The following is a 72,089-nucleotide window of genomic DNA, read 5'->3' as shown; positions in this document are numbered from 1 at the left end:
GGCAGACAGATCTCCTAGACACTAGAGCAGCAATTCTCAACCTGTAGGCCATGACCCCTTTGTGGGTCGAATGACCCTTTCACAGGAGTCACCTAAGACCATTGGAAAACACATATATAATTACATATTGTTTTTGTGATTAATCACTATGCTTTAATTATGTTCAATTTGTAACAATGAAAATACATCCTGCATATCAGATATTTACATTATGATTCATAACAGTAGCAAAATTACAGTTATGAAGTAGCAATGAAAATAATTTTATGGTTGGGGGTCACCACAACATGAGAAACTGTATTAAAGGGTCGCGGCATTAGGAGGGTTGAGAAACACTGCACTAGAGCAAAGTGAACCTGGAGCAAGTTACTGTTGCAGTGGGGGATGGAGGAAAAGCAAAGATAAGCAAAGATGAGAGACATAAGTAAAATCAGAGTGTCTAGAAAAAAATTAAAGGGAAGATATCCTAAAACTTCCAGGAAATCTCCACCAATGAAGCAAAGAAAAAAAATGCCTCTATTATTGTATGAGCAACAAACCAAACTGGGGTGGGGGTCTCAGACAATTTGTTCATATGATTGCAAAGACAGACAGAAACTCCAGGATTGGAGAGGGCTCCCTGAGGGCTCCCAGATTGGAGAGGGTGCTGGTGGGGCTGAGGGAGTCCCACCCCACCCCCACCACCTCCCCCCTCCATGCACGAATCTTTGTGCACTGGGACCCTAGTAAGGAATAAGAAAATATTGTGAATGCCAAAGGCTGAGAATTTATTTTTACCAGAACTCTCTATTTTAAAGGCTTCCAGATTAGATTAGCTAATAAGGGGAACTCACATATTTTGGAAAGAATAGAGAATACCAAGCCCATTTTACTCACAAGGTTTCTCAGTGAAGATCATAAGCGGCAATGGACAAAGAAGTGCTCTCCCTTCCTGCCTCATGACTCACTTGAATTTCTGGCTACTGGTCTTTCTGACCAACAACAGACTCAAAATCACCACTAGTGCTTGGCTGAGGGCCAGCAAAAGTAGCGATTTCCACAGAAATAGTGGTTGAATCAGAGGCAACAATTTCTAGCAAATATATTCCACATACATAGTAGTTTCTTACCTCTGAATAAGTTCCTCTTTGTGGCATACCATTTCCATGCCTAGATCTGAGTATTTTCTTGGATTTCCCTTCAAGCTCTATTTTATGCACCCCCACCAGTGTTTTCAATGGCTCTGTCAGTGACTACTTTTCTCTTTCAATGATCTCCACTTCTAGACATTCATTGCCCCATCTTCTCCCACAATCAAATAAGCTTTAATTCCCATGTGAAATCTCTTTTTTCCTACAATGCTTACAGTGACTCTGTGAATTCTGATACTTAAAATTGGGATCGGGGGGTATAATAGTAACAATGTACTTGTGGGAACCCTAGTCAGAGTATGTCAGATGTTCAAGGCCAAGTTGAGTATAGGGGCCCTGTCCAGAGTACGCCGGATGTCAAGGCCAATCTGAGCAAGGACACAGCAATTGTACTGTATGCACTGTGCAGGTGTATCTTTCTATAACCCAAATACTGATGTCACTATTTGAAAAGAAATCTGTTTTGTCTGAGTTGGTATAAAGTGTATTACTGACCAGTCGGTAGAGGGCTGCTGTTTGTACAGTGGCTGCTTGGTTGGGCTACTTTGTTAGCAGTGGCTGCTGTGTTTGTGCAGCTACTATTGAAGACACTTTGAAGAACTGCTTTGTCTAATGGCTCCTTAGTAGCAATGGCTGCTTGGGCTGCAGTAAAGACTCTCTCATATACCTAGGACTTCTCATGTCTTCTCTGTCTAATAACTGGCATCCTAGGACCTGTGTACGCCACAGTTCTCTACATCATGAAAAAAATAGTATATTATGTGCTATCAATATTATTAGCCAATGTCTATTTTAATATAAGTATAAGCTGATAATATAAATAATTAATCATTTTATATCTCTATTTTAAAGTGTTTTGGGCATTTTAATTAGGTCAATATTAGCGCAGTATTAGTGAATTGCCACAGTAGCCATTTATTTCTGTATTCAGATAAATAGCAATATTGGTGTTTCTGACTGATGGTAGGCATGGGGATGGTCTATACACCTGACAATCACTCAAGGATGCAGGCTGAGATAGGCTTTTATACCTTCATTACAGCAATTCCAGTTTGCCCTCAATATTGACATAAAGCTTGAATATTAAAGAGGAGAGAAGACTGAGAAAGCACATAAGCTTTTTAACCATATTGGCCCCAAAATGTTACTCAACACATCTACTCCTCTGTCATTTATAACAACTATGATTCCATATACTTTAATTTCTCAGAAATGAGGATGGGAGGCTAGGGGGCTGGAAATATAGTTCTTTTTTAAATCTACACTAATAAAAGACAAACATGCAAATTGACCATACCTTCGCTACTCCTTAAACCACGCCCAACAGCCAATAGGAGCGGCTATATGCAAATTGACCCAACCAAGATGGTGGCCGGAAGCCATGGAGCTGGAGCAAGCAGGAGGCTTGGTTGCTCCAGTGATAGAGGAAGCCAAGCTTCCCACCTGCCGCAGCCGGCTCTGAGCTCCACTCAAGACAACAAAGTTTCAATTATAGAAGAAAAACAAACCCCAGATACCTGCTTTCAGCTGGCCATGGCCACGTAGCTGGAGTGAGCAGGAGGCTTGGGTTGCCCCTGGCAATGGAGGAAGCCAAGCTTCCCCCCCACCCTGGTCAGCTCTGAGCTCCACTCAAGGCTACAAAATTTCAATTACAGAAGGTAAATAAATCCCAGAATAAAAAAGAAAAAGAAAAAAAGGAGAGGCTGGGAGCTTCCATTGCCGGAGGGGCTTGGCCAGTCGGGAAGCTTGGCTTCCTCTATCACTGTCCCCTCAGGCCAGCCTGTGTGAGTTTTCTCCATCAGTTTTGGAAGAGATTCCTTCCATTCTGTAATCTACAAAAACAGAAACAAATATCAAGTATTTGGTACCCCTCTCCTCATACACAGTGGTATAAGACGGACCAAAAAAGCACAGTACTGTCTTCCATTATAAAAATAGATGAATAACAAACAAACAGCTGATTCATAGTAATAGTGGAATTCTGTAAGAAAACTCTAGAAGGAGAAAAATTCCTTGAGGAATCCCTCAGTCTGTTCTCCAACAGGAATTTCCTTGTCCTTTAATAGTATTCTCCAGATCCTTGCTTGCAACCTCTGGGAGAGTCATCTGGTTTGTCTGTTGTCCTCCATGACTACATCTAAAGTGGAGGTTTTGGAATGTATATGTTTTTCTTCATGCTCTTTGAAGTTTGTAGGCCAGAGTACTATTTTAAGGCTCAGTTATTCAAACAATTGTTGTTACAGATACCCAATTGTGGGGTCAATGTTATTCCTTCAGAATCACAGTAAGTTTCTGATTTACTCCCTTACAAGCAAGCCTATTTTTCATAAGCACATCGCAAATTACTTCCTTGGCACAATTCTTAAGTCTGCTTCATTCCTCGGTTTCCTTGGTATCAAGTCTTCCTTTCAGGACTTACACTAGTGTCATAGCTGCCCCTGCAAACATGGTGCTGCCACTTTCCTTGACTCTCTGAAGTACTGGCTTCTAAATTAGAGGATTAGCTAGCCACAGCCTACTTGCAGGAGGATAAAATAGTATCTGGAATTTTCAGCATCACTCATCCAGACAGTTTTTGGCTCCCACCAAGATACCTAAAATAGAAATTTCCCAAAAGAAAAGGTGTCTATTTGCTGAGAAGCCCCAGAGGGAAAATTTCTCCTCCATTTGTATATGGTGTAATTTAAAATTTATGCATAATAGTAAATAACAATCACTCTTTCCATTATCATCTGAGTATGCAATTTAAATAAAAATTATTTATCTTTAGCCATTCCATATACCCTTTAATATTTATCCTAGTTCTTGTGAAATTTATAGAAGTATAAACCACTACATTCTTGGGGGAGGGGGAGACAGGCTAAGTAAGTACAAAGACACTGCTTTTATATAATTCAATGAACATCATTTTCCATGAGAAGCATTCTGTTCCACTAATTATTTGATGTGTACCTTGTAAAGTATGTTCTTTCTTGGCTCCTCTGGAAAATAAAATAATTACATTTAAATCTTGAATACCTTTCCAGCTTTTATGCATCTTAGTTACTTTTCCAAAGTCAGATAACTCTATATTTTAAAATAAAAACTTGATATATTGTAAGGAATTTTGTGGTTGTAATGAGAATGCTAAATATAGACCAATTAGGTTGGCTTGGTCATCTTCTCTTTGATTTAAGCATCCCAAGGGCTGTTTTATGAACCTCTAAAGAGTATCATATTATGCTGGCTATAACGGTAACCTGTACAGTTTAACCACTAACCTATCTATTGAAATACTTTTTCTGTTATTTTTTTTAGAATCACATAACAGTTATTTCACTGTATGCTTCCTTTCCTAATTGTGTCTGTGCCAATTGTTACTGAATATTTAATAGGATACATTTTATTCTAATGCACTTCTTATTTCCTTTTGTGAATAAATTATCTTCAGGCACTAAAAACGTAAAAGTTTCAGCGGCATATTTGGTTTATAGCCTATAAATTAGAACAGTGTTTTGACAAATATCTTGTTAATTTATTTCTTATTGATAGGTCACCAATTTCAGTTTTAAATGCAGTATAAAATAAAAGAGCTAAAAAGTGTCATGTTAAATGAGAGTATGCACATTACCAAAGGTTTCTCCCTTTAATAAAAAGTTTTAGCAAATTCATTTCTACAAGTAGCATTTCAGATCTACTTGTCTAGCCAAACAGAATGAGATCAGGACTACAGGCTATAAACACCTGTCTCTATCATCAGTAACAAGTAACCCAGGGAAGAAATATTAATCAGAGGAAGCAAACAAATTCTAATTGTTTCAGAAGAAATAGCACTCTGAGTCTTTAACTGCCTAGCGAACATTCTTGCTTCCAAAGCATACTCACCTCACTAGTATGCTCTAGTGCTTCCAAAGTATACTCAAAGAAGTCCTAAAAAGTCCTCTGGGTCCTGATTTTAAGGTCATGGTTCCTGTGACCCCATCAAAGAGATGAAGTGTGTGTGTGAGGAAGAAATAGATTCAGAAATAACTTTCTTAATTATAGAACATTTATATATACCTAGAAATTTTCACATTCACACTGAAAACATTAAGACACAAAGTAAATACATTTGTTAGGTTGTCTTGTCTAATCTAATAAAAGAGAAACATGTAAATTGACCACACCTCTGATATGCCCCAAGCCATGCCCACCAGCCAATCAGAGCTACTTTATGCAAATTACACCAACCAAGATGGCGGCCAGCAGCCATGAAGCTGGAGCAAGCAGGAGGCTTGGTTGCCCTGGCGATGAAGGAAGCCAAGCTTCCTGCCTGCCCTGGTCAGCTGTGGCCTCTGCGCAAGGCAGCAAAGTTTCAATTATAGAAGATAAATAAATCCTAGATACCTGCTTCCAGCCAGTCTCCATTGGGAGCTTGGGTGGCTGGCCACGGCCAGCCTGCAAACATCCATCAGCCCCTCACCCAGGCTTGCCACAGCCTCATGGGGTGAGGGTCTCTGCTGGGGGGCTTGGAAAGCCTGAAAACAGCCATCAGCCTCTCACCCAGGCTGACCAAGCACCCCAGGGGGGACCCCTACCCTGGAGGGGCAGTGGCCAACCTGCAAACAGCCATCATCCCTCACCCAGGCTGGCCAGGCACCCCAGCAGGCCCCCCACCCTGATCTGGGACACCCTTAAGGGCAAACCAGCTGGCCCCTACCTGTGTACCAGGCCTCTATCCGATATAATAAAAGGGCAATATGCAAGTTGACCCCAACAGCAGAATGACTGGGAATGACTGGTCACTATGACACACACTGACCACCAGGGGGCAGACGCTCAATGCAGGAGCTGACCCCTGGTGATCAGTGGGCTCCCACATGGGGAGCTCTGCTCAGCCACAAGCCAGGCTGATGGCTGCCAGTACAGCAGTGGTGGTGGGAGCCTCTCCTGCCTCCTCAGCAGCGCTAAGGATGTCCAACTGCAGCTTAGGCCTGCTCTCTGCTGGCAAGTGGACATCCCCTGAGGGCTCCCGGGCTTCCAGAGGGATGTCTGACTGCCAACTTAGGCCCAATCCCCTGGGGAGCAGGCCTAAGCCAGCAGGTGGTCATCCCCTGAGGGGTCCCAGACTGTGAGAGGGCACAGCCAGGGCTGAGGGATCACCCTGAATGCACAAATTTTTGTGCACTGGGCCTCTAGTCCTATATAATAAAGCCTAATATGCTAAGTGTCCACTTGACCGGTTGGCTGTTCAACCAATCAAAGCATAATATACTGATGATATGATAAGGCTGCTCAACTTCTTGCTATGACGTGCACTGACCACCAGGGGCAGATGCTCTAATCAGTAGGTTAGCTTGCTGCTGGGGTTCAGCAGATTGAGGTTGTGCTAGACGGGCCAGACACGCCCTGGAGTCGTCTCACAGCCCCTCCCCAGCTGGCCAACCTCCCACGTCTCTCCCTGGCCCCGGTCATGCACGAGTGGGGTCTCTTGGCCTGGCCTTCACCCTCTCACAATCTGGGACCCCCTCAGGGGATGTCAGAGAGCCAGTTTCAGCCTGATCCCACAGGCCAGGCCATGGGACCCTACTGGTGCACAAATTTGTGCACCAGGCCTCTAGTTTTTAATATAAGCAAGAACATCATAGGTGTATCCCTATAAACAAACTGTTCTCTGCAGAGAACACACCACCTTTAAAACCCTATTCCTTTCTCATTATTTCTAGGGAGACTTAATATGTGTTATGAGATCTGGAATATTGGTGTGCCTACAAATCCTTCCAGGAAAGTTTATTTGTTATACTACCAACATTGATGATGAGTTTGTACAACCAAAGTACCTTATAATGGAAAGTAATATAAGAAATTATTGTTAAATCATTGTAAAAAGAAAACCTGATTTTTTCCAGTGTAGTGTCTCCTAATCCTTCACCTTTTATTCTCACTTTCCAAATCAAATAATTACTCAATTAATAAAATATAGTGTAGCAAATTAATTTTAATATATTTTCTTCATTAATGAAAAATCTTGTGAAAAATTAGAATGACTTCTATATATTATGCCACTGAATTATTTTATTTGGCAAAAGTTATCCACTAATAAATATTTTAAACACATTATAGAATGCATCTAATAAATTATGTTGCTATGGGAATCTTTTCTTTGAGTGTGAAAGGTTTACATATTTTTATAAGCCTGAATAAATGCCAGAAGTTAAAAATAATGTTATATTTCTTAAACAGTTGAATGTTAGTTTATCAAGAAGTATTTAAACTTCTATACAAGGAGGTTCTCTCCAAAAGTAAATATACTTCATTTTGTAGTTTGAACAAAAAGAAAATATTCTTCAAATAGATGAAAACGACATGCAGAGGTAATGTTACTTTACATAATAACACCTTGTTTTTAAATTTTTTTCAGGGACAAATTCCTATCCCATTTCATCTGTCAGTGTTTGATGATGTCCCATTGATAGGAAACATCTTGAATACTTGAGCTCTCAAGAAATTTAAAAAAATAAGGAATAGGACAGACAGAAGCAATCACCTTCATCACTAATGAGATAGGTATTAAAAATATGATCTAGTGGGCTTACTGATGCTGACACAGTTACTCAGTTACAGTGTCAATTGACTATTGTGGGAACCCCACCAAGGAGCATATCACTTGACTGAGAACAATTGAAAGCATATGCTTCATGAAGGCAGATGACTTCCCAGAGAAAGAACCATGATGAAGTATGTTCCTCATCCCAAGCAAACCTATAAGTTGGGTAACTCCTCTTTCCTGAATATAAATAAGTAATGGAGGTGAGTAAGACCAGGATTTTTATACTAATAAAATTATACTCATATAGGAGAAAACTTCAAGAGTGGAACAAAAGCATTTGCCCATATCATTCTACAGTTATGTAATAATAATTTTAAATTATTTTTACAAAAGCAATTTACTTAGGGCATAGTAACATCTCTGTAAATGATATAGGGATTCACTTAAAAATAAGGTACTTGGAGTCATTCCATACAGGACTCTTTGGGAGACTGAAGGGGTAGGTGAGGCCATTAACTATTCTCAAGGAAAATAATACAAATAGAATTTCTAGCTATTGGGCATTTGAAATATGGCCAATGTAATTAAGGGCTAAAATGTTCATTTGTTTTTAGTTTTAATTAATTTTTAAATTAAAAAAAAACCCACCTCTAATTAGTGTTTACCATATTAGACTTCGGAATTCTAAGATATCTCTAAGAATAACAGGAATTACTAGCCAAACTATGTCATAATTAATTCATAGTACAGAGACATATAATGAAAATCAATAACCAGAGGCTGAAAAATAGAGGATTCTGACTTCCTTGACCAGCAAGAAGTGTACACTAGGGTTAGAACCTAGCTAGTGAAGCTCAGTTGACAGATTATCAGTATACGGAATAGGTTAAGAGAGGTTTGGAGGAATATAAGGAACACAATGATTTTATAAAAGGTGTCCTATACAAGATCAGTATTAGAGAGTAAAAGATACACATTTCAAAATGGTTGGGATAACTGGGAGTGAAAGCAGGCCTCAGCCGGATAGAGTTAATTCTGAGAACAAGCATGGAGAAGATGGGCTCTCATATTCATTGAAAAACCTGCTCTTGGATACTCACATACCTTTACATCTTAACAGATTTTTTTTTTTTTTATTGAAAGTGTCTCTCATATGTTTCTGTTGCTGGCAGGAAAAAAATACTAAATAAATTATTATTCTTCCTTCTGTTTGTAATGCTCTCCCTGTAATTAGCCAGTTGGTGGAATTCTATGTATGTTGTAAGGACTGTCATTGCATATTACTTCTTGTAAATACTTCTTTAAGTCACAAAATGCTCTCTTCCCCACTCCAATAAATCACACTTTTGTCTAATTTATAACAGCCCTTTGCAATACCTCTGTGAACGTCTTTAAAATTCTAGTCCACAGATTTACTGATGACCTACTATGAGGCAGATATTGCACTAGGTAATGAAGGAGTACAAATATGTATATAACGTGATACAAGCTAACAGAGATTCATACTTGCGGTTGTGATTCCTTTGAAGAGAGAGTAATTGATTATATCCAAGAAAATTAGAAAGATCCCCATCAAATGTTATGTTTGAGCTAACAAAATAAAGAATAGGAGGCACTAAAGAAGATGATGTAGTATATATAGGAATTGTTTGGTCAGAGGAAATGAAAACTGAAAAGAAATAAAGCACTGAAAAAACTCCATAAACTATTGGAGAATTTGAAATATAGGCCCATATAAAATGTGCAAGTGAAAGAAAGAGAGAAAAGTTCAGTCACATAGGCTGGACAAGCATATTGAGGGCAATTATGAAAATGCTAAAATGCCTCTAGTCAAATTTTGATTTGATAAGTAAATATATTAATCCCTCAACAAAATTCTATTTTTTGATTTTCTGATTTCCTAATATTTTTAAAGCTATGGTTGAGTTATTTCTAAAGGGGCAAGGGTGTTGGAGAGAGAAATGAAAAGGAAATAATAAAAGAGATAGCTTGGCAAGGAATATACAAAGACTTTTGTTTAGAGTTAGTATATAGCTATATGATCTGAGGAACTGCCTCCTCAAAAGGTTTTATCTGTCTAGAGTTAAAAATAAAATAGCTAATTATTACTTTGGATAAAATAATTGATTATTTTCAAAAATCTACATTAGATTATAAATATACTAGATGCCTGGTACACAAAATTCATGGATAGCTAGGGTCCCTAGGCCTGGCCAGCAATCAGGGCTGATCTGTGGGGCAACCAGAAGGGCAATCAGGGCCCCTGCTGGTACTTGCCTTAGCCTGGTGCTGCCCACTCATCTGCTCCATCATCCCACCAGGGTCCCATTCTCATCAGGGCCCATGAGAACCAACAGAGCCTCCACTGCTGCCCACTGCCAGAACTGAGTCACGGACTCCCATCATGTTCTACGCCACCCTCTGGTGGTCAGCACACATCTAACTCCCAGTCAGTTGAACTCCCACCCCTGGGGACAATTTGCATATTAGCCTTTTATTAAATAGGATAAGACGAATTAATGTCCTTAGATTAGATGATGAGAACATTAGACACCAGGACTAAAGATAGTAGAAAGCATTAAAAGATAAATAAAAGGTATTCAAGATAAGAGAGAATTTTCATGTACCATCAATTTCCTCTAAAAGCTTGGAAAGGGAACATAAGCTATGAGGAATGAATGAAGCTGGATCCAGAGGGACATTAATATTTCATGAGTTTTTAACAATCATTTTCTGGGGGATTGAAAAAAAGTTTAGAGACAAGAATAGTAAAATGAGAATTTAGTTTATTCAGAAAAAAAAGATGGTACTGCAAAGAATCTCAAAGTTTGACAGTAAGAATATTTAAATAAAGGTCACCTATTACAGAATTTCAATTTATTTCTAATTTCTTTTTCTAACATAGAGCATTTATTAGAAGATACATAAATATAGATACACACATGTGTATATTGATACACACATATGTAAATATATATATACATATATACATATATATACTAAAATTTGTGCACTCGGGTGGGAGAGAGGGATACCTCAGCCCAGCCTGTGCCCTCTCGCAGTCTGGGACCCCTCGGGAAATAACGCCCTGCTGGCTTAGGCCTGCTCCCGGGTGGCAGAGGGCAGGCCTAATCCCTAGGCGCAGGCCCTGGTCGGGCTAAGAGCAGGACCGATTGGGGAATTGGGGCACCGCCCCCTGTCATGCACAGAGCAGGGTGGATTGGGAGGTTGCCATGCCACCCCCAGTCAAGCTCAGGGTAGGGCCGATTGGGGGGTTGGGGCACCTCCCCCTGTCACACTCAAGGCAGGGTCGATGGGGAGGTTTCGGCGCCACCCCGTGTCACCCACAGAGCAGGGCCAATCCGGGGGTTGGGGCGCTGCCCCCTGTCACGCACAGAGCAAGGCCGTTCAGGGGTTTAGGGAGCTCCCCCCTGTCACGCACAGTGCAGGGTCAATCAGGGGGTTGGGGAGCTCCCCCCTGTCATACACAGAGTAGGGCCGATAGGGGAGTTGGCACACAGCCCCCTGTAACACACAGAGCAGGGCGGATCAGGGGGTTGGGGCCCCGCCCTCTATCACCCACAGAGCAGGGCCAATCAGAAGGTTGGGGCGCCACCACTGTCACACTCAGGGCAGGGCCGATGGGGAGGTTATGGCTCTACCCCATCACACACAGAGCAGGGCCTGTGGGGGGGGGGGGCGCCACCCTCTATCACCCACAGAGCAGGGCCGATCAGGGGGTTGGAGCGCCGCCACTCTCACACTCAGGGCAGGGCCGATGGGGAGGTTATGGCTTTACCCCAGGGGTGGGCAAACTTTTTGACTCGAGGGCCACAATGGGTTCTTAAACTGGACCGGAGGGCCGGAACAAAAGCATGGATGGAGTGTGTGTGAACTAATATAAATTCAAAGTAAACATCATTACATAAAAGGGTACGATCTTTTTTTTTTGGTTTGTTTTATTCATTTCTAACGGGCCGTAGTTTGCCCACAGCTGCTCTACCCCGTCACAGACAGAGCAGGGCCCATGGGTGGGGGTTTGGGGTGCTGCACCCTGTCACACACAGAGCCGCAGGGTGATCAGGCCCTGTATCAGGACAGAGCAGGGCCGATCAGGGGGTTGGGGCCCCTTCCCCTGCCACGAACAGAGCAGGGCCTACAGGGAGATTGTGGCTCCGCCCCCTGTCACACACAGAACCGCAGGGCAATCAGGGGGTTTGGGGGCTGCCCCCTGTCATGCTGATCCTGGTGCCAGGAGGCCTCTCAGCTCTGCTGATCCCGGTGCTGGGAGGCATATTACCCTTTTACTATATAGAATAGAGGCCTGGTGCATGGGTGGGGGCCGGCTGGTTTGCCCTGAAGGGTGTTCTGGATCAGGGTGGGGGTCCCCACTGGGGTGCCTGGTCAGTCTGGGTGAGGGGCCGAGGGCTGTTTTCAGGCTGGGACTGAAGCTCCCAACTGCTCCTTTTTTTCTTTTTCTTTTTTTATTCTGGGCCAGCTTTAGCTCTGAGGCTTGGCTTCAGCTCTGAGGCCTCAGCTGCTGAAAACAGGTATCTGGCTTGTTCCGGTTCTATAATTGAAACTCTGTATCAACTCCAGCTCTGAGATCCCAGCTCTCTGAAAACTGGTTGCTGGGGTTTTGTTTAGCTTCTATATTTGTTACAATGTTTTTTAAACTGAAAGCTCAGAGGCCGGCAAGGCAGGCAGGGAACGTTGCAGTCCTCCATCACTGAAGGAAGCAAGCCAGCCTCATGTTCAGTTTAAGCTGCCTGGCTGCCGGCCGCCATCTTGGCTGGCAGTTAATTTGCATATCGCCCTTATTAGCCAATGGGAAGGGTAGCGGTTGTACGCCAATTACCATGTTTCTCTTGTATTAGATAGGATACATCAGTGATGGCGAACCTTTTGAGCTCGGCATGTCAGCATTTTGAAAAACCCTAACTTAACTCTGGTGCCGTGTCACATATAGAAATTTTTTGATATTTGAAACTATAGTAAAACAAAGACTTATATTTTTGATATTTATTTTATATATTTAAATGCCATTTAACAAAGAAAAATCAACCAAAAAATGAGTTCGCATGTCACCTCTGACACGCGTGTCATAGGTTCACCATCACTGATATATATGTATGTTTATACATATGTTTCTGTGTATGAATAGGTATGTGTATGTGTGTAAACCATCCAAGCATAGTCTCATTGCTTGTGTTTTCATGCTTGTTCTATCAGGATTGATAATATTAAAAAGTATGTTATAGGAAACATATTTGACTGCCTAATTCAATGTTCATTTTTCACCTCACCTCTTCCTAACACAACCCCAATCATGATTTGTGTTCCCCTCAGGTAAGATGATACTAACTCAAAACTAAAGCCAATCATGAATTTCTATTTCTCTTTCTTGGGATAATTTTGTAAATATAAAACCTGAGACAGGACTTGAGAATAGGTTCCAGACTCTTGTGAAAGATATTAGAGGTAAAAATTATTATTTTTTAAATCTAAATATTGTATTTAGATATTGTAAAGGTAAGGGTTCATTCAGCAGGCTGGCATTGATCAAACCCTGTACATTTCCAAGAAGGTCTGTTTTCAGGACTGGCCCTTGGCCTGCTTCTAGTTGCTGAGTTCTGAGTATTTGGAAAGTTCTGCCTGGAGGAAGTTAAAGGACAGGGGTGGGGGGGGGATGGGGGAGGAAGAGGAGATATCTGTGATACTATCAACAATAAAATGTATATTTAAAAAGTAAAAATAAAAAATAAATACAAAAAAAAAGAGTTTCTTTGTAAACCTGAGGCTTTGGGCCATCCTATACATGTATGACCAGGTAGTTTATGCTAACAATGTAATTTATGATGAATACCAGTTTCTGCTGTGAAGGTCTGGAGTCTGAACTGACTCCCAATAAAAATCTGGACCCAAATCTTCAATTGATCTTCATTGGCAATGCTAAGTGCATTTTGCTACACATTCTGATGAGAGAATTAAGCACATTTTTCAATCACACAGGGAAGGAACACCTGAAAATTTGTACCTGGTTTTCTGCCAAACTTTGCCCCACATGCTTTTCCCTTTGCTGATATTAACCTGTATTCTTTCACTGTAATAAACTACAACCATAAGATAACAGCTTTTGATCCCTAGAGTCTTGCTAATTAGTCATTGATCCTGAGAGTGGTCTTGGGTATCCCTGTGTCAAATGCTATGTCTAATGCTGCTATAGGTCCTCTTAAGGTCACTAGGTAAGTTAGCTTTAGAATAAAACCAACGGTGTGACAAATATAATTTTACACATTTTCTCTTTAGGACATTTATTTTTTCCTACTCTTAGACTATGTAGATTCAGTAAATAACCACATTTTATTACCACTGTTATAAACTCTAATTTATTGAGATATACTTCATATATAAAAGTTGCATTTATCTAACATTTACATTTGATGAGTCGGGATATATGTGCATACACCTGTGATACCATCACCACAACACAAGGTATTAAATCAATCATCTCTGAAAATTTTCTTGTGCCTCTTTGCTTTATTTTCTTTGCAGTAAAAACATTTAGCATGAGATCTATCCTCTCAAAACTTTTTTAAGTGCATAGCACCATATTGTTAACTATAGCACTATCTTGTACAGCAGATCTCTAGAACATTATCATCTTGTCTAACTATACCTTTATACCCAATTAGAACATTTCCCCATGTTTCTCTTCTCCATATTTCTTGGTATTTCTCTGTGAGTGTGACTATTATAGATACCTCATAGGAAAGGAATCAGATAATATTTGTCCCTCTGAAACTGACTTATCCCATGTAGCATAATGTCTTCCAGGTCCCTTATGTTGTTGCAGAAGGTAGGATTTCCTTCTCTTTCCTGTGAATTTACCACCTGGATTTTCAAAAATATTATTTTGGGTACTTTATTAGACAAATACCCTTAGATAAGGATGAAGAAAGACTCAAAGTATAATGGGTTCTTGCAAATGTATATTGATGCATAATGAGTTTTAACAGAGTTCCATGCTACCTTCCCCATAAATATTCAACCATTAGTAGTCCCAGAAAAATATTGGCATACCTAAGCATTTTTATCTATTTTTATCATATTGTTTTAAAAAATTGTAAGGGTTTTTATATATGTGATGTGATCCAACAATAAAAAATATTACAATGCTAAACAACATGTCCAAATTACCCAGCTATTGGAAAAAACTCGGACTGTAAATATTAATCCATCTCAGTACAAACCCATATCATTTGTTTTATAAGTTTGTTTTCATTGTCACTCATTTCTATTTAAGCATTTCCCTTTCCTTCTTACACATTCAATTATTTATTAAACCATTATGCATCCATGAATATAATATGTATGGCTGTCTATAAGGGCTCAGATAACAAGGTCAGAACTGGGAGAGCAATTATGGGGGCAGGGAAGCATATAAATTTCCTGATTTGATGGATGTCACACAAATTATAACACTACATAAATGTATCATTTTAAAACAAACTAAGTGTTGCTGATGGGAGGAAAATGATATTATTATATCATCTACCAAAGATACAGTAACTTGACTACCACAGAGGCATTTTTGAGAGAAGCAGTGTATTAGATGTGATCCCCAAAATTATTAGAATTAACTATGCATGGGTATAGGGCTGCACTGTCCAATACAATAGCTAGCTACATATGTCTATTGAGCTCTTGAAATGTTAGTGATATATAACTGAGATATATAATAAGTGTAAAATATACTCTGGATATCAAAGACAGTACACAAAAAGAGGCAGCAAACTGTGCAGCAGAGAGGTCAACTAAGATGACCCCTGTAAACCAAGCAGCTACATGTAACAATATCCATTGGATCCTCCCTGGAAAGGAAGAAAGCTCTTAGAAAGTATTTTCCTGTTCCTTGCATTTTTATTCCTGTCAGTCAAGGGTTTCTCTTAGTTTCCTAGAGGCCACTCTCAGGTCCTTTCCAAGTAGACCCTCCAACTTCAAGTCAGTGATGGCATAGTGAATCTCCCTCATGAGTTGAATCTCTGACTTCAGCCTAATGAGTTTTAGATTCATCCATGTTGTTGCATGAATCAATAATTCATTCATTTTTATTGCTGAATAGTAGTGTTCAATGTATGGATATCCCATAATTTTTCCATTCATTTGTTGACATTTGGGTTGTTTTCAGTTTTTGACTATCCTATATAATAAAGAGGTAATATGCAAGTTGACCATCACGCCAACACACAAGATGGCCACCCCCATGTGGTCAAAGATGGCTGCCCCATGTGGACACAAGACAGCCACCACAAGATGGTCAGCAGAGGAGGGCAGTTGTGGGATATCAGGTCTGCAGGGGAGGGCAGTTGTGGGGGACACAGGCCTGCAAGAGAGAACAGTTAGGTGTGACCAGGCTGGCAGGGGAGGGCAGTTAGGGACAATCAGGCTGGCAGGGGAGCAGTTAGGCAACGATCAGGCTGGCAGGGGAGTGGTTAGGGGGTGATCAGGCTGGCAGGCAGAAGCAATTAGGGGCAATCAGTCAGGCAGGAAGGTGAGTGGTTGGGAGCCAGCAGTCCTGGATTGTGAGAGGGGTCCCAGATTGGAAAGGGTGCAGGCTGGGCTGAGGGACACCCCCCACCCCACGAATTTTGTGCACCAGGCCTCTAGTTACAAATAATGTACTATTAACTGGTAACTGGAAACCTTAAATACAAATTTCATAACTTTTTAAAGAAAATATATGATTAAGAAGCATAAACAAAAAAGTTATTTAAGATCTAGTAGAGTATGTGAATTGATGAGAATTTTAACCATAGTCCAATAGTTTGAATAGAGAACAAAAGCCAATAAAGGTACACAGAAAGCATGAAAATTATTTTAAGGAGTTTGTGAGCTAGAAAAGAGAGATACTGGAAGTGTCAGGTGAGGATAGTCAAAGAAAGTATTTGTGTTTGCTTGTTTTTTAGTTTGTTTAAAGATAAGTAATACATATTAAATATAAATCATGAGAGATAAATTGAATGTGAATATAGAGATTAAAAAAGGAGTTACTGAGAGTATCAGAGTAAGTTTCCAGGGAAGCCTAGTCTTCTGGTTTTTCAAAGTATAGTGGAAAAATTACACTCCCTGCATGGTTATTTAGTATTTTAGCTTAATCTCCATTTAATCACATCATATTATACCTTTACCTTTAGGATATTTATTTATTCTGACTGCCAGATAGTTAATGTCCTAAAAAATGCCACTCTGTTGGAGTAATATAGTTACAAGTAGACTAGACCTCCAAGATATTCATGTAAGCACACGTTTAGCACTCAAAAGACTGACACTTAAGTGACAAATGCATAATGGTAAAAGACAGTTAAGTGGCATCTTACAAACTTACTTTTGTGCATTCTACTCTGGACCTTCAAGCATGTGACTGATTCTAGATATAATAGTATGCCAAGACCTGAAAACAAATACAATTGATTTTTCTAGAATTCTTTATATACTTGTCTCCTCTCTTTTTCCTATGAGTTTCTATTGGCTTAGAGCCAACTTCAGAGAGCCTCCTGTCAGAATACTTCACACTAAAATTTTCTGCAAATACCTTGATTGCAATATTCATCTTAATGCTGCATTTTATAATTATTATTTAATCATTAATTTAAGTATAACAAACACTTTCTCAAACCCCAGAGTGCTTTTACATAATTAATACCTAGAAAGATTAACCTCCCTAGTATTAAGAATCAATGTTGATTGTGGAAATCATTACAAGTACTTGCAAAACATTATAAAGCAGTTAAGAAAATAAATGAAGGGTAGTTGCCTGCTTAATGTCATAAGAAAATAAACTTTCTGAGTGCAAGGGGAAGTCTGACTGTAACACCTACATGTAGTTATCCTTAAGGGGGGGATGGGCCATATAATGTTCAGAATACCATTGGCTGGGTTCTGTATTTTAATATTTCAAATTACCTCTTAAGAGGTCAATTCAAACCATTTGAATTGTTTCAAAGCTATATGTAACAAATGGGCCAAATTTTCTTTGCATCACTTTCCCAAGAACAAATTTGCAAGGATCTATGCACAAGGGTACTTGTTTTAAATTTTGGAAACTTAACATTGTTCAGTAACATTGAAGATATTAATATGGTCAATAAACTAATTTTTGCTTTTAAATAACCTCTCCCATTCTCTTTGCTGTCAATTAAAGAACTTTCATTCAGAAAAAAGACACATAAGAAAGACTAACAATTTAAGCCTCCATTTCAATGATTTATTATAACTGTTTGAGTCCTGTATCTTAATTGATAATCCCTAATCAAAATCAAGATTCTCTAGCCATTTGTAACAGTAGTTTGATCATCTGAATTAAGCTTTGACCTCACTAGAGTGAGGGAGGTGAGTGGTAATAGCAGAGGACTGGCACGGATGTTCAGATGTGACCACAGGCTTTGTCATCATCCCTAAATTAAATGCGGTCTGGTGCTGAAGCCCAGATATGCAAGTCATCCTTTCCCTACCCAGAATGAGAAATGAATAACTGGCACCATATGAATAAATGTAATCATTAAATAAATATGTAAATTAATAATTGTGCTCATGTTATGTATAAACACTGAGGTGGTTTGTGTCATGTGGTGCTTGTGAAGATGTTGGAGAAAGAACATTTTTGTAACAAGTCCTTCATCTTGCCATTGAAGAAGAAATACTCAGTGTCACTGTGATCCTGCTGTGCTGTTTGCTGGACGCATACTTAGAGAGGACATCTTTTTTGGGTTCAGGTCCTTTCCTATACATTGTACATGTGGATTGCATAGAGTGGACTTCTCTAATACTGGCTTTTACTACCCCTGCCACATTAATGTTCTTTCACTAAAAAGAGGAAAAGGAAGATGACAAAGAGCTTTCTCTAGAAAACTAGAAAACAGATTTCATCCTAATTTACATTATTTAAATCCATATCTTAACTTTATAAAGGCATTAGCAACTCCCAACATGAAAACTAGAACTATTAAGATATTCAGGTAAAACTATCCAGAAATAGCAATCTTAACAGAGATGTTACTGAGTGCACAGATAACCCAAAATGTCACCCAGATCATCAAGAGTATAACCACAAAATACTTGTCAGCAAAGTAATGGCCAAGTGTTCAAGGTAATTATATGAAATGCCAAAATAGCAAGCTGATGAAAAATAAAGCATTTAGGAAAATTGAAGAATAAGCTTTCAACATTTTGAACTATGCCCACGCCTTGATAAACAAACTAACCACCTGCACACCTGCCGCACTAAAAATTTCACAGGCATAGCACTTTGGAAGACAATTTTCCATGGGTCGCCTGCCTTTCTGAAATTCTATGAGCAGATAGCTTTTGTTTGGGGCTATTTTTTCTAGGATGTTTATGTCGCAAATGGCCTTGGAAGATATAGTGTCTTTCTTGAGAGAGCAAAGAAGATGGACAGGATTGCTTGTAGCCCTACATAAAAGATTGGAGTTAAATGAACTCAGGGTTCCTCAACTGTGACTTAAGCCCACTGTGTGAATGACATCCACCTGGGACACTCTGCGTTGCTCTGTGCAGCTCAGGGAATACGGACAACTGATCTGAATGTTAAACTCATACTCTTGCAAGACAACAAAGTCCTTTGCTCTGACCCAGGATTCTCATGTCTTCTGCAATCATCCACAGAACTATGGTAGACTAAATTCCTAGTGTTAAAAAGAGTATAATCTTAGATCTTACAGTTTTTAAAAATGCAGCAGGCCCTTAGCTTGCATTTTGTATGTCAAGAATTGGACCCAATTTTCAAATCTTTGAAGATTCTGGCTTGTTAGTAGAAGTTGATTTTTACAGTCACCAGAACATATAGTTCTGGAAATATTTATTCAATTACTCAATTTTTGTTATAATTTTGTTAACCAATGTCACCCCAATAAATTCAATAAAAAGTAATAAAATATGAAAATGGAAGCATGGAAAAAGAACACATGCAATCTTTGTTTTCAATAATAAATTCATATCACGGCCCAGTTCATTGATTGAACAGTAGACATGTAATCTACAAAAATTAATTCTATAACAACAAACCACTCTGAATATCCTCTCTGAATTTCCCTGCTTCTGATCACTACTTCTGGTATAAAATTAGTTAAGTAAATAGGCATTACCTAAAATAAGAATATTGGGTGTTGGTTCCTGCTAAGTCAACCAATTTTGAGTACAGATTATGACCTAGAATATAACAATGACACTGAAACTTCTTTAATGCATAATAATAACTTTATCGTTGACTTTAAGCTTTCAAAAAAATTGAAAACATTATGTCTGAAGTTACCTTGCTGTCTTTGTTTGCTAAGCTCCTTCAATTGGGTAGTCCAAAATACCTCTGAAATTGTGCTGAGGCTCTTTCTCTGATCACACTGATGAAATTTCAATTTTCAATATCAAATCCACAGACTCCATGGTTTTATTTCTGCTCTTGGCTTTTTATTAAGAACAGCTCAAGTTTTTATATCTACTGCATTCTCTGTAACTCTGTTAAAATAGTATTGCTAGGTAATATCTGTGTGGAACAAGTTTATGAAAATAAATGACATAAGGTTTAAAGTAACTATGGGGTTCTCTTTTTCACACAAATACATTTTTAAAAACAAACAAACAACAAAACAACTCTCCTGGCATATTCCATTGTAAAGTCCTGTTGATAGTGAAAAAAAAAAAAAATCCCAGGTCAATTTGTTCCTTATCAGACAAGAACAGTGAAAAGTCTGTCTGGTAGATGTTACATTTATCTCTTCTTGTTAAGCTACAGAGTACACAATTTATATGGCATCAAGATCCACAGCTTATTCATATTTTCCTCCTAATGCTACTAACCAAAGAGTTATCATGTTTCTCATAAGACCCCTCTGAAACATGAGGATGGGAATGAATTTGCCTTTGACCACAAAGTCTATCAAAGAGAAGACTGGAATTTGAACTAAAAGATCTTTATACATAGTACCTAGGTCATTGCTCCTCTAATCCACAACACTCATAGGAGTGCCTCACTTTTATTATAAGTTTATTGTTAATTTTAAATAAAGTATAGAGATGTAGCTTCTCCATTGTACTGAGAAGGAGAAAAATTGAGACTAGGTGTCAAGTGTTTAGCTAAGCTATTCCATGGTATCGCTGCCTCTGCATCATCCCTTTTGTTTGGCTAAGTGGCCAGCTGGGATAACTGATGCTAGCACATCATTCAGGTGCATTGCCAGATGGCAGCCTGTAGAGTCACAAGCGAATGTGAATTGTTATGACTTCCCCTACAGTCCTTATAAAGGAGAGTGTCCTCTGCCTTCTAGGGACCTCCCCTGGTGTGTGCCCCTTAGATAAGAACCCCGTGGAGCTTACCAAAACCCTGATCTTTTTTGGTTTGCATTGACCAATGCAGCCTTAGCTAGAGAACTACAAAGTCCTTCATCCAGGATCCCTTAGGAACTTACTTATATCTTTGGTGTACTAAATTAGAATCAGATGTCTTAGATTAGAATATTAGTTATCTTTTCCATATTAAAATGAGATGAACCCATTATTGTAATAATGTGAGCATACTGATAAATGTTGATCAAGCTTGAATTTTCCAACTCAAGGCTAGTTTTATGTATAGGTAGAAGGCACAGCTACTAGTATTGTGTGAGATGCTTTTAGCACCATGAAGAGATCCAAGTCAAAACTTATAGTCCTACTTTCTCTTCTCATCTGTGCCGAAAATTTGTTTCTCTTCATTATAATATAAATTATAAGTACCCCACAGAAGAAAATAAAAAGCAATAACACTGATTTAAATCCACATAGCAGTGTGAATGGTTGACATTACATGCTTTTCAGATTTTAAGTTGTAAAGAGCTATGGTGAAACTGGATATGTTGAAAGGTTAAAAGACCCATCATTGAAAAAACCTAGTGGAATCAAAACAAATTGACCAAACTCACAATTTCAGATAAATTTAACCCTGAGCATATCGAAGAAAGAATAACTTAAAAGTCTAAACTTCAGAAGCTATAACAAAGCTGTTTCCTTACGTTTTGTCTTCTCTAAACACCTTCATATGTTCTCTCCCATAAACAAAACTCATGCATGTAGCCTTGTTCTAGTTTGTAAGAAAATTTGGACTTTTGCCATAAAGATCCAGAAATTTTTATCTGGGCAAAATCTTGGCACTCAAAATATTATCCTTGTGAGTACTCTAACTCTGACTTTGTGTTTCAACTCTAAAATCTGAATTTCTTTCTTGTTCTCAAAAGTATTGCTGATTAGACTTTGCTTGGAATTTTTTTCCCAAGGTTGAACAGAGTTTTATGTTGTGTTCCTTAATTTTTTTAGAGATGTATTTCTCTGTTATGCAGCCTATCACATTCCTAGCAAGAAATCTATAAAGATATATCTATATCTATATCTATATCTATATCTATATCTATATCTATATCTATATCTATATCTATATCTATATCTATATCTATATCTATATCTATATCTATATCTATATCTATATCTATATCTATATCTATATCTATCTATACCTATACCTATATCTATCTATCATATATATATATATATGTTTGGGTTTGAGGGATACAAGTGGATATGTAACAATACAAATTGTGACCAGATTGTGTCATATTTTGTCTTTGTAGCTGTGATAAGGCCAAAAGCAAAGATTATTTTGTTTAACAATTCATTTAACTGCCTTTACTTACTAATCCAACTAATTAATATTTCAGTTGCTTCCTCCTTCCACCACCTTCAATATTTAGGAAATAAGAATAACATATACTTTTTGCTGGGAATACAATGTGAAATTGGGGAGGGGTCATATTTCATCATTCTGGTCTGTTTTGTATTATCCTACTCTTCTTTGGATTATTTTTTATTCTTAAAAATAAAAGGTGTGCTTTCACTACTGCTTGTTTGTCTAAGATACATTATTATATTTTCAAAGGTCCTATAACTTTCTAATCTACCCTTTTACAAATGTTTTCATGAATATAATTCTGTATAGTAGCAATCAAAATCAGGAATCCAGAAAACCTGGCAACAAGCTAAAATTCCTTTGGTATATTCCCCTCTATGAAGGGCACAGGGCCTCATATGCAAATCAGGCCACCTGAAGTGCCTAGAGTATTCCATAGTTCCCCAAGGTGAATATACAAACTAAGCTCTAATAAATAGTGACCCTGGGTTAATTACATAAAATACATAATCTATTTATATTTTGTCGGTGTATCTAGCCTCCTGAATTTTTAATTAAATAAGAGTTACCCAGAGAGAAACAAAAATTAAAATTAGCAAATATCTTACTTACTGCTACATTTGCTGCAGTAAATGTATGTCAAAAATGTTAAATGAGGCCAGATAGCTAAGTTCGTTGGAGCATTTTCTCCATATCCCAAGGTTGGGGGATTGATCCAGGTCAGGACACATACAAAGAATCAACAAGGAATGCATGAATAAATGAAAGGACAAATGTTTCTCTCTATCTCTCCCTTCCTCTCTCTCTAAAATAAAAAAAAAAATGCAATATGAATACCTATTATTTTTATTGCCTGATCTTAAAATTTTTAATATTTTAGTAAAGAATATAGAATGATTAAGTAAGAATAAAAATCACTTATGATCACAGAACTCCAAGGCAAGATTGTTAATATCTCGGCATATTATCTCCCTGAGTATTTTTCAATGCAAGTAATTAAAAATTACATCTAAAATCGTATACTTTGTTTCATTCAAACATCCCCATATCATTCATATTTCAGAATTAGTTTCTAAAGGCAATATAACAAAGTGGTTAAGCAAATGAAATTTGGGACCAGAGTGGGATATAACTTTGCTTTGCTGCTTACAAAACTAGTTGACCTTAGACAAGTTATTTAAATTTTTACATATAAAGTTTGCCAAGTATAAATCAGAGATTATAGTAACATGTGCCTCATAAAGGTCTTGTGAAGATTCTCTGTGTTAATATACATAAAATGCTTATATAATTAATATCTGACACATTGGGTGCTATAAGCTATGAAATGTTATGTACAATTATTTAATGTCTGGATATTATTGTAGGTTTATGCATATCAACCATTTGTTTTACTAGTCCTTATATGGAAATAATTTTTATTTTTCAAATTCTATATAATAAAAGCCTTATATGCTAAGTGTCCAGTCATCCAGTTGTCCATTCAACCGATCAAAGCATAATACGCTAATGATATGCTAAGGCAGCTCAACTGCTCAATTTGGCGTGCACTGACCACCAGGTGGAAGACACTCCAACGGTAGGTTAGCTTGCTGCTGGGGTCTGGCTGACTGGGACTCAACAAGACAGACCAGCCATGCCTGGAGCCCTTCTGTGGTTCCTCACTTGCTGGCCAACCTCTTGTGTACCTCCCTGGCACTGATCATGCACCTGTGGGATCCCTTGGCCTGGCCTGCACCCTCTCGCAATCTGGGACCCCTTGGGGGATATCCGAGAGCCAGTTTTGGCCTGATCCCGCAGGCCAGGCCGAGGGAACCCACTGGTGCACAAATCTGTGCACCGGGCCTTTAGTATTTTATAAATGAAGTGTTTTGATGGACATCTTCCTATAAACCACATAGCTACTTTTCAAATACTTTTTGTGTGTGTGAATATTCACATGTTAATTGATTTGGCCAAATACAGAACTTGAAGATATTGATATATATGGTAGATTGTTCTCCTCAGGAAAACAGACATTAAAAAGCCACCAGGAGTTTAAGAAAGTGATTTATCATCCTCACTGAGTAACTTAAGTATTTATTTTTAATGGTATCACAGTTAATTTTTATTTGAAGTTCTTTCATTACATGCAAATTGGAGTATATAGAATGTGCTTTCAACCTTTATGGGTTGAAGTGTGTTTTCCCACAATTCCTGTGGTGAAATCCTAATCCCAGTACCTCATAATGTGACCCTACATGGAAATAGGGTCATTGCTGATGTACTTAATTTAGGACAAGGTCGTACTGTCATAGGGTTGGCCCTAATTTAATATACCTGGTGAACTTATAAAAAGAGGGGATTTGGATACAACTGAGCACACAGAGAAAATTCCATGTGAAGATGATGGCAAACATCAGAGTATAAGCAGAAGCAGAAGCCAAGGAATAGTGAAGACCGCCATCAAACCACTGAAAGCCGGGAGAGAGCCATGGAACAGGTTTGTCCCCCGCAGTTCTCAGCACTGGTGGCCTCCAGAACTGTCAGACAGGAATTTTCTGTTGTTCTAAGCCACCCATTTTGTGGTACTTTGTTATGGCAGCTCCAGAAAACTACTACATTAACTATTGGTAGTCTCTCTTTAGTAAATATATTGTGTGACATTTTGCTCATTTCTATATCAGACTCTTCATACTTCTTTTTTGTATTTGATTTGCTCTTTGATGTAGCAGTATGTGGTGTTCTTTTCTCTATTGTATATGCAGGCACCTATAACTGGGATGGTTTGGGGACTACGATAACTTTTTTTTTTTTCAGCTATGTAGTCCAGCATTACCAGTAAGCTGTTGTTTTAGTTACTGTACTTTTAAAAATAGAGAATATATTAATAGGAAGGATGAGACCTTTCCTTTATGTCTTCCTTTGGTAACTTTTAATACTGTTCTGATCTATTTCTATTTCCTTAGTTTTCTTCTCATGGTTTTGTTTTCAACCAGTAATGTGTCTTGTGGTTGATTAAATATTTAGGCTGGGGTGTTTATAGGTCGAGGAAAACCAAATGTTCTCTCCAGAGGGAGGTATCATAAGTATAAAAATTAAAGACAATTGTCTTATTACATTTACACATATGTAAACTTAATTTTATGATCATATTATAGTTGGACAGTAAGGGCAACTCCATCCTTGTAAAGTGAAATTGTAATAAAGTTTTGAGAGAAAATAAATAACAGTAGTTAAAAAAACACATTTATTTATACGTTTGTAATGTAATAAAATTAAAGTTAATTGCAAAGTAACACAATTGTTCTTGTTTAAAGCATATAAACATTACATGCCAAGCACTTCCATACCTTTCAATTCTGTTACTGATAGGAATATTTAAAACACATCCCTCTATCTGATGATTTAGTTGTCTAAAATATCTAGCTATTATTCCTTCTTGGGAAGAGCATTTGCTATTTTGCTTCTGTTAGGAGAAATGATGACAGAATTTGTGATTTGCTTAATGGATGAATCTTTTTCATTTTCATATAATTTCCTACATCTTTCAATAGTAACTCTGAATCTTGTTGAAAGTTAACTATAAAGGATTTGATCAAGAGTAGACTTATTGTGATGGGTGTTTATGTTATGAAATTTTTATGTTTTTATTATTTCAAGTGGTTAATCATGTAAGATGTGAAGTTTACAGTAAATATTGTTTGACAAATATACTTAAGACTGAGTTTGGATTTTCACAAAGACTATTATAAAAAACAAAACAAAACACCTGCAAATACTGACATAAATTTCCTAAAGAGCAAACATTCCAACACTTGATGTACAACATGTAATTGTCTCTTCAGTAAAAGCCCAAATGAAGGATCAATTGGTCTATAGCTCACAAAAGTTAAGATTTTACAAGACATTTCATACAGGGGTGCTTATTAAATATGTGTCCTGCTAAAACTCTGCAAGTCAACATTCCAATAGAATATTTCTTTTTGCTGGCATGAAGACCCAATTTCTTTCTGAAGCTGACAGTTTTTCAGCTTGATAAGATATAATGAAATCCAGCCTTCTTTCCCCTCTCTCTCTAATAAAAACTATATCCATTCCATATATAGTGATATATTATGTTCAATATAAAATCTGAAAGGACAAAATGTACACCATCAAAAAGTCAATGAACCAAATTGGTTTATGTAGCTGTCCCAAACCAATTTTACTAGAAAACTTCAGATCATATTGTAGGTTGATTTTATTTTTTTCTGGTTTGTGATTTCTATCTTTTGGTTTATTATGCTTTCCATTTTGGCTTCTCTCTGTACATTCTCACAGAGCTATGTAAATGGACTTGCATGACTTTAATAAAAGGTGTAAAGAACAGGACCTGAAGTTATTTTTTAGTTTTGAAAGAAGTTTTTGCTTCTCCATCCATGTTATTATTATAACAGTTAAATGTTAAAGACCCCTTTGCTCTTTTCACTGAAATATAAATAAGAGATTTGTATTACTCCAATCATCAACTTTGGCTGTAATAATCCTGATGGTCCTAAAGCAATGGAATGTCTAATATTAAAGTAAGGTATCCTAGGGCCTGCTTCCTTAATCTCAATACTTAATATAAAGGATGATGAGGAACATTGCTGACTTTTTTTGATGGTTTAGGAATTTGTTACAAGGTCATTCTGATACTTGAAACATATTATTCTAATTTAAGAGTTAGTGAGACTTTGGAGCCCAGACTTAAGGAGTCTTTAAATACTTTTCTTATTGGGGCAAAGTAGTGGGCCACATTTATATTCAAAATATATGTCCTCTTGGACTGAACTAGATTTTAAATGTTCTTCATGATAATTTGCATACCAAGTAAAACATCTAATGATAGGTCATTTAATGGCTCCACTGTCCAGGAAAACAACCTGTAAACTGGGACTCACTTCCATAAAAACATACCTTTTACCACTTGAGACAGGGTGTGGTTCAAAATTTATTACCTTCCAGCAATAAATAGGGCCAGAGCCTCTAGATATAATAGCACACCTCAGGATAAGAGTCATTGTGTTGTCCTATCATCCATCATGAGGGATCAAATTAATATGCACATAGCCAATGGAATATTCGCGGCCTCTTCTCATGCAAGTATAGTATGACTTCATTTCTGGTTACCCTGTTCTTATTTTTAGTTACCTGCTTCCAGAATGTCTCACATGTCAGTGAACTTGCATTAATTTTCCATTCTAAATCCTTGTCAGCTATTGGTGGTCATTCATATGAGAATTAAGATTTTGAAATTTTTAGACATGTCAGACAACTGTATTGTAAATTCAGAAACCATCAATCATTAAGATGATGGTGATCATACCAGTCAGTTAAACTACTTACCAAAGCCAAAGAATGAACTTGAGGAAAATTATTTTCTTGTAAGCCTACAGCCCCCAAAAGTACTGTACATAATGAGTTTTATGCATCTCTCTGGGACAAAGCCTCATTACCTCTTTTAAAAGATTAAGTAAGGCACATTAAAATTTACAAGAGTGAGTTTAAACTAACATTGATTCAAATTGGGCAGCACCAAACTGGAATTGGTGGGAAGCATGGCACTGACAGGAGCTGGGGGAGAGGCTTTCATGGAGCAGACCCAGAAGCAAAGCAAGGGCATTATTTGATTGGCTGTAGCTGTAAGTGGCTGCTTTCTTTGGGAAAGCCTAGTTGGATGTTTGTATTGGTTGTTCTTAAATTTAATTTAATTTTTCTGGAATATAAGTGCATTTATAGGAATTGACTCTGGCTTAGGTTTTGGTTTGCTCACATAGGCTACCCAGGCATTAGTGGCATCTCAGTCTATAGGCCTCTTTGTTTAATTACTTAAAAACCTTATTGATAGTATTTCCTCTAAGGTTGGACACTGAGTGGCTTCTACACATTTCTAACATTAGAGATGCTGGTGCTGCAGACGCTTGTTATTCTATATGTGGGGAAAGTCAGACTAACTAATTTTCAGGATGCCAAATTGTTTCCCGGCATCTAAAATACTATACTCATTTCAGTATCTACCGCGACCAGAAGAATTTATCAGTTTTCATGTTGTATTAAAATACACTTAGTAATTATCATCAGTCATTTTATCACATCTCTACTACTGAACTGCTTATTTTGATTTGTCATTTGCTCTGTTATATTTTCTAGCAGTTTTTTGGGAAGAAAACATGAGTACTCTGTTCCTTGGATTTATGTATAAATGAAAAAGGTTTTGATTTATACTTCAGGGACAACTTTACTTGGAATATGATTCTTGAAGCACACCTTTCCTCAGACCTTGGTAGGTAGCACTCCAGCCTGTTCTGAACTTATGTGGAGAAAGCTGGTGTCATCTGGAGATTTCCTTCTACACAACTTGCTTTTCCTCCTGTAAGTCATATCATTTTTATTCATCTTAAACATGTAAATTTCTCCACATATGTGTTTAGGTTAATCACTCTGCATTATTTTTTCCTGGCAATGCCTTTTATGTACAAAATTCACTGTTTTTATTTCAGAAAATATTTATTCTTAGTTTAGTTTGTGTCTTTTCCTATTCTCTCTGTTTTCTTAATCAGGATCACTATGGGTAACTTAGATCACTTCTAACTATCTTCCATACAGATAATCCTTTTATAATCATTTTATAATCACTGTTATTTCCCATTTTGTTCTCCATGATTTATTCAAGCCCATCCCCATGCCATTTGCTGTGTTTTAAATCTCATTTTTAAAGTTTTGTTGCTTTAATGTGCTTTCATTACTACATTATTTTTCTCTTCTATTTCCCCCTCTCCTCCCCACACACACACATTCTCAAATATGCTAGTTTGTCTTTCAGGTCCTTCTTATCTTACAATTTATTTCATGAGCCTTTAGACTCTCTAGAGAAAGCATGTGATTTATTTGCAAAAAGTAGCTATGTTTTTCTAATGTCATCCTCCAGTTTCTTTTAGCAATTTCTCTGATGATTCAGCCTTTGCTGTGTTATTTTATCGCTTTATCTTATAGTATGTAGGCAAGAGTTTCTTTCTTATCCTTGGTCATATAGAACGAGTCAAAACAACTATTTCTTAAAGAAGTGTTTGAGAAAGGGTAAAGGGATGAGTTGGTATAGTCTGCAGAAATAATTCTTACTTTTTTAATGATAACTAAAGAATATGCTATTATTTTTCTTGTTCCTGCTTAATTTTTGGCATTCAAAGAGTTTGGTATAGCTCATAGCAAAGCACTTTTTTTTTTTTTAATAGTGCCTTCCACTGATAGGAAGCTACTACAGAATTATATATAACACTGCCCACTCCATTGGATAGAGCAATTACATGGTAAGCTAGAAAATACAACTTTTTATTTATATTTAATATTTGTCTACACGATAAGAAATGGCATTTCCTACTGCTTAATTACTATATTTATATTGCCTCTATCAATAGGTCCAAATATCATATGGCCTTGCAGCTCATATTGTATATCACAATCTTTTCTGGAAGTTTCAATGCCAAAGTCATTACAGAGGCCTGGGCAGCTGGCCCTCCATCATCTCTTCCCCATGGCCCTTTGATCTTGCTTCCTGTTTCTTGAGCCCTTCCCCACTTTGCTGCAGCTACACTGACCTCTTTGCTTTCAAACATCCATAGCATGCCTGTCACTAAGGAATTATGTCTCTTCTTTTTTCAGCTATTCATAAGGCTCACTCCCCTAACTTTCTGAGGTCTTTCAGTAAATGTTACTTTCTCAGGAGGTCTTCCTTAACCTCTCTATTCAATGCTACTACTCACCATCTTCCATTCCTACCAACAGCACCCTGCAGACCTTCTCTTTCACTTCTCCCAGGTTTTATTGTTCTCCACAGTATTTAAAACATTCTAACATATTATACATTTTATTTTTATTAATTATATGATTCTACCTAATAGAATTTATGTTGTTTCAATGATGCTTCCATGTTCTGGGCATCTAATAGACACTCAAGAAATACTTTGGAATGAATGAACAGAGAAAAATCAAGAATAACAAATTCATTCATTAAATTTTAGCACCTTGTTACATATCACAGTTTCCATGTGTGCAAATTAATTGAGTTTACATATTATGCTATCTAATTTTAATTAAATTCATCCATACTAAATAGATGTACATAGAAAGACACCTGCAAAGCAACAGAAGATTAAAGATAGAACTAATACTGGAAAGACAAACAAACAAGAAAATAACAGAATCAATATTTCTTGTACTTTGAGGGTAAGATTTTTATTGGCATTATGGGTAATACCATTAAATCTAATAAAATCTGATAAAATCAAAGCTCCATGAAATTATCAAGATGACTGATTGCAACAGAATTTATAGATAGTATGTTAACAGAATATCATGTCCTATACTGTGCTTAGAGGTTTAATTAGAGAAGTTCATATAAGAAGTGTAAATAAGAGACAGGATATGCATAAAGTTATCATTATTTTTTTTTTGCCTAAGGTGTGGATGTTTAATAAAATATTGACTTTTGCCAATATATAGTTTTTGTAGTAGGTCTTCCCAGGATGTGTAAATAGATTTTCTGTATAAAACGTTAATAATAATAATGATAATAACAACAACACTTGGCATTTCAGGAGCATTTGTTATATGGGCGAAAAGGTACTGAGATTTTATATGTATTCCTATTGCACAAATAAAAAAATTAATACTGCCCTAACCGGTTTGTTCAGTGGATAGAGTGCCGGCCTGTGGACTGAAGGGTCCCAGGTTTGATTCCAGCAAGGGCATGTACTTTGGTTGTGGGCACATCCCCAGTAGGGGGAGTGCAGGAGGCAGCTGATCAATGTTTCTCTCTCATCAATGTTTCTAACTCTCTATCCCTCACCCTTCCTCTCTGTAAAAAATCAATAAAATATATAAAAAAGAAATTAATACATAGAAATGTGAAATTACTTATTCATGTCTACATACTTAGCTAATAGAAAAGCCAAAATTTAAACTCTGGGAATTCTGATAACAAAATGCATACTTTTAAACACTAAAAAAAATTGACAAAATGATATTAGTGAAGATTAAATCCACCCATATTAATATACATGTATACATATTCATGAAATAAAAGCACTCTATCAATTATTGAATGAATAAAAAATAAATTATTTAACAGATGATTTTCTAATAGCAGACACATTATTTTAATATATCAAAATGAGCTGACATCAGTGTTCCTTATCTCTAATGAAGGTAACAGAAAGGTAGACTCCTACATTCTTTACCTTATCAGTTGATATCAAGCATTCTGTGAAATGCCTTTTGATCAAATGTTATTAGATCAGTCCTAGAAAGTATCTTACCAGCCACTGCACATATCTGCATAGCTATCAGACATATTTGCAAATTTTTGTTAGATGTGCTCCAAATTATTGCCAACATTTCTCCCCAGAATAATTTATTAGTTTTATTTTCAGTGCCTTGACTTAAGGAAATGTTATTACTAGATATCAATAACTACTGCAAAGTGCCAAATTTTAAAAGTGAATCTCATACTTTTCATGCCCTCAATTTGTAATTTACATACCCTCTTTCCAAACTCATCTCTTAGAGCTTCCCACTCACCCATACATCAAGCAACATCAAATGACTTTATTTCAACTGATATGTTATACTGTTGTGTATTTTTGTGCATTTTTATTTACTTCTTCTCCCAGAAATACTGTTACAATTTAGTACTTAGAGTCAAATTCCTTTCCATGTTTCTGTATAGAATTCTTACTCCTAAAACAAAATTGAAGTCTACATTTTGTATTGAAAACCTATACATACTTCTATAATTATAATTATTACATTATTAAAACTTTTGAAAAAAGGAGCAATGTCTGACTACTTTTTGCATCCCTAGTGTCTAACGTGGTAATTAAGTTGTACTTGGCCCTTGATAAATATTTATTAAATTAAATTAAATTTCTATAGCTTAATTATTGTTTTTAATGAAGACTTCCTTTTTTTCAGGAAATGTATACTTTAGGAAAACGTTATTTGTCACTACAGAGTTGGACAAGCTATTTGCTGATAAATTACTATGTGTTTTTACTTTACTCCAGTTCAGTATTTTGTAATTGGATTTTGGAAATAACAAATATAAGCAAAGCATAAAAATAATTATATTTTTAATATTGTTTTCATGCCTGTATGGGCAAAACAATAAGATTGAGTCATAGTTTTCAATAATGTTTTCATTAGGAAAAATAATAATTTTATTGGGATTTATAATGACCTGCAACAATGCAACTGAATTAAATTTATTATAGTTCATTGCTACATTTTTCAAACAACATTTATTTAATTTTGAGAGTAAAAATGCAACTTTTGTGGGAGAAAACAGATGTTAGGATAACCTTTTAACTTAAGAGGAAAATTAATGATGCAATGAACTATTAGAAGCATTAGTAAATGTCAAACAACATATATAAAAGTAAAAGTACTAGTATTTTTCCATGTGAGTGAATGATATACATACATGGCTTGTCATATGATCCTGTTAATCAAAATCCAATTTACTTCATGAGAAACAATATCTCAGTAACTGTCAAGGTCATCTACATACCAAGTGGGTTTGATTATTTTGAATAACTTAATTTAATTTTCTGTTTCATTTCCATCCAAATGATGGACATCATCAGAATTCAGAGATGAGTAAGACATATTTTTTTAGTCCTCAACAGGCTTATAATCTAATAGTACAAGGAAATTTAAAAGTAAGTATCAATAAGTATTCAAAAACAAATATAAGTATTACAATAACTCAAAAACAGAATTTTAAAAAGATGAAGTAAGAATTATTTAAGCTAATAAGTAAGACTAAGTGTTTGGGAGATTAAAGGATAACAATAACAAAAATATAACTTGAAATATTGGGGGGAACATTATAAAGTATATGTTTGTCTAATCATTCTTATGCTGTACAACTGAAACTAACACAAAGTAATATGTAAACTGTAATTGAAAAATAAAATTTAAAAATGATGGAGTAAGGTAAAAATTAAAGCTCATAAGTTTAAGTGTTTAGGCTAAAAGGTGATAATATAGAATATAAATTATATATGACATTTTCTACTATATACAATACTAAATAATAATATAATATAAAATATACTATAAATAGATAGAGGCCTGGTGTATGAAATTCTTGCATGGGGGGATGGTACCTTAGCCCTACCTGTACCCTCTCACAATCCAGGACCTTTCGGGGAATCCCTTCATATCAGACCTAAACAGGCAGTAAGACATCCCTCTCACAATTCGGGACCACTGGCTCCTAACTGCTCACCTGCCTGCCTGATCACCCCTAACCACCTCTGCCTGCCTGCCTGATTGCTCCTAACCACCTCTGCCTGCCCTATCACCCCTAACCACTCTGCATGCCTGCCTGATTCCCCCTAACCACTTGCCTGCCTGCCTGATCACCCTTAATCACTCCTCTGCCTAATTTCCCCTAACGACTCACCTGCCTGGCTGATCACACCAACCACTCGCTGGGGGGTGGAGCCAGCAAGTGTGAGGGGCCATGGTCATTCTGATCTCTGGTCGTTCAATTGATGGGCTTTTATTACATAGGATAATATACTTGTGATTAAGTAAACTATTAAAATTCAAACACATTATGCATTATTGTCCCGACCCGCAGGACAACAACGTGGGAACGAAGAGACACCCTAGGAGAATGAAACAAACAAGGGACACGAAAGAATGGAGGCAAGACAAGTTCTGATCAAGCCTCAAACTTTATTCTCACAGCGGCAGGATATATACTGTTTTAGGGAAGGGGGGTGGGTAAAGGGGTCTATGGGCAGTAACCTATTACTAGTGATTTAGGATGGCTGTGCTTATTAGCGGAGATGTGTGATTTAGCAGGCTCTGGATGGCTGTGTGCTTATCAGTGGAGATATGTGATTTAGCAGCTGTGTGAGGGTAGTTTATCTTTTAACTGCTGGCCAAATTGCAAGACACAGGTGGTTTCTGGTAATTAGGAGTTTCTGAAGGAACCAGAAACTTATAGTTCTTAAATTGGCTTTGTCTAAGCCAATATCTTTAATGGCTCCCAACACATTATATCTATAAATATTCAAATATGCAGCATAAATTTATTAGTACCCATATTCACCTAGTTTTTATGATCACAAGTGATAAACGTTTTTTATAAATTCTATTTCTTAAAGTATACTATGGATCTTAAGTGTCATGCTCTTAAACAATGATTGGGTTATCAAAGAGATCAAAGAAGAAATTAAAAACATCTTGGAGCCGAAACCGGTTTGGCTCAGTGGATAGAGCGTCGGCCTGTGGACTGAAAGGTTCCAGGTTCGATTCCGGTCAAGGGCATGTACCTGGGTTGCAGGCACATCCTCCAGTAGGAGATGTGCAGGAGGCAGCTGATCGATGTTTCTCTCTCATCGATGTTTCTAACTCTCTATCTCTCTCCCTTCCTCTCTGTAAAAAATCAATAATATATATATATATAATCTTGGAAATGAATGACAAGAAAAGCACAACAATCTAAAACCTGTGGGACGCAGTGAAAGCAGTCCTGAGAGGAAAATTCATAGCATTACAGGCCTACCTCAAAAAAAGAAAGAAGAAAGAAAGAAAGAAAGAAAGAGAGAGAGAGAGAGAGAGAGAGAGAGAGAGAGAGAGAGAGAAAGAGAGAGAGAAAGAAAGAAAGAAAGAAAGAAAGAAAGAAAGAAAGAAAGAAAGAAAAATGGTAACAAAGTATCTAATTCTACAACTTAAACAATTAGAAAGAGAGCAACAAGGAAAGCCCAGCGTGAGCAGAAGGAGATAATAAAGATCAGAACAGAAATAAATGACATTGAGACAATAAAAGAAAAGAAAAAGAAAACAATGCAAAAGCTCAATGAACCCAAGAGCTTGTTCTCTGAAAGGATAAACAAGACTGATGAACCTCTAGCAAGGTTCACCAAGAAGCAAAGAGAAAGGACCCAAATAAAAATTAGAAGTGAAAGAGACAAAATAACAACAGGCCCCACAGAAATACATGGAATGTAAAATGTGCTATGAACAACTCTATCCCAACAAACTAAATAACCTAGAGGAAATGAACATATTGCTAGAGAAATACAATCTCCTAAAACTCAATCAAGGAGAATCAAAAACTCTCACCAGGACAATAACTAAGGAGGAAATTGAAGCAGTCATCACAAAACTTCCAGCAACCAAAAGCCTGGGGCCAGATGGCTTCACCGGGGATTTTTACCAAACATTCCAAGAAGAACTAAAACCTGTTTTTCTCAGACTACTCCAAAAAATTCAAGAGGAAAGAACACTTCCAAACACTTTCTATGAAGTCAGCATTACCCTTTTTTCAAAACCAGATAAAGACACTACAAAGAAAGAGAATTACAGGCCAATATCCCTGATAAACATAGACACTAAAATCCTCAATAAAATTCTAGCAAATTGGATCCAGTATTACATTAGATAGATCATATACCATGACCAAGCGGGATTTATTATAGGGACACAAGGCTGGTACAATATTGACAAATCAGTAAATGTGATACAACACATAAACAAATTGAGAGACAGAAATCACATAATTATATAAGTTGATGGAGAATAGGCATTTGACAAAATCCAGCACCCTTTCTTGATAAAAACTCTCAGCAAGGTGGGAATAGAGGAATCATACATCAACAAAATAAAAGCCTTATATGATAAACGTACAGCCAACATCATACTCAATGAGCAAAAACTATAACCATTTCCCCTAAGAAGAGGAACAAGACAGGGATACCCACTTTCACCACTACTGTTTGACATAGTACTGGAAGTGCTGGCCATACTGGTAAGGCCAGAAGAAGAAATAAAATGTATCCAAATTGGAAAAGAAGTAAATCTGTCTTTATTCACAGATGACATGATATTGTACATAGAAAACCCTAAAGACTCCATCAAAAAACTATTGGAATTAGTAAATGAATTCGGCAATGTAGCAGGATACAAAATTAACACCCAGAGATCTATAGCTTTTTTATACACCAATAATGAACTCAAAGAAAGAGAAACTAAAAAAAAAAATCCCATTTACTATTGCAACAAAAAAATTAAGATATCTAGGAATAAATTTAACCAAGGAGGTAAAGGGCCTATACTCAGAAAATTATAATATGCTAAAAAATGAAATAAAGGAAGACATAAACAAATGGAAGAATATACCATGTTCATGTACTGGTAGAATCAACATCATTAAAATGTCCATGCTACCCAAAGCAATCTATAGATTCAATGAAATCCTCATTAAAATACCAATGGCATACTTCAAAGACCTAGAACAAACTCTTCAAAAATTCATCTGGAATAAAAAATAGACCCCAAATAGCTGCAGCAATCTTGAGAAAGAAAAACAAAGTTGGAGGGATCACTATACCAGATATCAAGCTATACTGCAAAGCCACTGTTCTCAAAACTGCCTGGTAATGGCACTAGAACAGATATATAGACCAATGGAACAGAACAGAGAACCCAGAATTTTACCGAAGCCATTATGCTCAATTAATATTTGACAAAGGAGGCAAGAGCATACAATGGAGTCAAGACAGTCCCTTCAAAAAATGATATTGGGGAAACTGGACAGATATATGCCAAAACTTAACTTAACTTAAAATTATAAAATGTCAGAATAAAAAGATCTTAAAAGCAATTAGAGAATAAATAAAAAAAATATTGTATTTGAAAGAGCAACAACTATAAGGAAAGTCCAAAATTCTTAATATCAACAGTAAAGACTAAAGGGAAGATAATAGTATAATTAAATTCAAAGGGTGGCTAGAATTTGATAAGCAGATAAATTATCAGTCAAGAGAGTAAAATAAAAATATCTCTAGCTAAACATTGAATATTTCAACTCAAATCTTAACGGAAAGAACTCCAAAATTATGTCCTTTGAATAAAAAACATCACTCAGAATAAATAAGTAGTAAATAAAGCCAAAGAGAATACAGGAATATATAAAAACAACAGAATATTAAGTATCAGCTGTATAAAATAGTAAAAATAATAATATTTTAGTAGAATAGTATAATATACAACTAAAAGATGAAAAAATTACAATCTGAGACAAGGGGAATTTAGACTTCAAACATTCTAAAGGTATTTTGTTGTTATTTAGGAAGGGGAAAGGTATATTCATTATCTAATTAATTCCCTTTTAATGTACATGAATTTCATGCACTGGCCACTAGTGTGTGTGTGTGTGTGTGTGTGTGTGTGTGTGTGTGTGTGTATATATATATATATATATATATATTAGAGAGGAAGATAGTAATTAAAGAGATGGAAAAAGAAATATGATGTTAAAATCTAACCAAAAGAAAAATAATAACTCATGAAACAATTTAAAGAAAAAATAAATTTTCAGGATAAAAATGTAGCTAGATAAAGAAAAATGCATTGGGGGGGGGGGTCTATTATTTATCAAGCAATATGCTAGGAACTATATACTCTAAAATGTATAAAGCAAATTTTGACAGAATTACAATGAGAAATGAACAATCCAATCTTTGTGAAAGCTTATTTTTTAGTAATGGTTCAGGAAGATCAATGGAATAGTCAAAATATAGAAAATATGAACATCTTTCTCTAATGGACACAGATAACATTGCATCAAACACAGAGAGGATAAATCCTCTTAAGCACATGCAGAACATTTATAAAAATTGTCAATGTACTACGCCACAATGAGATGCTCAAAAAATGCCAATGAATCAATCAATACTAGTAACAAAGAGATGACATTCTGTGATCCCAATGAAACAGCAAAAAAATTATATACAAATCCTTTTCATCTGAAAATGCCAAAACATGTTTTTAAATAATTAATTGTCAATGGATATTATATGGAAGTAAAATAAATAGTTAGAATTGCAAGACGTGAAAGCATCCTATATAATAAAAGCATAGTATGCAAATTGTCCTCTTGACCAGGACTTCTTCTGGAAGTTCTTCCAGGGGTGGGGCTGGATAGGGGAAAGGAGGGAGGCCCTGGCCGGCAGTGGTTGCAGCAGGAAACCCCAGCCAGCAGTGGCTGCAAGTGGCCAGGGGATGGGAGGGAGTACTCAGTCAGCAGATGGCAGCCTCTAGGGACCCTACCAGTGTATGAATTTCATGCACTGGGCCTCTAGTTATACAATAATATAGAGGAGACCATACAAAACATAACTTTGAGAGAAAGCCATACCATTTCAACACATTTAAATATGTATTAGAAATTTTAAAAATATAAAGAGTGATTTAAGCAGTTAGATCACATAAGCAGAAAAGAACAAAATAGAAAATTAAAAATATTGAATGATAGTGCAAGAAAAAATCATCCTATATAATAAAGAGGTAATATTCAAATTGACCATGATTCCAACACACAAGATGGCCGCGCCCATGTGGTCAAGAATGGCCGCCATCATGAGGACACAAGATGGCCACCACAAGATGGCCAGCAGGAGAGGGTAGTTGTGGGCAATCAGGCCAGCAGAGGAGGGCAGTTGGGGGGGACCAGGCCTTCAGGAGAGGACAGCTTGGGGGGGGGGTTCTAGGCCTGCAGGGAAGGGTATTTGGGAGCTTCAAGGTCTTCAGGGAGGGCAGTTAGGACCAACCAAGCCAGCAGAGGAGGGCAGTTGGGGGCGACCAGGCTGCCAAGGGAGGGCAGTTAGGGGCAATTGGGCTAGCAGGGGAGCAGTTAGGCATCAATCAGGCTGGCAGGGGAGTTGTTAGTGGGTGATCAGGCTGGCAGGCAAGCGGTTGGAAGCCAGCAGTCCTGGATTGTGAGAGAGCAGTCGAACATTCCTTGAGGGGTCCCAGATTGGAGAGGGTGCAGGTTGGGCTGAGGGACACACACACACCTGCCCTGTGCATGAATTTCATGCACCAGGCCTCTAGTTAGAATAAATAATATAGAAAGCAAATATACCAAAGACAGTATTGTCAAGGTCATAATCTATAAATTAAAAATATTATATAATAAAAGCCTGATATGCTAAGTGTCCGACTGTTCATTCAACCATTCAATTGGTCACTATGATGTGACGCACACTAACCACCCAGGGGCAGATGCTCTGACTGGTATTATTAGCTTGCTACAGGGGTCTGTGTAATGAGGACTGGGCAAGATGGGCCAGACAAGCTCTAGAGTCCTTCCACACTCCCTCCCAGGACCTGATTGTGCACTGGTGAGAGGGACTCCACAGGTGTATGAATCCGTGCACCGGGTCTCTAGTAATAATATAATAATCTACTAGTAAACCAGTGCATGAAATTCGTGCAATGGGGTGGGGGAGGGGAGAAAGGGGCCCCTCAGTCTGGCCTGCACCCTCTCCAATCCAGGACCCCTCAGGGGATATCCGACTGCCTGTTTGTGCCCACACTTTTAACAGATAACAGCTCCATTGTTGTTTCTTTCTTCTCATGCTTAAAACCATTGGAATTAGTAGGTATTCAAAGTGTGTATACATTTTGGGGAGACACCCTGTATATCTAGTCAGTGGTGAAAGAAACCAACAGCATATTTGGAACCCCCAGACAGGGAACTTCACTCACTCTCTGCATGTCACCCCACTCCACTTTCCACCTTCATGGGCATTGGGAGAATCAATGTTTTCTCTCATTAACTCGGAAAAGCACATCCTGTCACCCGCTGCCCGGCAGGAGTGCGCTAGGCCCCAAGTAAGCGAGGCTCAGTCAGGGCAGCCTTCGCTCATGAGTGCTGGCACCCAAAGTGCACATTCCTCCTCTACAGTCGCCCCGACTATCCCACTATTTTAATGAGAGGATGGAACTCCGCACCGCCTCTGGGTTCTTGATCTTCAATGCTGACTGAAGGCACCTCAGCGCGGGCTGCCGGCACCCACCAGGTGTGTCTGTCTGCACCTGCTCCCACCTCAGCACCTGTATTAGCCACACAGAAGTGATCTCCTCTCTGCACTGGCCTCCATGGGAACATGGCGTCACCACTCCGCCCTCTCACTGTCTTCTCACAGGTGCCCACCCTCAGACCCAGAACACCCAGACACTCTCCAAAGGATGGGAGCGTGTCGGAGGGGGACGTGTGCACATCCTGTGGGGGACTTAGGCATGCTGGGGTTGATGAAAGTGAGGTGGAGGGGCCCAGGGAACTTGTGCCCGCCTTGGTCCAGGACTGTTGCAGGCACGTGAGGATGACAGCGTGCTGGGGGATTTCACACGAAAGGCGGGGAGGAGAGGATGTGCGCACCTGAGGCCTGTGGTTTCACAGCTCTACAAACCCCCGGGGTGTGGTTAATCTGGCCTGCCACAGTAGCTGTCCCTGCGATCCACGCACATTCTGGGACAGGAGGCGGGACTTGCACAGCCACTCCTCCGCAGGCTCTGCTTGGTGCACTCACGGCTGTCACCACAGCCATATGGGGAGTGCAGGCCTCCATCTGCCGGCCTGCCTCCCCTGCCCAGAGGCTCTGCACAAGCTGCCCACAGGCCATGAGCTGCCTGGGCAGGGCGGGATGCCAGCACACTGCTCACCTGCCTGGAGTGACTGGGGCAGGGCAGAAACAAGAAGTTCCACCTCGCCCCGGCCGCTCCTTGCATCCACATGCTGCACATTGGCCTGAAGTGGCCAGGGCTGGGCGGGAGCCAGGAGTCCTGCCGCGCCCAACCCTGGCCGCTCCACCCTGTGTGCACTGCCTACCAGCCTGGATTGGCCAGGGCGGGGCAGTGCAGGACGCCTAACCCAGCAGCTCTGCGCATGTGCACTTGCGCACTTCCCACAGGCCCGCCACCTTTGCCGGGTTAATTTGCATATCACTCTGATTAGCTGGTGGGCGTAGGTGGTGTGTGCAGCTGGTGGTCAAGGCTTAAGCTTAGTGGAGGGATGGCTAATTTGCATGTTTCTTTTTTATTATATAGGACTAGAGGCCCGCTGCCTCAAAGTACAAGTTCTTTGATATTCTGGATTCATTAATAAAACTAGAGGCCCAGTGCACAAAAATTTGTGCACTCGGGGGGGGGGGCGGTGAGGGGGACCCCTCAGCCTGGTCGGTGCCCTCTCACAGTCTGGGACCCCTCAGGAGATAACGACCTGCTGGCTTAGGCCTGCTCCCGGGTGGCAGAGGGCAGGCCCAAACCCTAGGTGCAGCTCCTGGTCGGGTTCAGAGCAGGGCCGATTGGGGAGTTGGGGCACCGCCCCCTGTCATACAAAGAGCAGGGTGCATCAGAAGGTTGAGATCCCACCCTCAGTCATGCTCAGAGTAGGGCCGATTGGGGGGTTGGGGCACCCCCCCATCACACTCAAGGCAGGGTCAATGGGGAGGTTGAGGTGCCACCCCCTGTCACACACAGAGCAGGGCCAATCAGGGGGTTGGGAGCACTCCCCTGTCACGCACAGAGCAGGGGCGATAGGGGAGTTGGGGTACCGCCCCCAGTCACACACACAGCAGAGTGGATCAAGGGGATGGGGCGCTGCACCCTGTCACACTCAGGGCAGGGCTGATGGGGAGGTTATGGCTCTACCCCATCACACACAGAGCAGGGCCCATGGGGGGCGGTTGGGGCGCTGCCCTCTATCACCCACAGAGCAGGGCCGATCAGGTGGTTGGGGCGCCGCACCCTGTCACACACAGAGCCACAGGGCGATCAGGAGTTGGGGAGCTCCCCCCTATCAGCACAGAGCAGCGCTGATCAGGGGGTTGGGGCCCCTTCTCCTGTCATGAACAGAGCAGGGCAGATAGGCAGGTTGTGGCCCCGCCCCCTGTCACACACAGAGCCGCAGGGCGATCAGGGGGTTTGGGCGCTGCCCCCTGTCATGCTGATTCCGGTGCCAGGAGGCCTCACGGCTCCACTGATCCCGGTGCTGGGAGGCATATTACCCTTTTACTATATAGGATAGAGGCCTGGTGCATGGTGGGGGCCGGCTAGTTTGCCCTGAAGGGTGTCCTGGATCAGGGTGGGGGTCCCCACTGGCTGCCTGGCCAGTCTGGGTGAGGGGCTGAGGGCTGTTTTCAGGCTGGCGGGTGACTGAAGCTCCCAACTGCTCCTTTTTTTCTTTTTTTTTAATTCTGGGCCAGCTTTAGCTCTGAGGCTTGTCTCCATCTCTTAGGCCTCGGCTGCTCAAAGCAGGTATCTGGTTTGTTTGGGTTCTATAATCGAAACACTGTTTCAACTCCAGCTCTGAGATCCCGGCAGGCTGAAAGCAGGTGTCTGGGATTTTGTTTAGCTTCTATATTTGTAACAATGTTTCAAAGTGCTAGCTCAGAGGCCGGCAGTGGCAGGTGGGGAACGTTGGAGCCCTCCGTCACTGAAGCAAGCAAGCCTCATGTTCGCTTCAAGCTGCCTGGCTGCCGGCTGCCATCTTGGCTGGCAGTTAATTTGCATATTGCCCTGATTAGCCAATGGGAAGGGTAGCGGAGGTATGGTTAATTACCATGTTTCTCTTTTATTTGATAGGATAATTCTTGCTGCATATGGAAACAAAGAAAGCATAAATAAACAATGTGATTAAACGGAAGGGTGTAACTACAGATGCAGTGGAGAGAGAACATTACATAGACAACTTTATGCCCATTATAGCATAAAGTTAAGCAAACAGTTAATTATGAAAAAACATAAAAACATTTAAAACATTTAAAATTGTAATTAAATTTGACTTCTAAATTGGTAATTAAAAATCTAAACATAAAGATATAGTTATTTTTAAGATGAGTAATGTCAAACCTTCAAGAAACACACCAGTCATATAGTTGATGAATACAGATATAAATAATACAGTCTAAATATATGAATGGAATTAATACTCTTAGCTGTCATTAATGTGACAAGTGGTTACTAGACTTATTAGAGGGATCACTTGGCAAGGTATACAAATATCTAATCACTCTGTTGTATACCTGAAACTAACAAATTGTATGTTAACTCTGATAGGAAAAAAACAATTTAAAAAAAAAAAAAAAACAGGAAAAAATGAGATCTATAATCTGATTTTGGGTAAGACAAAGCCAGATTTAATTTGTCTGTCTCACATGAGAGAGTATCCAAGAGAATTCCTCTTCAAGACTTCCACTGACAAGAAGAAAAAGGCTGCTCTTTTAACTCCACAAGAAAAAGGCTGCTCTTTTAACTCCACAAGAAGATGCCATGGTCAAGGCATGCTATGCATGGAAATGCCATATTGAACCTGTACAATGAATCATGGTACAACAGAGAGTTTCACACAAACCCATTTAACTGTTGAGTGTCCCTTTACCTCAAGCCCTACCACCAAATTAATTTACAGATGATAGAAACAATGGCATCTCTAAGTGATGCCATGTTTTATTCTTCACACAGATCTTCCTTGTTGTCAATTGGAATAACACCCTATTGCACTCCATCTGAAGACCTAGGTTCTTTCCTTGTTCACTGGGTGTAGGAAATATCTCACCCAAGGTGCTCAGCCTTTCTGAGTACCTCTGTCCTCAGCATTCACATCTGCTTAAATAGAGCCATTAGGCATATGAAAAGTCTACTGCAAACAAAAATCTATTAGTTATTTCTAGAGGGCAATGCTCTATTTGTATCTGCTAATTTCCTTTCAAGAACTATAGTTTCTCCTCTGCCTTCATTTTTTCCTTAGTGAAATTATTATCCTATACTAGAGGCCCGGTGCATGAATTCATGCACAGGTGGGGTCTGGCTGGCCTGCCCTGATGGGGGCCATCTGTTGGGGAGGAGGGGACGTGGGTGGTTGGCTGGCCGGTCCAACTCCCGATTGAGGTGGGGGAGCCAATTGGGGCCCTGATCGGGCTGGTTGGCTGCCACAGTGTGCATCATAGTGACCCATCATTCTGGTAGTTCTGGTTGTTCTGTCGTTTGGTTGCTTGGCTTTTATATATCCTATATAATAAAAGTGTAATGTGCTAAGTGCCTGGTCGACTGGTCAGCCGTTCAACCGATCAAACGTAATACGCTAATGATATGCTAAGGTTGCTGAACTGCTCACTGTGATGTGCACTGACCACCAGGGGGCAGATGCTCTAACCTGTAGGTTAGCTTGCTGATGGGGTCTGGCTGCGGATCAGATCATGCTTCTCTCTCTCTCTCTCTCTGGGTCTCGCCAGTAGCCGTAACTCTCTCTCTACAAGAGATCAGCAGTTCAGCCTGCTCTCCAGCAGGGTGGAGTGGCTATGGATCAGCCCTGCCTTTCTGATCAGGCCGGAGATAGGCCCGGAGATGTTGACTGGCATAGAAACCAACCAGTCAGAACCAAATCTGGGTGAACTGCGAGGAGCCAATGATTGCCTAGGAGGCAGAGCTTTTGACGCTGACTGGCATAGAAACTGACCAATCAGAATCTAATCTAGGTGAGCTACCAAGGCAGAACCTAAGGTGGGTGCTGAGGAGGGGTTTTAAGGTAAACAGCTGTTTGGTCTAAGGTGTAAGAAAGCAGTTCAATTATTTAATGACCAGTTTGGCAGTATAGTGCATATGGCTGGCTAGCAGTCCAGATATAGAGATTATGTATTTTTGTCTGCCAAGAGCATCTCCTTCTGCTGAAAAAGGCTCCCCCCCCCCACCACCACTTAAGCAATCCTATCCTATATAATCTATACTAATAAGAGGGTAATATGCTAATTAAACTGGATCGACTGGCCATTTTCTGGACACCCGACTTCCTTCTGGACAAAGCCATGGTGGTGGGGGCCAAGGAAGAGGCAGTTAGGGGCAATCAGGCCAGCAGGGGAAGGAAGTTGGGGGTGAGATCAGGCCATCAGGGAAGGGTAGTTAGGAGCATTCAGGTAGGAAGAGGCAGTTAGGGGTGATCAGGCCAGCAGGGGAGAGCAGTTAGGGGCGAGATCAGGCAAGTAGGGGGGGGGGCATTGGAGTAGAGATCAGGCCGGCAGGGGAGGGCATTGGGTGTGAGATCAGGTCAGCGGGGAGGGCAGTTAGGGGTGATCAAGCAGGCAGAGGAAGTTAGGGGCAAACAGGCAGAGAGGTCAGGGGTGATCAGGCAGGCAGGCAGAGGAGTTAGGCGTCATCAGGTAGGCAGGCAGAGGCAATTAGGGGCAATCAGGCAGGCAGGCAGATGAGCGGTTAGGAACCAGTGGTCCTAGTTTGCAAGAGGGATGTCCGACTGCCACAGGGATCAGGCCTAAACCAGCAGTTGGACATCCCCCAAGGGGTCCCCGATTGGAGAGGGTGCAGGCTGGGCTGAGGGAACCACCCCCCGTGCACGAATATTGTGCACTGGGACACTAGTATATAATAAAAGCCTAATATGCTAAGTGTCCAGTTGACCAGTTGGCTGTTCAACCAATCAAAGCATAATATGCTAATGATATGCTAAGGCCACTCAACTGCTCGCTATGGCATGCACTGGCCACCATGGGGTAAATGTTCTGACTGGTAGGTTAGCTTGCTGCTGGGGTATGGCCAATAAGGACTGAGTGAGACCAGCTGGACACATCCTGGAGCCCTCCTGCAGTCCCTCTATGGCTTTCCAACCTCCCGTGTCACTCACCAGACCTGATTGTGCACTGGTGAGGTCTCTTGGCCTGGCCTGTCCCTCTCACAATCTGGGACCCCTTGGGAGGTGTCAGAGAGCTGGTTTCAGCCTGGTCCCACAGGCCAGGCCGAGGGACTGCACTGGTGCATGAATTCATGCACTGGGCCTCTCATATATATTTATAAAAGCCTAAACGACCGAATGACCAAACAACCAAATGACCAGTCAATCGGTCACTATGATGCACACCGACCACCAGGGGGCAGACACTCAATGCAGGAGCTGCCCCTTGGTATTCAGTGCACTCCCACAGCCAACCTCCTGTGGCCAACCAAATTCCCATGGTTTCTTCCCCCAGCCAATCTCCCACAACCCCTCCCCCTGGCCAACCTCACACAGGCCCGATTGGCCCCAATCACTGGCCAAGCAAAGTAACCCCCACCCATGCACGATTTCGTGCACCAGTCCTCTAGTTTTTAAATAAAAAGGAGAGAGAGAAGAACTCATCATTTCAGCAACTTGGCACTTGTTATTTCCATATTTTATTTTGCTAATCATCAGAAAATCAATTCCAAAATTTCAGCCTTTAGAGATAGTTAATGGGAATGAGACTGTAGAACTGGAGAACAAATTAGACACTATGATTGAAAAATACTTAGAAAATGTGGTTGACATCATAAAACAGAAAGAGTTGGGAGAGGAGAAGTGAGGAAAGGAGAAAGAAGAGAAGAAGGAATGACAAAAAAGAGGGCAGAGTTGGGTAGAGGGGAAAGTCAGGAAAAAGATGTAACTTTAGGAATCCCATGTAATTAGTCATGTCATTTTAGAAGATTAAAAAGAAAATAGAAATTGGTAGAATAGGAATAATCAGAAAGATAAAAGGATAGTTAAAATGGGATAATTGTATCAATAATATATCTGTATACCAGAGACTACCAATTATTGATAGTCTAACATGGACTATGCTGCTTACTGCACATATTTAACTAATCATCATAAAAACTTCTAAGTCCAGGTGCTCAGAGATCATTAAATTGATACTGATTTATGCTCTATGGCTAGAGAAATAAGTTCACATATTACAAACCTAACTCTGTGGGTGTGTTGAAAAACCACAGGAAAGAGAGAGCAAACTATATGCTTCTAGGAGAGAAATAATGAGGTTTCAAACAAAGAACTGGAGCAAATTTTTAAAAATTTAGTTAATGTTTTGTGGTAATAATACAGTTGATGTAGATTAAATATAACCACAGATTGTATAGCTATTTCTAGATGTTCATAAATAAGCATTGATGTGGCTGCTATAGAAATCTGTGGGTGATAGTGATCTATCATTAAAGTGACCATTGTAGACATGTAATAAGCTCTCAAAGCCTCAACATCCATCCATCCATCCACCTGTTTCCCTTCCTCCTCTTCCTCCTCCTCCCTCCCCTTTCTTGTCCCATCTCTCTCACTACACTTTTTTTTAAAAATTTACCAACTCTTAAGTGAGATGCAGTAGATAGAATAGATATATTTTCATAAGCAGACAGGCACTGACAATGCTTATTTTCCTTTCCATATTCTTATTAATCAGATGACCATAACAACATCCATTTAACTATCCTTCCCTTCCCCAGCTGGCTTCTGGCTATTAAACCTTCTCAAAGCAGAATAACCTCAGGAAGAGCTAAATCTGTTTTAAATATGGGTAAAATATGATAATGCTTAAACTTTTTATTCCTCTGAGCATTGGCTGGGATGGCTATGGATAATGTAAATATAGATCAAATATTAGCATATGATGACATTTTTTATTGATTGATTTTTAGAAAGAAAAAGTTTTGTTCCACTTTGTTATACATTCATTGGCTGATCCTTGTATGTGCCATGCCCAGTGACCAAACCCTAAACCTTGGCTTATATGGATGATGATGTACCCAACTGAGCTACCCAGCCAGGACTTTGATGAAAATTTTCAGTAGCTAAGATTCCATTGAAATAATTCAGAGAAATTAATTAAAACAATTAAGGAAACAAAAATGCTTGTTTGGGTTTATTATCTATGGACTGCAACTTCTCAACTAAGACCCCAACCAAGAGACCAAGGCAAGAAGTCAGTTTCTTCTGCTTTAAAGTAAAAATCACACACACACACACACACACACACACACACACACAAACACACACACACACACACACACAGTCACACACACTTCACTAGTTGAGTTCCCCAGAATATAGAGGCTGGCAGGCTGACACATAGTTTGGGATTCAAGAAGTATGTTAGAAATTTAAAACTTTTAAAAGGAAGGGAGAAGATGCAGGATTGGTCAGAGGAAAATGCAGGACCGACAGAGCTACAACTAACCTGGAGGGGAAATTTAGAGTATCACCAGCCCAGGTGGCCCGTGTCAGGTGGAAACGCCTGGACATTTCTTCCCCACCTTGCTCAATGATTGAGTGTAGACTGCCCAAGGAAGGGCATAAACTGGGATGAAAGGGCTCTCTGCAGCCAGAACAGACTTTGAAGGAGCTCACGGTTGGAGCCTTTTGTTAAAGAGTTGGAATGAATAAAAAACTTCTTTAGTAACATCTCTGTAAAATACCGTTTATAGAATTGGTACCTATGAAAAAGGATGCAATTCATGTATTCAAGGATATGATGGCATATGGGGATTTCCAAATCCTTTTCTTGATTAATGACTTCTCCCTTCAATATCCTTGAAGAACAAATTATGAAGTGACACTATTCTCTAATAACAATTTTAAAAAAAAGATTAGTAAATGAAGTGGAAAGAATTTAGATAATTTTCCCACAACAACATAGTTCTGGAGGTCTAGATGCAATGTAGTTTGCCTCGTAACTAGACACCAGTTCTATACAGACAAAAGAAAATAAACCTGAATCCAGTTCTTATTGCCTATCCTGAGCAAATTTGTGAATGAGAAGATTAAGCAGAAAAGGAAAGCTAATCCAAATGCTTAGAACAGAGCTGACCTGAAATTCCTTCCTGCCACGCACATGCTGAGATCACAAACCCATGGAAAGTTTATGGAGTGAGAAGAGCATGCTCACATGCTCTCTTACCTTTAACTATTTGTAAACCTACAATAACTGAAATTAAGGCCCCCACATTAGGGAATCACTACTGCTCTCAGGTTTGTCTCAATGCCATCATTTGAAATTTAAAAGAATCTAAAAGAGAAAGAGTAAAGGAAGGAAAATGAATTGTATTTACATGAAGAAAAGGCCCAAACCCATACCTCTCTAAGGCTTGATTCATCTGCTGCAGTTGTGATCATTAATTCCTTTGAGTGCTCAAAGCCCAATGATTATGGTACCTTAAATCATCATGGCATTTGGCCAATAAAGACTTGTAATTCTAATCTATAAAATTAAAGAATATTGATGGGATAGGGCCGAGAGAGGGCGAGTGCTTCCCTTTCTTTAGATTCTTAACTAGATCTTGTGCAATTAAAAGGAGATGACTTTCTAACAGACATTTTAATAAATTACTGTAATCTACAATTTCTCTGAACACTCCCACTCTTCTAAGAACCTTACACTATTATGTCATGGTTGCTAAAACTTCTAACTCTAGGTACATTTCCACTTCTCAGAACACTATATCTCTCCTTGTCAGCCAGCTAGATAGTTTAAATGAATTATAAAGGTTAAAGATGGCTTCGTCTTTCTTCTCCGTTAGGCTTAGAGAACAAGAAGTGAAATAAGTAGAATTATGACCCTTCTCAGTTAATTCCTTTTCTCCTTTTTAACAGTTGCCCATGAAGATCTTCCAGTACCTTTGACAAGCTCTCAAAGCAGTAGAATAGGTGTCAAAGCAGTAACTGCTAGGAGAATCTCTGAGAGCTGGAGTATGTCAGGAAGAGATAGTTTATAGCTGCTGGGTCCCAAGAAGGTCCTTTTGGCCTTGGGCCTACAGTGTAATAAAAGGCCATGAGTTGTAGTTGAAAGCACCATGTTTGGTAATGTTACAAACTGGAAGCAGTTTGAAATTCAAAAGTTCAGTCCTTCTAAACCTGACCAAGTAGGTTTGTAAATTCTGAAAGAACTAATATGAGTAAGAGAGTATTTGAAAGCTGGGATAAAGCAAACATGTGTTGTGTGTGTGTGTGTGTGTGAGAGAGAGAGAGAGAGAGAGAGAGAGAGAGAGAGAGAGAGAGATTTGGCTCAAACAGTTGGGAGTGAGATGGGGACAAACAGCAGCTGTTATGTGAGAAGTATAAGATGTGATACCTTAGAGCAGTGGTTCTCTTCCTAATGCTGCGACCCTTTAATACAGTCTTCATGTTGTGGTGACCCCCAATTTCATTGTTACAAATTAAACATAATTAAAGCATAGTGATTAATCACAAAAACAATATGTAATAATATATGTGTTTTCCGATGGTCTTAGGCGACCCCTGTGAAAGAGTCATTCGACCCTCAAAGGCGTCATGACCCACAGGTTGAGAAACACTGCCTTAGAGGATTTGAAAAAAGTGAATCTGAAAACAGTCTCAGATAGCTGGTGGTTGCGAGTTGGAACCCAGAATGACTCTCTTGCTGTTCTCCAGTAAATCCCTATGAGTGACTTAAGAGAAGATTCTTTAGGGCACAGTACTGAGATAGTGCTCTATGCCACTGGTTGTTGCATGTTTAATAAACATTAAATGCTGTTAATTGGAGACTTCAATAAAATGAAGTGAAGTATTGATGTGGTTTCTATGTAAAATCCATATTCAGTACTAGAGTACTTGTTCTGGAATGAACAACAATGGGAGTCTAAGGAGGTATATTGTGGGAAGGGCAGAGGATTTAGAAAGGAGTGGAGGGTGTTTGCCTACAGGAAACACTGCTTCCCATTCAGAGTCTTACAACCCTCAGTACTGCCTCAGGCAACGTGCTGAAGGGGCATTTGAAAATTTTATGACAATTGACATTTGTTTATTCTTTTTTTTTCCATTGACTCCTTCCACTCCACCCTATCAACCCTTAACCCTACCAGACCTGAGGCCCTGAACCTAACTGTCCCCTATACTTGGGCTCCTGAGCATTAAAGAGAAAAAACCAACATGATATAGAAAAATGTTAGTTACATGCAAACAAGTGGTTAGAATAAGATGGAACTTGGAGACATTGTAGAAAATAGGCCTAGGCAAAGTATCGAAAATTAGGTACAGCGGTATAGCAGCAGCTTTGGAAATTACTGAAAAATCAGTACAGGGGTCTGGTAGGGTTAAAAATATATTAGGCCACAATGAAGCAAAGTCAGGAATAAACTTTTATTTCTCCTAATTTTCTCTTCATCTCCCTCTAAGAGAAGGTTGGGCACAGATATTCAAGGTGACACCAAACAAAATACCTAAGATATTGAGGTTCTGTAAGACTTTGAAGATATAAAGTTATAGATGTAGAAATATAGACACATTTTAAACTTAAACTCTAGATTGCCTAATCTTATTTCCTTTGATTAAAAATTAGAGTTACCTTTACATCCTGTTTGTTTCCCTTATTGTTGGAATTAATTTCTAAGGTGACACAGTATAGGTTGAAAATCCTGGGGCTTTACAAGAGACATTGATTCTACTGTCATTTCTTGGCTGTGTGACCCTGAATAAATCACTTCAATTTTCTGTTTTTTATTTTTTTTATTTTGTCTAAATGGAGTATCAAAACACTTATAAGACTTAGAAAAATAATGTTAAGGCAATTGTAATGAGTAATATAGGTAGTGTAGACAGCATTCTCTACAGTAAAAATTGTCTAACTTTGCACTACCAAACTAGAATAATCTATGAGTAATATACTCTTTTTTTAAAATTTATCTTTATTGTTGAAAGATGTTTCCCCTTTTTATTCCATTGACCCCCTCCCAGTCCTTCACCACATTATCGTATATGTCCATGGGCATATATATATATATATATGCATATAAGTTTCCCTGTTAATCTCTCTCCATCAACCCTCACCCCCACCTTCCCTCTGAGATTTGTCAGTCTGTTCCATGTTTCTGTGTCTCTGGATCTATTTGTCCATCAGTTTATTTTGTTCTTTAGATTCCACATTTGAGTAAGATCATGTGATACTTATCTTTCTCTGACTGGCTTATTTCACTTAGCATAATACTCACCAGGTCTCTCAATGTTTTCTCAATGGGTAAGAGATCCTTCTTTATTTTTACTGCTGCATAGTATTCCATGGTGTAAATGTACCACCGCTTTTTTATCCACTCATTTACTGATGAGCACTTGGACTGTTTCCAGATCTCAGCTATTGTGAAAAGTGCTGCTATGAGCATAGGAGTACATACATTCTTTCTGACTTGTGTTTGGAGATTCTTTATTTTGAATTGAGATAATTTATTAGGAATTTATTTACCATTATTGATTTGAAGAGACCTAATACCATTTAGTATCTTCAAGTCATATTGAACTTACACCAATATTAGATGGCAGTTGTCATAAAACATAAAATAAACATTATGTGCATTATAGACAAAAATGTTTACTTTTTAAAAAATTCTGTATTGTTGAAAATATTACATATGCCCCCATCCCCACCCCCCACATTGTCCTCTCTCAGCCTGCCCCCACACACCAGGCCCAGCCTTCACAACCCATTATTATCTGTGTTCATTGGTCATGTTTATATGCATACAAGTTCTTTGGTTGATTTCTTACTCCTCCAACCCCCGCACCCCAACCATAAGATGTATTCCTAGAACTGGCATTACTGGGTCAAATGAAAGTTTCACTTTTTGAGGAAACACGTACTGTTTTCCATAATGGCTGTACCAGTCTGCATTCTCACAAGCAGTGTACTAGGGTTCCCTTTTCTCCACATTCTGGCCAGCACATGTCATTTATTAATTTGTTGATGGTAGCCATCTGACAGATGTGAGGTGATACCTCAATGTCGTTTTGATTTACATCTCTCTGATTATTAGTGACTTTGAGCATTTTTTTTTCATATATCTGTTGGCCATCTATATGTCTTTGTTGGAGAAGTGTTTAGTCAGGTCCTCAGCCCATTTTTAATTGGGTTGTTTGTCTTCCTTTTGTTGAATTGTATGAGTACTGTATATGTTTTTGGAATTAACCCCTTATCAAATGTAACATTGGTAAATACGTTATCCCATACATTGGCTTCCCTTTTCATTTTGATGCTGGTTTCTCTTGCTGTGCAGAAGCGTTTTAGTTTGATGTAGTCCTATTTGGTTATTTTTTCCTTTGCTTCTCTCAACAAAGCCACTCTAGAAAAAACAGCCCGGAACTGGCACAAGAATAGGCATATAAACCAATGAAACAGAACAGAGAACCCAGAAACTGACCCAAGCCACGATACTCAATTCATATTTAACAATGAAGGCAAGAGCATACAATGAAGTAAAGATAGTCTCTTCAATAAATAGTGTTGAAAAAACCGGACAGGTACATGCATAAAAATGAAACTAGACCATTATCCTTACATCACACACAAGAATACACTTAAAAAGAATAAAAGATTTAAATGTAAGTCATGAAGTCATGTAAATCCTGAAAGAAAATGTAGGCAGCAAAATATCAGACATCTCATGTAGCAGAATTTTCACAGACACATCACCTAGAGCAAGAGAAACAAAGGGAAAAAAAATAAATTGGACTACATCAAAATCTAGTTCTTTGTTGTTTTTAAAGCATTTCTTCAGCAAACCCTTTAAAAATGATGCTTTCATATACTTTTCAGAGTTTAAACTGTGAATTCTGAGTCTCTGGAGTCACTGACAGTATGTTGGAAATACCATCTGAAAAAAATTATCTGAAATGTCTAGTACTTGCACGTTCGTGGCCAGAATTAATACAAAATATTAGTGGGAATGGAGAAGTCTGTGAGACTTGCTTATTGTATGATACAATTGAGAAAATAAAAACTAGGTACTAAGATTCATTGGACTGGTAGAACTTTTATTTGTAGCTCTTTTTAAAATGTATTTCTTTATGTCTTAATATTTCAGTTCTATGTACACTTACTATAGCTTGGTGCATCACTATATTATTTATAGTTTTCACCAATAGAGAAAAAAAAAACATGGACAAAAGAATGGTCCAGGGAATAATAACTACTTGTTACAATTTGAAATCTTATATAAATTTTATTTTATTTTGTTTCTCAAATGAATGTCTACAACAATATATTCTTTAACAGAGATTGAAATTTCTTAGTCCCTTTAACATTCTCAAACACCTGGCAAAGCTGCTGAATTACTCAAGTAAAGGATGCTTCTATTTTAATCAATTTTGTTTGTTCTGCAGCTCCTGTCTTGCTATTAGATAAATATTTTACACTTTGAAGCCTTACTCTATTTCAAACAGATGGATGTCTTTCCTTTGGTACCAAAACAGAAAGAAAATAGCTCTGTTCATAGAACCAACAGAGGAGAAAACAATAAAAAAGGGACATGACAATTATGATTATAAACACAAACCGTTATTAGCAGGAAAGAGAAAACATTTGTCAATGTAGAAATATAGATTCATGACTGCTTTTTAATCTGATAGTCTTAAGAAGTTAAATATTTAGCTATGTGTATTTCTTCATATTTTGTTCCTTTATTTCTTTCTACAGTTCAGCTCAGATTCATAGGGCACAGTTAGAAAGAAAACAGAAATCCCTGATTGTGGAATTAATGCTCAGCAGATGTGAAGGTTACACAGTTCTGATCCTCCAGGGAGCATGTGAAAAGTAATTTGAAACAACTCCAGCAAAAAGTACTCAGGCTGAGTCTTTCCAGGACCAAGTAGAAAAGTTCTATTAGTATGAGACACTGCCAGAGCTAAAACCACCAAACCACATAGTTTTGGCCTTAGAGAAGATTTTTGTGTGTGTATGCGTGGTTGCCATATTTCTCATATATACTAGCATTTGGTCATAGTCCATATTTCCTGACTCACAGCTCCCAAGCTCTTGGAATTTCCTGAGTGGTAAGATCAATGAGAGCATTTTTTGTCTTAATATTTGGTCTATTTTTGTCCATTCTTGAAAATGCTACAGAACCATAAAGGTGAAAAGCTTATCTTGTTATTTAGAAAATGCTTCTTTCCAACTGAGTTTATGTCAGTGAGGTAACTTTCAGAAAGCACCTGAGGATGCTAAGGACCTAAGGAAAATGTGTAAGGAAAAACTATTATTGTATTTATACAATTCAATACATCTTTCCGTAATTAATATCTCAAGGAGGCATACAATTAATAAGGATACAGCTCACCTGAAGAGAATTTCCAATCAATATGAACTAATCAAAATGCATAGAACACTTCTCCCAACAATAGCAGAATACACGTTTTTCAAGCTTACACGAAGCATTACAAATAGACTGAAACCTGGGCCATAATACACACCTGAACGCATTGTAAAGATAGAAATTATATAAAGTATTTTCTCAGACCACAATTGACTTAAATTAGAAACCAATATCATAAAATTAGCTAGAAATCCACAAATAATTGGAGATTAAAAAACACATTTCTAAAAAAAAAAAAAAAGGAATAAAAAGAAAGTCTAAAGAGAATTTTAAAAATATATTTAAATGAAAATAAAACATCAAAATGTGTGGGATGCAAAGTATTACTTAGAGTGAGAATTACATTATTAAATGCATTTATTAGAAACAAAGGAAGATTTAAAATCAGTAATCTAAGTTTCTACCTTTGAAAACTAGACAAAAATAATTTAAACTTAAAAGAAAAACTATTGCATAAATAAATAAAATTGAAAACAGAAACACAGGAACAAAAGAAAACATAAATCCAATGAAGACAAAAGCTAGTTTTTAAAGAAGAGCAATAAAATTAATAAATCTTAGCTATGCTAGCTAAAAAACAAAGGAAAGAAACAAATCACCATTATTAGAAATGAAACAAAAGCCACTGCTGACGGCATGAGCACCAAATGAATAGTAAAGGGTTGCTATGAACAATTTTATGCTCACAAAGTTGATAAATTAAGTGAAATGAACCAATTTTTAAGAGATATAAATTATCAAGCTTCACAAATGAAAAATAGGTCATCTAAATAGGCCCATATCTATGAAAGGAATTGAAACGGAAAGCACCAGGTTCAGATTGTTTTACTGGTAGATAGACCATGTAAATCACATTGATAGGATGTACCCTTGACATAATGCGATGACTATGACACTTTACTGCTATGCTCTTTCTCCTAATAATACCGGAATGTGGTCTAATAATGATATAAACATCAGAAAACCTTGGCAAAAGAGGCATTTTGACTGGACACCTGACCAGTATCTTCAAAACTGTCAAATCATCAAAAATGTAGAAAATTTTAAAAACTGTGCAGTCAAGAGAAGCATAAGGAGATATGACAAATAAATGTAATATGATTTCCCAAAAGAGGTCTTGTGACAGAAAAATTACACTCAGTAAAAATGAAGAAAAGCTAATAAAGCACAAATTTTAGGTAATAACAATGTAGTAATACCGGTTCACTAATTGTAAGAAATGTAGAAAACTAATGTGAGATGCTAATAATAGAAGAAACTACATATAAAATATCTGAAAATTATCTGTAATATCTTCGTAATTTTTCTAAACATCTAAAATTGTTACAAAGTTTATTTTTAAGTAGGGAGTGTCTCATTATCAATAAAAATAGTGCAAAGTAAACAAAGAAAGTATTAAAAATAAGAGCAGAAATTCATATAATTCAAAACATAACAGGAATAGAGGAAATCAATGAAACAAAACACTGTTTTATCCTTCTGAAAATCAATAAAATGACTAAAACTTTAGTAAGACTGATAAAAATATAAAGAGAGAAGGCACACATCACCAATATCAGGAATGAACCAGTATATGATTATAAATCTTACATCCATTAAAAGTGTAAGAAAACATTGCAAAACACTTTATGATTCTACATTCTACAACTTATAAGTAATGAATCAACACCTCAAAAACCTTATTCTACCAAATTCAACCAAGATGAAATATATAATCTATTAGTCCTATTGACACTAAATTTATTAATTCTTACTTAAAATTCTAAAATAAGAAATCTCCAGGCCCAGGTAGTTGCACTGGAGAATTCTATCAACTATTTTAAAAAGACTTAATACCAATTTCTCTCTCTCTCTCTCTCTCTCTCTTTCATATATATATTATATGTTATATTAATTAATTTATTTAAAAATCTTTATTGTTGAAAGTATTACATATGTCCTCTTTTTCCCCTATTGACCCCTTCTGGCTCATCCCTGCCTCTCACCCCAGGCCTTTACACATTTTTTTGAGAAAATAAAATAGGAGGGGCCACTACCAAACTCTTTTTATGGGGCAGTATTATTGTGATACCAAAACCAGACCCAAAATAAAGAACAAAAACAAACAAACAAAAGCACCATACCTTCAAACCAATATTTGTCATAAACGTTGATACAAAAATCTTTAACAAAATATTAGTAAATAAAATACAACTATACATGAAACCAGTTAAACACCATACCAAGTGGGATTTATTTCACATGTTCAAGGCTAGTTTAGCATTGCAAAACCATACCATAAAATATTACTCAGCAATAAAAGGAACAAGCTGTTCATTCACATAGCAACTGTTATGGCAAAGTATATAAGCTGAGTAAAAAATAAAAAAGCATATCCCAAAATGTGATATACTGATTACATTTATATAACATTTGATATTGCCACATTATAAAAATGCAGAGATTAGTGATTGCCATGGTATGAGAGTCAAGGGGCAGGAGAGAAGGTGTTCTTGATTATAATAGGACAACACGAGGAATCCTTGTTCTCCTAAAAGTATTATGTATCTTGACTGTGGTGGTTGATTCATGAACTTATAGATAATTTCATAGAAGTAAGTACACATATACATATATGAGTACAAGTAGAATTATGGACATCTAAATAAGATTGGTTAATTGTATCAATGTCAATTATATGGTTATGATATCTAACTAGAATTGTTCAAGATTATATCATTGGGGAAAACAGATTTAAGAATATACAGAATCTCTCTGTTTAATTTAATACAACTGCATATGAATCTACAATTATTCAAATATTTTTTTTATAAATAATAGAAATATGGAGACTGCTTCTGAATGTTTTCAATCTCTGTAAGGTATGTCTGTGCTTTCTTTCTCTTGGTTCAAGGTATTTTTTAGTAAAAGCTTATTTGAGTATACACAAGCATGTCAAACTCGCTGCCAGTGGGTCACATGCCTTGTTTAAATGAGACCTTCAGTTATATCATTGTTCACAGTTGGCACAGTGATAATTCAAATGAGTCCAACTTGATGATAAAGTAGTAGCTAATACAGTACTTTCTTTGGGAGAAAGAAAGATGAGGGAAATGGGAAAGAGGAGTTAGGCAGGCTCCTAGGCCACCCTTGACTTAAAGTTGCTAAACTGTGACATCAGTGATAGGAGAAAAATAAAATGGAACTTTGAGCTGTAGAAACACAGTGGGGGACATAGTTGAATGAACTACAAAAGAAATTTAGACCAATGTGAATCCAGGCAATAACTGTTTTTACTTTGAATGACTGTCATCTTTGGTGAAAATGAAAATAACTGAGAAAGAGGCTGTGGCCTCCAGGTCCGCTGAGTTTTGGCTGGTGACCCTGTCTACAATGGGAGGGACATGATGCCAGGAAGGAATTCTACAAATTTGTGTTTTGATCTGAATGTTCTAATACATATATAGTGAAGGAAAGATACTAAGATATAAATGAAACAGATGTATAATCAAACATTTAAGTCATTTATATGAATACATTTCTGGGAAGCTAATGCTAAAATGGAGTTTACATTTTGGCAGCCAGTGAGTTATTTCCCTTGCATAAGATGTTCCCAAATGGAAGGACATATTTGTTTTTATTCATGATTCTCATTAGTTGCAACCTTTCCAGAAACATAAATAGATAAACTCTCAATAAGTTGAGCTGCATAAAAGTGAGGGCATACAAAGTATATTCTGAAAAGAGTAACTGTCTAATTTCACTGTTACATACTAAATGGCACATTGCTTTTGTGGTCACTCAGAATGCAAGAAATGTTGGATTAGACATATGGTGAAAATAAAGTGTCCTCTAAATTTATGCTATTGACCTAAGTGATGATTGGTTCTTTGATAAAGTGGGCTCCAATTGGTGCATATGTAGGATTCACCTACCATTAGAAGAGCAGGGTGATATGAGTGAAGCTGTAGGAGACCTGTTAACCCATCTCCCCTAAATAGGATTGAATAGTGGAAACTTACTAGGATCATTCAAGAGAGGAGGCCATAAAAATAAAAGGAATAGAAAAAAATCTCATAAAGTGAGTAGAAATATTCAGACGGTTAATTAAAAATGACTCAGAAATGGAGAGAGCTAGAAGAACTACTAAAAATTTAATGGACAACTAGAAGAAATTAGGTGGCCTAGTAGCTTTAATAACTCTTTAAATTGTGAAAAAATCATGGAAATGAATTGATTACTAATTAAATAGTTCTCTTGCTATAGAAAAATAGAAAAATATAGAATTTTTATCTTTAGGGGTTTCAATTCAATCACTAAATTCATTTAATTATATATATATGTATATATATTACATTTTGTTATAATTAATCAGCTTAATATAATCTATCATGCCAATGGTAAAGAAAATTTTGAATTTGTTAAGACATTTTCACTGGTGAAAGGAGATAAATGAGGCATTGACCTCTCAAATGGTTATTAACAAGGTATGTTCAAGTTTATTATAAACTGAAATGTGAGTTCAAAGCAAGTTAGCAAAGTCCAACACTTGGATGACTAGATTGAGTGACTGAAACCTAGTTATTAATCCAGTGGCCAGGAAGAGAAGTGGGAATATATTCTAAAGTGGATATTTTAGTATTTTGCAAGTTAGAGGTATGTGCATCATCACTAAGAAAGGGATCAAAACAGTCTTTAACAGAGAGGTGTGGGCAGTGTATGTGAGATCAGAGGACTCAGTAACTATGGATTCAGGATTTTCAAGTACATAAACCCAATATTCCTTCCCATACATCAGGATGTGGTATCTTTCCAATTAAGCCTTTGTCTTTGACATAACAGGCTCTCTCAACTTGAGAAATCAAACTCTTTCTTATAAATAATTTCTAGGCTTGAAATTCTGTTTCTTCTTGTTAGCTTTAGAGAGTAAAGTCCTTCTATGTAGATCCTTATATGCTACTAATTGTTAGCAGATAATTCTCCTTGGGTCTCTCATATTTCTGCATACCATGAGAGTGAAGTAAGGATTACCCTTTGTTCCAAACTAATGATGCTTGTATAGCTAATGGCCTTGGAAGATAAATAGTTTCTCCCTCCCAAATAAAGGGCAGGCATGGTTAATGCCCATTATAAAATATCTGGGTTCACTAAGCATAGGTTCCTCCTCTGCAACACAATCAAATACATATGTTAGTGTCAACTGGTATTGTTTGCATTGCCAGGAGGGAATGGAACTTGGTGAGAAAATGCTTATAGTCTGACTACTTTCATTGTTGTGACTAAGAGAAATTGCCCACTGTTTCTGACCCAGGAGTTTCATGGCTTCCATCAGCTTTCATGAAAGAATGGCAAGCCAATTTATTATGTTACAAGTAGGGTAAAACCTCAGTCCTTACAGTTCTTTTTTTTAACCTTTTTTTTATTGTTTAAAGTATTACAAATAGTAGTACATATGTCTCCTTTTTTTCCCTCATTGACCTTCTCCTGGCCTCCCCTACCCCTTGGCACATGCCCTTACTCCACCCCTCTAGTGCCATGCATCCATTGGTTATGCTTACATGCATGCATACAATTCCTTCTGTTGATCTCTTACCTACACCCCCCGCTCCCGCCAGTCCTCCCCAGCTTTCCTGCTGTAATTTGACAGTCTGTTCAATGCTTCTCTGCCTCTGTATCTATCTTTTTGTTCATCAGGTTATAATGTTCTTTATTATCCATAAATGAGTGAGATCATATGGTATTTTTCTTTCACTGCCTGGCTTATTTCACTTAACATAATGCTTCCCAGTTCCATCCATGCTGCTGTAAATGGTAAGAATTCCTTCTTTTTTATAGTAGCGTGGTATTCCATTGTGTAGATGTACCATAGTTTTCTAATCCACTCATCTGCTGATGGGCATTTAGGCTGTTTCCAAATCTTAGCTATTGTAAATTATGCTGCTAAGAACATGTCCATTTCATCTAGGTTGTCCATTTTGTTGGAATAGAGTTGTTCATAGTATTTTTTCATAATCTTTGTATTTCTGTGGGATTGGTTGTTACTTCACCTCTTTCATATCTGATTTTGTTTATTTAGGCCCTCTCTCTTTGCTTCTAGGTGAGCCTGGCAAGAGGTTCATCAATCTTGTTTATCTTTTCAAAGATCCAACTCTAGGTTTTGTTGATCTTTTGTTTTGTTTTGTTTTTGTTTTTTTTGTGTTTTTGTTTTTGGTCTCTATATCATTTACCTACACTCTGATCTTTATTATTTCCTTCCTTCTGCTTACGTTGGGCTTTTCTTGTTTCTCTTTTTCTAACTCTTTGAGTTGTAGGGTTAGGTAATTTATTACCATTGTTTCTTGTTTTTTGAGATAGGCTTGCAGAGCTATGAACTTCCCTCTCAAGAGTGCTTTCACTGTGTCCCATAGATTTTGGATTGTTGTGTTTTCATTGTCATTTGCACTGATGCAGTCCTCTGCTTCTTCTATTCTACTGTTGATGCTTTCTATTGAGTTCTTCATTGCTGTGATGTCATTTTACATTTTTCTTGGTTCTTCATTTCCTCTTGGTTCTTACACATGTTGATTTTTCTTCCAACTTTTTCAGTGACATTATGACCATTTCGCTGAATTTTTTCTCTGACATATTGCTTGCCTCTATTTCGTTTACTTCCTTTTCTGGCGATGCCTCCTTTTCTTTTGTATGCGAGCTGTTTCTTTGTCTCCCCATGATCTCTTCTCTTCAGGTGTCTGCATATGTAACTCTCTCTCTCCTGTGTTGACTTAAGGCACAAAATACAACACAACAAGGCACAACACACAAGGCACTGAACACAAATGTATTCATGATACTAATAACCCCAAATAAAGGTGACCACCAGAGAAAAGAGAATTAGGGGATAATAAAAAGGAGTGCAAAAATGATATTGAGAAAAGAAAAAAATAAGAGGAAAAGGAAGAGAATAAAAAAGAAGGGGGAAAAACTATTTATACAGGGAGAAAACTCCAATAGAACAACAACTAATCCAAAAAAATGGAAACAACTAACACCTAGATATGAATGTAAACTACAAACAATAACTAATAACAAGCGAGGAGAGGAAAAACTGAAGCAAAAAAAAAAGAGACAATCACACAAACAAACAAACCTAAAACCAATCTAATCAACAATCAAACTAACAAAAATAGTAGGACAGAAAGAAAGAAGGGCAAAATAAAACAAAAAACATAAATAAATAAAAAACAAAAAAGGGAAGAGAGAGAAAAATTTGGATAATGAAGAAAGAGAAGAGAGAAGTGTGTATGGACTTGGAGCAGGGGATTAGAAATTATATATATAAGTAGGATGAATTTTTAACATGGGGTAAAAAAATGGAATGGAGAAAATCTAAAGCAGGAATAGGGTAAGAGAAACAGGACAACAAAAGGGGAAATGTGAGGAAGAGAGCGTTGGTATAAAGGTAAAGTTGAGCTAGAGTAAAATGCTGCTAAAGGAAAAATGAAAATAGAATGTAGAACACTAATCCCAAAATCAAATAAAAATAAAAATAAAATGTAACTTAAAAAAAGGTAAGATATGCCCTAGCCGGCTTGGCTCACTGGATAGAGTGTCAGCCAGTGTACTGAAGGGTCCTAGGTTCAATTCCGGCCAAGGGCATATGCGTGGGTTGCAGGCTTGATCCCCAGTAGGTGGTGTGCAGGAGGCATCCAATCAATGATTCTCTCACATCATTGATGTTTCTATCTCTCTCTCTCCTTGTCCCTTCCTCTCTGAAATCAATAAAGAAATATATTTTAAAAAGGTAAGATAATAGTAGTAATAATACTGATTAAATTAAAAATATAATAATTAAAAAGGTAAAATCAAGTGAGAAAAAAGAACAAAAGTAGATTTCTTAAGTAAAAGATAAAAAATAAAAATGTGCACTAGTGAAGGTCATTCACTTCCTCTACTGTTCTGTTTGGCATGCCTGTTTCCTGTCAGGTAGTCAGGACAGTATTGAAGTTCCCTGCATTCCAAAGCTCTTCTGCGTGGTAAGCCACATCTTGTCAATAGGCAGTATTTTTTTGTTTCTCTGCCTGCCTGTGGTTGTATTTACACAAGAGTCAATTTGTGATTCATCCCCTGGGTGGCAGTGTTTCTGTATTGACATCCAGGGCTATAAGTCCTTTCTACTCAGTATTTATAATTTGTTTTCCCTGTTGCACTTAATACTGGTTTGGGGGTACGGACTGCCCCAGAGCTGGTTTTCTGATCATTTCTCCCCACTCTGATCCCCAGGTTCCACAAAAACAACTTTCCCCCGAAGTTTTTTAGAGTGTTTTTAATTGGGTGATCCTATGTACCGGGCTTAGTAATCAAAACAAGGATTTAAAGAGAAAAAAGAGCCAGAGTAAGTGTGGGAACTCACAACTTTTTCGCCACAGCACTGCACGTGACTCTGTCCTTTTCCCCTGGCACAGGGCAGCCAGTTTACTGGTAAAGCTTCAGGCTGCCTTTTTGTGCCCAGCCTAGCTATGGGTTGATTTATAGAGCTCCCTTATGTCAGCAGCCCTGTGGACCCTCTCCTACATTCGTGGACTATGCTGACCCAACGGCTGCGGATTTCGTGGGGTGCAGACTTCCTCTGAACCTCTAGTTCCCTCTGCGCATGTAGATTCTGCTGTGTGCATTTCTCCTTCCAGCCTGGATCGCAGACCTCACTTTTCTCTGGGTGAAATCTGACCTTTCCATAAGAAGGTGCAGAAATCATCCAAGTCAGTGTATTTGTGCTGCTTGAGATCTGGTGTTTGTGAGTTTGCAGCTGTTCCCTGGGTGTTGTGGTTGTAGGGTCTTGGGAGGTATCCAATTCTTCCTGATTGAAGGTAAGGCTAGGCTTCCGATCACAGCCACTCTCCCCTTCAAGATGGCATGTTCTCTGCCCCTTACAGTTCTTGATGCTAAAAAAGTCCTTTAGCTTTCATATTTAGTTTTGAATAATTGTCCCTAGCAACTGCCACATTGTCTTCCTTACCTCTGTATTCTGAGGGCATAGAATGATGCATAGAACATAGTAGATGTTCAAAACCATGTTGAATACATTCATGAATAAGGTTACTATATAGATTCATTGTGGAAGTAAGAATTTTTCATACATACACTCTGGAATAGCAAAAATATGAACAGTATTTATTCTTTCCTCACATAGTTCAGTAAAAAAAAAGACTGGAAATCTAATCAGGCTACCACCCAGATTACCATCCTGGCTTTAAGGGTTTACTGGCCTATTCAATGTCTTCAGGTATGAAGAAAAATTGCTTGCTACTGTATTTGTCAGGTTTCTGCAGAGAACATAGGATCAGTAGGATGTATACATATATAAAGTGATATTATGAAGAATTAGTTCATGTGACAATGAAGCTGATATGTGCCAAGATTTGCAGGGTGAGAAGTAAGCTGAAGACTCAAAAGAGTTGGTATAGTTCCAATTGAAGTGTAAAGGCTTGAGAACCAGGAGAACTGATGATATAGCTCCAGTCCAAAGTCTGCAGGCTCATGACCCAGTAAGAGCCAATATTTCAGTTTAAGTTCAAGAGCAGGGATAAGTCAATTGTCTCAGTTTGAAAGAAGACAGGCAGGAAAGATTGCTCAGAAGAGTGTAAGCCATTTTGTTCTTTTCAGACCTTCAAGTAACTGAATGAGATCCACCCACATTCTGGAGGGCAATCTGCTTTACTCAAGCCCATCAATTAAATGTTAATCTCATCTAAACACACACACACACACACACACACACACACACACACACACACAAAACAAACAAATAAAACAAACAAACACACACACACAAAAACACACCCCTGAATATAATGTTTAATCAAATATCTCGGCACCTGTGGCTTAAGTTGACACATGAGATTGCCCATTACAGCTACCTTTTGGGTCTAGTGATTCAGGGAAACAGTTGGGTATAAATAAGGACAAAAGTTTACCCTATGTACTTACAGCCAGCTATTGCTCAAACTTTACCAAAGCAAGGCCTAGAAAAAAGGCCATCACTTTCAAGAAGACCTCCCTGACTACAACTGACAAACTCTCTCTTTCTCCTGTCAAGTGATTTTTATCTGTAGGAGTCATGCACAATTTAAACAAAACCTGCTTCTTTGTGAAAATCCTTTTCAAGACTTGTCTTTTACCTTAGTTTTTTGGGAAAAGATTATTATGAGACAATATTATTTTTTCCATTTTCCGTTTTTCATTTTCTGGCACAAAGCAGAGTATCCTATACTAGTACATAATGATCCAACAAAAATGCTTGTTATACAGATATATATATATATATATATATATATATATATATATATATATATATACTAATATGCTAAGTGTCTGTCCAGATAATGATGTCACATAGCAATGCCTGGCTTCCTCTCCCTAGTAACTGGCCTCCCTGGAATTTCTTCAGCCCAGGAACATGACTTGCTTTATAGCCAGGTGCAAACATTTCACACTGGACCCAAATGTTTGTGAAGAGTTTTCACGTGCCTCATCTCATTTGTTCCTCACAGAAGTCTGGGAGTAGGTAGATAGGAGACTAGGTAGAATCCTATATTTTTTTCATTAGCCAGAAAACGGAGATTTAGAAAGCTTAGAAACATGACCTGACTAAAAAGAAGTAAGAAATGGTGGACCTTGAAAATGACTTCAGGTTTTCTCACTGCATAGAATATAGTCAAACACTGCTGTAGTTAAATATTTTAGCATTTGTTCTCCCTGTATGATCTACAATAATAATCTGCTTCGTGTTGATATTTACTGCTGTGTTGCTGACAATTACCTGAAAGAGAAGTCAGGGTACTTCACTGGGCTGGAAAAAGTTTAGCTAAATCAGAAAGCAGGTCTAATGAAGCAATTTTAATCTATATCTATAAAAGGCTAAGATACATGTGTGATACATATAAAGCTCTCACTGGAGCCAATCACATGCATGTGTTTTCATATGTCATTGTTGATCGTGAATTTGGTTGACACTTCTATTATAGAGAAAGGGCGAATAAAAATATTAAAATATTTCTTCTAATTAATCCTTTCAATGTGCATGAATTCATGCACCAAGCCACTAGTATAATTATAACTAAATGCTACCACACAGAGAATAGAGATTCAGGTGAAATATACTGTATGATGGTATCTCATCTTACAGCAGAGAGGGTACTGTCTACAAACAAGTCAGCATGTAATAATAAAATAATAAACTAAAATAGTTACAAATCCTTTCAATCCAGCTTTCACCTTTATTCTAGGATAGACCTGCAATAGTACAGGGCACTAGATATGCCACAGCTACTGTTTCTGTTTGAACTTACCCGTGGAGAGTAAATATGCACACTGCTTTTGAAAAATCTTTCTTTGAAAACATATCATTCACAAGCCTGACACACAATCTCAAAAGAAGGTGCACCATAGAGTTCACATAACTCAAAGATTCAGGTCATTCAGGGGGTACTCTTGCATAGTGTGGAACTCTGAAGTAATACAGATTCATGTGACTGAAGACAGTGTGAACGTGTTATATGAGGTAGGTTAAAAAATAATAAGGATTGCAGAAAAAGTGACAACACTTAAAACAAATTTACATTTGATAACCTTTTAGCAAAAGTGAACAAGAAAAAAGTAACATCTCACAAAACTACAACTTTCACAAAATGCAGCAATAAAAAGAATCAAAGCATTGCTTACATATGTTCAAGGTTCTGTTTTCATTTATTCTTTGTCCTTACAGCTGACAAGAGAATATGACTTACAATATTCAGACAACTATCCATTTATTTTTATGTTAAACAAAATAAAAAACATATGAAATCTCCAGAAAGTAAATAAAAATAAATTTGCCTTACATGAACCCTAAATAATCTATAAATTCTTTCTTGCTATTTGATATATTTTTAATTTTTATATTCTTAATTTTTTCTCTCTCTCCCCATAAGTATCTAAATATGCATAGGATTTGGGCAATCTATTCTTTTGTTGTTGTTTTTTAAGTTAAACATATTTTTTTGAGTTGATAAAGGAGAGCTTATTTTTGGTTTGATTTTTGTAATTTGTTTTCTTCTATTACTGTATAAAAATAATATTTAAATTAACACATTAATTATAGTACCTAAACTGCACTGTACCATGATAAATTATTTCAAATATTGGATTTGTATATTTTTCTGAAAGAATTAAAAAAGACATTGGATAGGTCCAATTAAATTCTGTAATTTTTCATTACAGTAAAATTATTAAATTTGTTGGCAAATTTAGTCTGGAATCACCAACTTATGGATATGATGTGATCAAGTATTTACACGTTAATCTCAAATAAAATCTTAATAATTCAGACACTACTTTTATTTTTTAAATATATTTTTATTAATTTCAGGGAGGAAGAGAGAGACAGAAACATCAATGATGAGAGAGAATCATTGATCAGTTGCCTCCTGTACATCCCACACTGGGGATCTAGCCCACAACCCAGGCATATGCCCTGACTGTGACTCAAACCAGGATCTTCTGGTTCATAGGTCGACTCTCAACCACTGATCACGCCAACTGGGCCAGAGTCTACTTTTATATACATATTTTCAATTAGCAGCTTACAGGAGTGTGTAGAAGGTCTTTATATTTTATACTATAGTTTTGAAAAGGACAGAAAGCTTTTCAATTGTTTAAATCAACAGAAGTAATTCCATATATTTAAGTAATTTCTTTTTAAAAATGATTGGTTTTTCTGCACCCCGCCCCTCCAAAAAATAGAAGTGGGATATAGGGAAGTGGAGAGATATAAGGAAGAAAAGGAGGTGATGGAGGGTTGACAAGATGACAAATGTGTGGCTTTGGGCTAATCTTTTACATATCTGTCTCCTAAATGGCAATGGGCAGTGGGAACTCATAGTGTTATTGGATAATTGGGTGAGTTACCTTTCTCCATTGCTAGTGGGAGGTGGGTCTTTGGGGCCCTGCTGGAGGATGAGATGTGGGAGTAAGCTTTATTTTCATGGAATTACATCCCTTAGTTTGTGAAGTCCCATTTTCTTGAAATCTGTCCTGGAAGAGGTGTAGCTGATGACTCAACAGAGTTAAAAGCAGAGCCAGTGTCCGTAGTTTCTGTTCCATGGTAGGGCTAGGTTCAGCACAGCATCATACTAGTTCCAGTCCATCAGTCCATTGTGTGTGAGAGCATGAAAGCCCTGCAAGCCAGGAACCAGACATGAGCAGAAAGATAGCAAGAGAGATAAATCTTTTGTTCAGAGCTTATGTATCTCAAATTCCTGTGCTTGCAATGGCCATGCCTATGTTGGCCAATGACTTGTTCCCAGGTGTGACTGACAAGTAAGTACCTTCCCTAGGTCACCAGGCCTTTCTTGGGTATGCCTATAATATTTGGCCTTCCCTTTGCTCCTTTCCAGTTATTAATAAACTAGGTGAATTACAATGATATCATTAGCTACTATGGCAATTGCCTCTTCCCTTCTCTGTGTTTCTGGAGTCAATTTAGATTTAGTCTCTGGAAGTACAAACATAAAAAGGCATTACCAATAATATAAAGCATATATAATTATAATACACAACTAAATATATTATATTTATACATGTATAAAAATGCACACAGTTAATATAAGTATGTATGAAAGTAAGGATACAAACAAGCTAAGACTAAATACTCTTATTTTGTGCTATATGCTGTTATCATCCTAAAATAAGAGTTAAAAAATCAATTTTGGCTTTAACAGGTGTTTTTAATTACAGTTCTCATATCATTTATCAGCTGAAGCCTTTTTGGTAGGAGAAACATTTTTTGTTTTGTTTTATTTTGTTCTGTGTTTTTCTTTTAATCTACTGCTTCTTTGGAGACACAGATTTAGGCATCTAGGAATTCACTCTGATTAAAAGTGATACATGAAGGGCGTTTGCAGGTATATGCACATTGTTCATGGTAACATGGCAGGGAGTTACACATTTATCTTGATTCTTTAGGCAGAAGTCACTGCAAGGACTTTCTTTTTAGTTTGCTTTTCAGTTTGTTTAGACAAGAGTATTCTTCCTGCGTGTTCAGGCGATTTTTGCTGGTAATGGGCCTGCCCATTGCCAGGAGCATTTAAAAGCTTTTTAAACGGTCTTGCATTGACTTTAGGATATTTATTGATGCCTTTGCTAATCACAAGCTCTAAAATGCTTTTAGTGTGCATCTCTCTTTTTTCTCTCTTCTGTGTTGCCTCTGTTCTTTCTCTCTTTCAGGCCCTCGCTTTCTCTCTGCGGTTTTTCATGTGTTATGCACAGCTCTGCAAGGTACAGCCATGTAATATTTATTGGTACTACATTTGCCTTGATCACTGAAGGCTGTTTCTCTTGCCTTTCTGCTTTATAAGGGAAAAGAAAAAGTTCGTTATACAGAGATTTATATTTTATTTTTTGCATTTGATATTGTGTTTTTGCTCTAACCTCTGAATGTGCTATGATATACTGATGTTTTTTTTAAAAAAAAACACTGTATATAAACAATGGAATGTGCATTTTATATTGTATGGTAATTACCTGGTAACATCTTTTTTTGGATTTTTCACTCAATACTTCCTTTCAGCATGTGACTATTGTAGGAATCTGTCTGTTAAAATTCAAATTAGGTAACAAGGTGTTATCTCAATTATCTCATGAATATTTGTCTTCCTTTCTTGCAAATTTTCTCCATGTTTGTAACTCTTACAGTTGTTCTACTTCCCATGATGCGAAATTTTCATATGAAATTACTATGTGACTATGTGTGGTAGTTCTTCGATGAGAAACATGCATATTTCCCTCATATTGCCTCAGAAATGGAAACTCAACCAGTTAGCACATTAAGAGCATAAGAAGCTAATCAAGAAATCCCTTACATTCTGAGGATGGGTTTAGTAGAGAAGCATACGGCAGCTTTCAAAGTTCTTAATATCACATAAGAAACATTTTTGATGGGGCAATGAGGTCATCTCACTCTAGGGACTTGTGGATGTAGCCTAGGTTACTTATGAAAAATGTGATTTCTCGGGGCTTTGGACAAATTTGATCTAAGGGGAAAAGCCAAGGAATATTTGATACAGCACAGAAGTTTGAGATTAATAATATTGAGAAAAAAAGAGCAGAAATGCACCCTTTTCCACTTCAGAATCTCAGTTTTGTCAATCGGATTGGCACTGTGATTATCTCTGAGTTAGTCATAGGCCTATATACTCATTAAAAGTGAATATAAAGTAAACTGCAACTTGACAGGAAATTTGTTTTAAAAGATATGACAAGGGAGGGGGCGAGAAGTTCAAGCAGAGAAAGAAGTCAAGCATTTTAAAACTTAACTGCTGAAACTTAAAATTATTTTTCAAAAGATGTTGCTGATAAAGACAGCTTCAGAGAGTCTCTACATTATAAAGACTCGGTAAATTGCAGAAGAAGGCGGCTTCCAATTGTAGAGGTACAACCCATGTGGAGACATTAGCCCAAGGCAATATTCCACCCTCTCCTCACCCAGGACCTCCCCACCTTTCATTGATCACCTGGCCTTTAATTCCTAACACAGAAAGAGAACAGGAAAGTATCTGTTGAATGGAAGCATATGGACAGATTTTTTCTGCTTCATTCTTCCTCCTACTGATCCACTGATTTACGTACTGATTCATTCCACAACTACCCACTGAACATATGTAGCTTTCTTGGTGGGTGAAAGTGTTTCCTGTGTTTTGTTTTTCTCTTTGCTTATTTTTTTTTAACTATATTTTATTCTTCAAAAGGGAAAAAAAATCACATTTAAAGATCTCAAAGAAAAGAAACAATAAAAACAAAACAAAGCCAGGACAGAGGAACAGATCTATAAACTTAATACAATATCTGGAATAAAATCAAGCTCTTTAATGTTTTTGCTCTTCATATATTTTCCTATAAGCTACTAAATATTCAGCACTAAAGATATTGAAGAAAAATGTAATCAATGTTAAGGCAAAGTACAATGCATACCTGAATAAAAATGAAATGTTCAGAAGTATGAGATACACTGAATAAATAAAGATGTATCCACTTGATATTAAAAATGGAGCAGTAGAATACTTCTTAATGACATGGAAATATACTATTGTATAAAAATATAAGCCACAAAATATATTATGATGTGATCCTTTTTTTATGTTTTTATTGATTTTAAAGAGAGAGGAAGGAGAGGAAGAGAGATAAAAACACTGATCGGCTGCCTTCCTCCATGTGTTTGAGCCCACAACCTGGGCAGGGAATTGAGCCTGCAACCTCTTGGTGCACATGTCAATGCTCAACCATGGCACATTACTGGCTGGGGCGATATGATCCTGTTTTTATCAAAGTGTACACATATAGGTAAAAGCTAAAGTTGGTTTATCTGAAATTTTTAAATTCATGAATTTAAAATTTTTTACCAGAAGGAAATGGGGTGGAGGTAATAAAGATAAAGGAGGTCAAATATCTGGTGATAGAAAGAAATTTGACTTTGGGCAGTAAACACACAATGCAATATACAGATAATTTATCATAGAATTGTATACTTGAAACATATAATTTTATTAAGCAATATACCCCAATACATTTAATAAAAATATGTATATTCCAAGTTAAATTTGTTCCAATCTTTACAATTTTTGTTTTCAAAATTATGACAGGGACACAACAAAGCCTTAATCAGGAGGACAAAAGGCAAATAGTGACAGATTAGATAGATCAGACAAAGTTCCAAAGTGACTTTGAACAAATAACTCTGATCCTCAGTTTCTACATTTATTAAGCCCCATAGTTTCTCTCCAGCAAGATTATAATAAAAATGAAATGAAATCTGCATGTCAGCTACCTCCTACCATGCTTAAAATATGGTAAGTACTATAATCATAGTATGCTCTACAGTCACTTTTCATTATTTTCTTTTACTATATAATATTTGTTTAATAAAATCACATCCTTCTGTATTAGCTTCATTCAGAGTAATGCATAACATGGTCAAAAATAGCAACAA

Source organism: Myotis myotis, unplaced genomic scaffold (assembly GCF_014108235.1).
Source record: "Myotis myotis isolate mMyoMyo1 unplaced genomic scaffold, mMyoMyo1.p scaffold_m19_p_2, whole genome shotgun sequence".
NCBI classification, from domain to species: Eukaryota; Metazoa; Chordata; class Mammalia; order Chiroptera; family Vespertilionidae; genus Myotis; species Myotis myotis.
Note: the sequence above shows the minus strand (reverse complement) of the source record.